This window comes from Perca fluviatilis, chromosome 14 (genome assembly GCF_010015445.1).
Source record: "Perca fluviatilis chromosome 14, GENO_Pfluv_1.0, whole genome shotgun sequence".
NCBI classification, from domain to species: Eukaryota; Metazoa; Chordata; class Actinopteri; order Perciformes; family Percidae; genus Perca; species Perca fluviatilis.
This window is the reverse complement of record NC_053125.1, coordinates 37,376,638-37,435,333: the sequence shown is the minus strand read 5'-3', so window position 1 is coordinate 37,435,333 and position 58,696 is coordinate 37,376,638. Positions and strand designations below refer to the sequence as shown.

Here is a 58,696-nt window from a genome sequence, read left to right as displayed (position 1 = left end):
CTCTGACTCAGATGTTGCGCCTCCTGCGGCTGACTCAGACTCGACAGGTGCGCAACAGAGTGCAGAAACTGCACAGGTGACAGAGCCAGACATGCAGGAAAAAGAGAGAGATGTTGAACATAATGAGAGTGTAAATGAAGGCCATGACCAGTCTAATGACAAAGCAGACAATAACAAAGAGACAGGGAAAAAGAAAGGCAGTGCTAAAGGTAAAGGCTGCAGTCAGACTGTTATTAATGTGGTTGAGGATGATTTGGCTGAAAATATGTCCGAAGAGATGGAGATCATTAAAGGTTCCAACAAAAGAAAAAGCAGTTCTAACAAGGAGCAGATTGAGGCCAAAGCTAAATAGCTGCTGGAGGATTTGTGTGTTGAGGATGAGGATGATGATGATGAGGAGGAATGTGAGTGGACTGCATCCCAAGTAGAGGAGTTATCTCTTTATTCACTAAAGGGATCAAGGCGGTTAAGACTGAGCAGTTCTTCCCTGATCTGAGAGGGTTCATCAGGTCTGATCTGAGAGGGTTCATCAGGTCTGATCTGAGAGGGTTCATCAGGTCTGATCTGAGAGGGTTCATCAGGTCTGATCTGAGAGGGTTCATCAGGTCTGTGGCCTGGCTCAGGAAAGATACAGAAGGGTTCACTAAACAAGAGGGTTACCGCCTCAGGAAACTGGTCACTAAAGTCAGAGCTCATAATGATGATAAAAAGTGCTTGACATAATTTGTTTTGCTTCATATTGAATGACATTTCCTAATTTAATGGGGACAACTGGGTAAACATAAAATTAACATGATGATATATTTTCGATGTCCTGTATGCATTTTGTACGCATCGGTGTTCCTTGGGGTCAATTTGACCCCAGGCTGTTTTAGCTGTAAAAAACAGAAAATATTAACATTTTACACGAATTGGCTGAGATTGTTTTGAGGTCACTTTCACATGCAGGTTGTTGCAATTTATTAAATTCCCCCATCCCCACCTCAGACATGCACACACGCACCCATCCTCTGTGAGGGAGGGAAAATATTGTTCCCGCACTCTGAGAGAGGTAAAATATGGTTCTCGCAGGGATGGTTTGCATCACATGATACACAGAGTGGGAGACACACACACACACAGATAACACACACACACACACACACACACACACACACACACACACACACACAGACACACACACACACAGAGAGAGACACACACACACACACAAACACACAGACACACACACACACACACACACACAGATACACACACACACACACACACACACACACACACACACACAGAGAGAGAGAGACACACACACACACACACACACAGAGAGACACACACACACACAGAGAGACAGACACACACACAGAGAGAGAGACAAACACACACACACACACACATACAGAGAAACACACACACAGACACACACAGAGAGAGAGAGACAAATACACAGAGAGAGAGAGAGACACTCACACACAGAGACACACACAGAGACACACAGCAAGAGAGATAAACACACACACGGAGAGAGAGAGACACACACACACACAGACACACACACAAACAGAGATACACACAGAGAGAGACACACACATGCAGAGAGAGAGACACACACAGAGAGACACACACACACAGAGATACACACACACAGAGACACACACACACAGAGATACACACACACAGAGAGACACACACACAGAGATACACACACACAGAGAGACACACACAGAGATACACACACACACAGAGACACACACACAGACAGAGATAGACACAGACACACACAAAGAAACACACACACACACACACACACAGAGAGAGAGATAGACACACACACACAGAGAGAGAGAGAGAGAGACACACACACACACAGAGAGAGAGAGAGAGACAGACACACACACACAGAGAGAGAGAGACGCAGACACACACAAAGAAACAAACACACACACACAGAGAGAGACACACACACACACACACACACACACAGAGAGAGAGAGACACACACACACACACACAGAGAGAGAGAGAGAGAGAGAGACACACACACACACACACACACACACAGAGCTAACATCTGTTATCCTTGGGGTCAATTTGACCCCAAGATTTGAAACCTCCAGAAAATGTTGAAAATTAAAAATCTTTTACCAAATGTTTATGTTGATAGCCTAAACTGGTAACAAGAAAATGTTGACAGCCCTCCCACCCACACACACACATCCAGAATACCTATTACGTGACTATTGAAACATATGAAAATCACTACAAAATCTCCCTGATTCAACTTAAATTGAAAAGAAACTGCTACAAAATGCAACCATACATTCATCCAGAGTCACGTGGGGGCCTGGATTGTAGAGTAAGGGTAATCGGTGTACCCACTTGTCCCATACATCCCATATTGCTTCCAATTTTTCACGCTCCCGTCGGCCCTGCCTCGTTTCTCTGTCATCAAAGCGGAGAAAACACTGAATGTTTTCAGAGACATGTTGGCTGGAAACATTGCCCTTCCAAAGGCTTGCTGTTGCTTCACTTTTTTGACTTGTATACTCCTGCCTAAATGAGCAACCCAATGGAGGTCTGTCACATCGACATCTTTCCAACTGTCCACATACACACGACTTCCCTCTAAATTTATCATCTCAAGTATATCTTTTTCAATTGATGATGTCATGAAAATAACTTGGACGTCGCTTTATTTCATGTTTTTTTTTTGCTTTTGTTTTCTTTCCTACGTGATTTTACTGTATATTTATGTACTGTTGATGCTGTCCTGATTTTTGTTTTATTTTTATTTTTTTAATATATATTTATATATTTTAGTTTACTAAATTAATTGTATGTATGTATTTCTTCATTATGATTTGATGCTTTGGCAATATTGTTATTTCTGACATTCATGCAATTTGAATTGAATTGTGTGTGTCTGTCTCTCTCTCTCTCTCTGTGTTTGTGTGTTTGTGTGTGTGTGTCTCTCTCTCTGTGTGTGTGTGTCTCTCTCTCTCTCTCTCTGTGTTTGTGTGTCTCTCTCTCTCTGTGTTTGTGTGTTTGTGTGTGTGTGTCTCTCTCTCTGTGTGTGTGTCTCTCTCTCTCTCTCTGTGTTTGTGTGTTTGTGTGTCTGTGTCTCTCTCTCTGTGTGTGTGTCTCTCTCTCTCTCTCTGTGTTTGTGTGTTTGTGTGTCTGTGTCTCTCTCTGTGTTTGTGTGTTTGTGTGTCTGTGTCTCTCTCTCTGTGTTTGTGTGTCTCTCTCTCTCTCTCTCTGTGTGTGTGTGTGTGTGTGTGTCTCTCTCTCTCTCTGTGTTTGTGTGTGTGTGTGTCTCTCTCTCTCTCTCTCTCTGTGTGTGTGTTTGTGTGTGTGTCACTCTCTCTCTCTGTTTTTGTGTTTGTCTCTCTCTCTCTCTCTCTCTGTGTGTGTGTGTGTGTGTATGTCTGTGTGTGTCTCTGTGTGTGTGTGTGTGTGTGTTTTTGTGTGTGCGTCTCTCTGTGTGTGTGTCTCTCTCTCTGTGTTTGTGCATGTCTCTCTATCTATGTGTGTGTGTGTGTGTGTGTGTCTCTGTGTGTGTGTGTGTGTTTGTGTGTGTGTGTCTCTCTCTCTGTTTGTGTGTGTCTCTCTCTCTCTCTCACTGTGTGTGTGTTTCCATCTCTCTCTCACTATGTGTATGTCTCTCTGTGTGTGTGTGTGTTTGTGTGTGCGTCTCTCTCTGTGTGTGTGTCTCTCTCTCTCTCTGTGTGTGTGTGTGTGTCTCTCTCTGTGTGTGTGTGTGTGTGTGTGTCTGTGTGTGTGTGTTTCCATCTCTCTCTCACTATGTGTATGTCTCTGTGTGTGTGTGTGTGTGTGTGTGTGTGTGTGTGTCTCTCTCTGTGTGTGTGTCTCTCTCTCTCTCTCCCTGTGTGTGTGTTGTCTCTCTCTCTCTCTCTCTTCTCTGAGTTGAGAGTGTGTGTGAGCTGCAGGGATTTGTAGGTTTTTCTTACTTTTCTTTTTTCCTTTGTTGATAATTTCTTTTACTATTGTTTAGCTTAACGGTGTAGGTCACTTCATTTTTCATTTGTAGTACTTTTTGGTGGTTAGTTTAGGTTTATTTTGGTGGTTTTGTCTCCTTCCGGCGTCTCGCCGGTCGGCGTGTGCAGCCGCCATGGCAAATGGAGAGGGGTTTTCCACGCTAACCAGAAAATATGGCATTAAGATCTGTCTTTAATGACATCCACTCAAACACAGATAGTGGCAAAATTTCAGTCTTAGTATTACTTGATCTCAGTGCTGCATTTGATACGGTAGACCATGACATATTGCTTGACCGATTGGAAAACTGGGTTGGTCTTTCTGGCTCAGTACTAAAGTGGTTTGAATCCTATTTAAAGAATAGGGACTACTTTGTGTCTATAGGTAATTATACATCTGAGCATACAAATATGGCATGCTGAGTTCCCCAAGGCTCAGTTCTGGGGCCTCTTCTGTTCAACATCTACATGCTTCCACTGGCTCAGATTATGGAAAACAACAAAATAAGTTACCATAGTTATGCGGATGACACACAAATTTACATAACCTTATCGCCAGGGAACTATGGCCCAATACAACAATTAAATATGTGCATTCAACAGATCAATGATTGGATGTGCCAGAACTTTCTTAAACAAATGAAGAAAAAACAGAGGTGGTTGTTTTTGGAGCAAAAGAGGAACGATTGAAAGTCAGCGCTCAGCTTCAAACGACAATGTTAAAAACAACAGACAAAGCCAGAAATCTTGGTGTAGTCATGGACTCAGACCTAAATTTTAAAAGGCACATTAACATAATAAAAAAATCTGCATATTATCACCTTAAAAATATATCAAGGGTTAAAGGACTTATGTCTCAGCAGGATCTGGAAAAACTTGTCCATGCTTTTATCTTCAGTAGACTTGACTACTGTAACGGAGTCTTTACAGGTCTCCCTAAAAAATCAATCAGACAGCTGCAGCTGATTCAGAACGCTGCTGCTCGAGTCCTCACTAAGACCAAGAAAGTGGATCACATCACTCCAGTACTGAAGTCTCTACACTGGCTTCCAGTGCCTCAAAGAATTGATTTCAAAATACTTTTGCTGGTTTATAAATCACTAAACGGTTTAGGGCCAAAATACATTTCTGATCTGCTACTACATTATGACCCACCCAGACCTCTCAGGTCGTCTGGGACAGGTCTACTTGTTGTCCCCAGAGTCAGAACTAAACAGGGGGAAGCAGTGCTCAGTTTTTATGCTCCACATATCTGGAACAAACTCCCAGAAACCTGTAGGTCCGCTGCAACTCTCAGTTCTTTTAAATCTAAGCTAAATACCTATCTTTTTGATGTTGCTTTTCTTTAAATAATCAAATTTATTAACTTTAATTTCTTATACTGCACTGTAACTTTTATTCTCATACTGCACTATCAATTTTATTCTTGTCTTTTAATGTTTTTAATTTGTTTATTAATGTTTTTAAATTGTTTTTAATTGTCTTCTAACTGCTCTTTAATGTTTTATGTAAAGCACTTTGAATTGCCCTGTTGCTGAAATGTGCTATACAAATAAAGCTGCCTTGCCTTGCCTAGTTTCCATATGGTAAATGGAGAGGGGTTCTCCACGCTCACCAGGAAACATGGCATTAAGATCTGTCCTAGTTTCCCGTGCAGCGTGGAGGACATTAGTCTAGCTGTGGGGGAGAAGGTCGGGCACGGTAGTATTATGTCGGCCGCTCGGATGAACGGCGCCATGGTCATCTTCCTGGACCGGGAGGAGAAAGTGAACCAAGTTATCGAGGCGGGCATCACCGTGAACGAAATGTTTGTTCAGGTACTACCGCTGACACAACCTGCCACCAAGGTGGTCCTGTCCAACGTCCCACCGTTCATCTCTGATGGCTTCCTCAGCAGAGAGTTGTCCAGACACGGGAAGATAGTCTCCCCCGTTAAAAAGATCCTGTCTGGATGTAAATCTCCGTTGCTGAAGCACGTGGTGTCTCACCGTAGACAGCTGTATATGATACTGAACCATCGGGACGAGGAGTTAAACCTCCGGTTCCATGTTAAAGTAGATGATTATGAATACGTGATTTTTGCAAATTCATTAGGGACGAAATGTTTTGGTTGTTCTGATCTGAATCCTCCTGGTCTGGGAGGGGGGGCTGGTGATGAGGCAGGGCCGCCCCCCGCTCCGACGGGTATAGTGGGGGGGGGGCTGCTGCCTTGGGGCCAGCTGCTGCGTCCGATGCCCACTCCGCGTGCTGCACGGTGGCGTGGTGATGCCATGTCTGACCAGACGCACTGGGTGAGTACTGCTACACCGGGTGTTAGTTTGAATGATGCGAGAGAGAATGAGAATGAAGTTGAGAGAAGTGTAGTGAATGAGGAGAAAGAAAAAGAAAAAAAAACAGGTGAAGGTGTGTCTGGGGAACAGACAGGTGAGCTCGGGGACACACAGGAGGGACAGTCAGGGGAGACAGGGGAGGTACTGATGAGGGTAATGAAATCATAAATGAAACGGATGAACAAAGTGAACAGGTGGAGGAGGTAGTGATGGAGAAGGAAGAGGCAGCAGTTAAATCTAAAATGCCTGCTAAACGCAGAAGGAAGACTAACAGTACCTCCAGTGACGCTAAAGCGAGCAGAGTGGGCGTGGAGAGTGTGAGGAAGGTTTGTACGGATGTAAGTTAGAGTGATGAATGTGTGTCGGATGAGAGTGAAGTCCCCACTTTAAGCAGCAGTCAACAAAGAAAGTGATATACTGCTGATAAAGTTATATACTGCTGATAAAATTCAGAGATGGCAAAAGTACTCACTTCCTGTACTTAAATAGAAGTACAGATACTTGTTAAAAAATACTCTGGTAAAAGTAGAAATACTGATTTAACTTCTTTACTTAAGTAAAAGTAACAAAGTACAGGCTTTGAAATGTACTTAAAGTATAAAAGTAAAAGTAGCCTTGCGAATGACAACCACTTTTTATGCAAAGCTACCTGGACCACACACCTTACTGGAGTACAAGCTGAGAAACTTCAGTGGACATAAAAACCAGGCTCTTTATATGCCATCGTCTACATTTTAAATGGATGTCTGCCAATAGCCCAAAACATCACATATATGATTATTGTGACAGAGACTGCGACTCCAGCTTAATAAGATTCTGACTGAGTAGCAAGATATGAATTCAATATTGATTCTGTGAGAATTCACAGATCCAGTTTCTCTTTTTTAATCTTCCCCTTAACATTTGAAGGAATCTACATGTATGTGTGTGTGCACAAATATAGAAAGAAAATAAAGGATACAATATGAATTACTAAACATTGATTAATTAAGAAGTTCTCCATACAGAGTTATGCAGCACATTGGCCAGGAGTCATACTTGATGCCTACTAGCCTATCTCAAACATCTCTCTCAGATAAGGCCAAGGATGATTAATGTCTTGCTGCTTGTCTGCCTAATCTCTGGGATCTCTGTTCTCTTCATTTTCAAATCGCAAATGAATGCAGAATGCCATCGAGTCATCTTGTAGTGGTGTGTTACATGTAACGTACAGTTTCCAATCCAATTAGATTGAATTCGGTATTGATGACGCGAAAAATAATAACTGTAACTCCAGTGAAATTATTTGAAACTTGTTAGTGAGGACTAGCTTAGGACTGTATTTAAAGCTGATGCTGGTTTCCAACTTCGCCCCCCCAGGTGTGTCTGTTAATACACGGACGGAGACAACTTCTCTCTTTTGATGCTTCATTACAATCAAGCAACGTGAAACCTAGCTAACAGGTGAAGAACACAAACAACAAAATCACTAGCTAACTTATTTTAAATGTGCAAGAACTATAGACCAATAATACAACAACAGGCTTAAATGAACTGACAACATAAGTAATGCGACTTACAGTTCTCAAGGACACACACACGATCTCAACTGATTATCCTCCGGACAGCTAGTCTCTTTTTCTTTTCTCTCACTGTTTTCTTCTTTGTTTTCGTGTGGCGCGCGCGCGCTGTGCGCGTATGCGTGTCGTTTATTCTCCGACATTACGACCTCTTGTACAAAACTAAAGTAACGAGCCAATTTTTAAAATGTAAGGAGTAGAAAGTACCGATATTCGTGTTAAAATGTAAGGAGTAAAAGTAAAAAGTCGCCACAAAGAAAATAGTAAAGTAAAGTAGAAATATCTGAAAAATCTACTTAAGTACAGTAACACAGTATTTGTACTTCGTTACTTCCCATCTCTGATAAAATTAAAAGTTTCTTAAAACAAACATATAACCAGCATTCTTTCCTGATTTGGCTCTGTGTTGCTCCTCAGTCAGATTTCACAACAGCCGAAAGGAGGTGTCTGAAATTACACTCCAGGAGGGTTTTAGATTGAAGAAACTTGTGCGTAAAGTAAAGAAACAACTATATATGGATGATGGAATATGCTCCAATGTGCATTTTAATTAACTTATTCTTTACTATTTTTGCTTTTAACATCTCATTTAATATGGATGTTTTTAAGGTAGGGAGCCTAAATGTAAATGGAGCCATAGATGAACAAAAAAGAGCAAGTATTTATGAATCTATGAGGATGAAACAAGACCCACACTGACAGCAGAAATGAGGCTGACTGGAGGAGGGAGTGGGAGGGGGAAGTTGTGCTGAGTCACAAGAGCTCAACCAGTGGGGGGGTGGGCATCCTCTTTTGAAAGAGTTTTTCCCCAGTCTTTTTTTTTAATTTTTTTTAGTTCAGTTTTATTAATGTGTATGCTCCTACTACACGTCCTGATAGAGTGTGTTTTTTACAGGTTTTAAATACTACTTTAAGTGCAGTTAAGATTGACGATTTTTTATTTTTAGGAGGGGATTTTAATCACTCAGAACCTCACTGCGCATCGCAGAGAGGACTGAGGCAAACACTGGAAACCCATGACTTAATAGATGTGTGGAGAAGGATGAATGATGATGAAAGGTGGTATACTTGGGCTCACACTAGAGGGAATGTCAAATCCCTGGCTAGGTTAGACCGTTTCTCTTGTTTTAAACGTCATTTTAATATTTTTCAAAAATGCAGGATGTTTCCTGTGGGTCTTAAGCCTGGTTCACACAGCAGGATAATTAGGCCAATTTTAGCCCCGCTTCACCCCTCCCGACAATCTTAAGGATGCTCCGATTATCGTAAAATAATCTGATCAGATATTCCTGCCGTGTGTGGTGTGTTAAGACTGCTCTCGTCTGCTCGGAAGGACGTCGGAACCGCTCCAATCTCAAATCGGGGATATCCAACATGTTGGATTTATTTGGCCTGATTTCTCCTCGTTTGTGGTGCCCCCCGGCGACAAACAAGCATGCAGCCTGTGGACTGTGGCGTGTAGCATAACTACACCCACAACTGCAGTCCACCAGAGTACATGGAAGCGAATATATGAACGTTTATTTCAACGGTAATTAATCTGTGTAGTACGTCATGACATTTCTATGAGAAAAAACAACTGACCTCCATATCATGATTTAGCAAGTAGGCTATAGTTCATGCTCAAGTTGTCTCCATTTCATTGACCATCGGCTTTTCTTTTGATAACGTTTTTTTCGGTTAAAAACTATCGCCACAATGATTGTTTACTCTGAAGTCACGTTTGATCTCGAGAGATTTTGCGAGATTTCCCGTCTGACCTGGGAATGTTCGGGAGTCAAATCGGTTTGTGTGTGATGTGTTGATTTTGCCGTGTGCTGCGCACCACACACTGTATGACCAAACTGTTAGGCCCGTGATTTTTTATCGCCGTGTGTGGGGTCTCTCAGGATTGGAAAATCGGGCGACAATTTTAAAAGCGTACCGTGTGAACCAGGCTTTACTGATCATTCCCTGGTCATGTGCAATGTATTGATTACAAATATAAAATCTAAAAGCGCATTTGGCATTTTAACACTACGCTTGTTGAGTTATGATAATTTTAAGGGTGTTTTTAGTTTTTTTTGGGGTGTTTTTAGAACCAGAAAACAAGATTTTAACTATCTCAGGCAGTGGTGGGATTGTGGGAAGGCAGAGATAAAACAGCTCTGTCAACAATACGCTCTCAATGTCACACGGGACATCACCAGGTCAATGAGGGATCTGGAGATTGAAATTGTGGAATTGCAGAATTTCGTAGATCCCACTGGAAATCTGGGTCATATTGAAGATCTCACATCGAAAAAGTCTGCCATTAGAGACCTACTGGGCACTAAGGTCCAGGGGGCGTTGGTGCGGTCACATTTCCAGAGTGTGGCACTGATGGATGCACCGTCTAGGTTTTTCTTTGGCCTTGAGAAAAAAAATGGGCAGAGCAGATTTCTTCATGCTCTGCGCTCTGCTACTGCACGAGAACTCAGAGACATGAACGTTGTGCTTGAGGAACCACTGGCACTGCAGGAACTGTTCACAGCCCTGCAGAGTATGGAGGGGGGGACGGCCCCGGGCATCAATGGCTTTCCAGTGGAGTTTTACAAGGAGTTCTGGAGGGTTTTTTAATGAGAGTTTTAAAGACATGTTGCTGCCGATAAGTTGCAGGAGAGCAGTAATAACTCTCTTACCGAAGAAAGGGGATCTACAAGAGATCAGAAAGTGGCGTCCTGTGTCTCTGTACAGACTATAAAATCCTGTCCAAAGCATTGGCCAACTGACTGAGAGATGTGATGGAGATGGTGATCCATGAAGACCAGACATACTGTGTGCCTGGTAGGTCCAGCCTGGACAATGTGTCCTTAATTAGAGATATTTTGGATGTCTCTAGTTCTTTGGGTATTGAGACTGATCTCATTTCTTTGGACCAGGAAAAGGCTTTTGACCGGGTCAGCCCGTGTCTTATAGCCATGATCAAGGTTTTGTACCATGACATTGAGAGTGTGTTGAAAATCAATGGTGGTCTGAGTGCCCCTTTTAAGGTGCATAGGGGGGTAAGGCAGGGCTGTCCTCTCTCAGGCATGTTGTACTCACTTTCTATAGAGCCCACGGTATGTAAGATCAGGGCTAGTATTGAGGGGTTGTCTGTAAAGGGTTTTAACAAAAAACATGTCATATCTGTGTATGCGGACGATGTCATTGTGTTTGTAAAAAATCAGCCCCCAAAAGGGCTCATTCAAAAGGTACAAGCTGTTTTAGTGGATTTCTTTTGGGACAAGTTACATTGGGTATCTCAGAGTGTTTTATATTTACCAAAGGAGGAGGGTAGCCAAGGTCTATTACACATAGAAAGTAGAGTGGCAACTTTCAGAGTATAGTTTGTACAGAAATATCTCACAGGTCCAACAGATGTGGTTTGGAGGGATGTGGCAAGTAGTTTGTTAAGGGAGACATCTGGTCTGGGTTTGGACACTGCACTATTTCTGATGGATTTTAAGTTTTAAAATCTGTGTGGTTTACCTCCTTTTTATCAAGCACTTTTTAAAGTATGGAGCTTTTTTAAGTGGAAGAGACTTGAGCCTACATGCTCTCTGCACTGGCTTTTAGAAGAGCCCCTCAAAAATGGGGCTAGGATGGACCTTCAGGACAGCACAATGCCAGGCCTCACCAATATGCTCTGCACCACAGGAGCTGACACCCTGAGGAGAATCGTGGATGTAGCAGTGCCTGGGCTGATGGATACATCGGCGGGGGCTTCCCTTCTGGGGCAGAGGTCTATTCAACAGACCAGGAATGTTTTACAGTAGTGGACTGAGAGACTGACGAAGGAGGAATGTAACATGCTCCAGGAATACTGTGTTGGCGTAGAAACGCCTGATGGGAGTGATCCTTTTCCAGAGTTGGGATTTACTCCTAAACTGGATGGATTTACTGGGGTTTGTTTAATGTGATGGACTCTAAATATATGGACTTTTATACTGTCAAGGGAAAGGTTGTGTACAAAAGTTGTGTAAAATTCTTGAACAGAGATAAACTGGATTTAAGATTGGACACAGTGTGGAGACAGAGACTGGGGGTGGACAGTGGTGTGGAGACAGAGACTGGGGCTGGACACAGTGTGGAGACAGAGACTGGGGGTTGACACAGTGTGGGGACAGAGACTGGGGCTGGACACAGTGTGGGAACAGAGACTTGGGGTGGACACAGTGTGGAAACAGAGACTGGGTGTGGACACAGTGTGGAGACAGACTGGGTGTGGACAGTGGTGTGAAACCAGCATGGAGGGTTCTTTATAAATCACCTCTAAAGAAAAGGACTGGGGATTTACAGTGGAGGATTTTACATGGAGCCATTGCTGTAAATGCTTTTATTTCTGTGATCAACCAACAGTTCTAAGTGGTTGTCCATTCTGTGGTGAAGTAACAACAGTTTTTCACTGCTTTTATGAATGCCAGAGATTCAATGCCAGAGACAAGAAAGAGACCATCTGAAGAATGAACTGGCTGGCCTGACAGAAGAAGTAAGAGAACTTCAGAGAGAGAGAGAGAGAGAGAGGGAGAGAGAAGGCCGACCTGAACATGCTGACAAAGAGACTGCAGAGGAGAGAGAGAGAAGTTGACAACCTTCAGGAGCAGCTAGACCTCCACCTCACCCACACAAAAAAAATCTTCTCTTCACTAATTTTTTTTTTATTTATTATATTCTACTGCACCAGCCACCAAAAAACCCCAAAACAAAACTGCAACTCCACTCCTCCTCCATTACCCTGCCTACCTACCTTATCTCGCTGACACTGCCCCGACCACACAATCTATTCTCCAGACCACAGATTGTGCTCCTCATAGATTCTAATGGAGTGGAGACCCAACGTGCACCTGGCCCATCACCCCACCCTCGACGTAGACTGCCTATATGATCACGTCCACCTCTACAAGCAAGCCGTCCCCATCTTCGCAAAGACGCTGAAGGACACCACTCTGAACTGCAACCCAGCCCCTCCACCCTTTCCCCTGCCAAGGCTACCAAGAAATACCACTACATCAGCAGCAAGGACCCCTCAACCCCGACCGCCCCAGCCGCTATATCACCATCCCCACCAGGCCACCGGCAGGCCACTCCCTCTTCTCCCCCCTGAACTGACAATAGCCCCGACAGAGAGACTGACTGACAGGCAGAGCTACGCCCAGACAGCGCGAGGAACAGCCAACCCACCAGCCACCAGCCAACTGAAGGACATCCAGCACATGCTGAGCCTAATCTGTTCACACCTGATGGAACCTTAACACAAAAAGTACACACACACACACAAACAATTTAGTTTGCTTTTTATTATTATTTTTATCTAAGAAAAGAAAACATTTATATATATTGTTAACAGGAGTTTTCCTCATTTAGAAACATTAAGTATTTTAACAGTATAATGTCTTTTTCTTTCTCTTGTTGGATTGTTAAGGGCCTCCGGTCCTCAACTTTTGGATTGAAAAGTAAAAATGCAGAGTTCCTGAAGGTGATCAATACTACTGACATTGTTGTCCTCCAGGAAACATGGTGTAAAGGTTCTTCCAATGGTTGTCCAATAGGTTACAGAGAAATGATTGTCCCTTCCCCCAAATTAAAAGGAGTCACTCAGGGAAGAGAATCAGGAGGAATGATAATTTGGTATAAATCTGAATATAATGATGCAATAGAATTAGTCAAGAGAGGGGAATTTTTTATCTGGATAAAAATTTAAAAACAAATAATCTCAGCTGACGAAGATATATTCCTCTGCCCCACATACATTCCCCCCTACGAGTCACCCTATTTCAATGAGGAGAGTTTCTCCATACTCGAAGGAGAGATAAACCAATTTCATAGCCAAGGTAATATTTTAATCTGTGGTGATCTGAATGCAAGAAAAGCAGAGAAATTAGACACTATAGACAGCCATGGAAACCTGCACATACTAGGGAACAACAGCCTAACTAACCCCACATATCCCCCCAGAAACAACTACGACAAGGGCACTAACACGAATGGGACACAGGTCCTACAGCTCTGTCGTACGTTAGGTCTATATATTGTCCATGGCAGAGTAAAAGGAGACTCTTTCGGTAGATACACAGCAGTACTGTCGATTATTTTATCTCTGACCTTGCCATTTCTAATATTAAGGCTGTAGGAGCCCAATTGAGCTTTGGATTTATTTTATGATTCTTTCTTCTGAAATGAAGTGAGTATGTGTGTGTTTGTGGATGAGTGAGTATGTGTGGCCATAGGTCGGTCTACACCCACCTAGAGGACGGTTGGGAGGCTTAAGGTGGAGCCCAAGGGGAAAGGCTTAAAAGACAGGAAGCCACAGCAGTGGGTGTGGCCTGAGAGGTGGCCAGGGTCTTTTGACCGTGTGGTGGTGTGCCGTGTGGTGCCATGAAGTGACAAGCGATTTGCTACCATACAAGAGACTGCTTTAATTTAATTGTTACCTCAAGTTTTTGTTTATGTAACATTTCATCTACATCAAGAACAATAAATGATCATTGAATCGGTTACATCAAGTTCTACTCCTCATCTTTACAACTGCACGTGTCAAGATATATCCAGCTCAGCCACAAGTAGTAGCAAACCAGGGAGCAAAGGGCCAACCGGAAAAAGCTTCTACAGTTAGTCAAAAGACTCCTCTGGATGGATATGCTTGGATCAAAGCCATGTTGGATACTTTGAACAAAGGACTACCAGAGCCAGCCATCTTGGATTGTTTGAAGGCCAAAGTGAATCCAAGTGAATCTGAAGGAATCGGTATGTGAACCAACTAAAGTTTAAAGCAATCTTGCTCTGTGTATCTAGAAGATTTCATTGGGATGAACATTGAGTTATATTTTTGGAAGAAAAAGGACTTTTGAGTCTGCCACATGGAACAAAGAGCCTCAAGCAATATGGACGTCAGTGTCACTGATGTGGGACCTGTTGAGGAAGGAAAGAAGGAAGAATTGCTGGAGTTAGAAAGTACGATGAAAGAAGCAAGACTTGCCAGAAAGACTAAGTGTGCTGCATTGACTCGTAAAATGAACCACACAATTGGACTTAAGTCTGATCCAGTCAATCTGGAGAAAGTAAAGGAGAATGTTCAGAAATATACTGACATGTTAGAAGAATTTAAAAACTTACATAAACGATACCAACAGTTATTGCCAAAGGATGAGTGTGCTGCAGACACAGAACAATGGTATGAGCCAAAGTTGATAAACATCAATGAGTTTAAGATTAAGGCTGACGAGTGGGTTCAATCTTGTCCTGTTCAACCACCGGAAATAAGAGATGACATTGGTCCCAAAGACAGTATCTCTTTAGTAAGTCAGAGTTCACGTAGTAGTTCGTATGCAAGCTCAGTATCTGCTCGTCTGGTGGCACAAGCTGAGGCAGCAGCGCTATTAGCTAAGGCCGCTGCTTTGAAGGAAAGGCATGCATTGGAAGAAAAGGAAGAACGCTTAGCTAAAGAAAGAGAGGAAATAAGGAGGCAAAAGGAGACTCTTAACTTCGCAGCTGAGTTGTCCGCTGCAAATGCAAAGTTAGCAGTGTTGGATGGCGTGGAAGAACAAGTTTATTCCACTCCAGTCGATGGCATGAATGCCTACTTTCAGGAGAGGAACTTGGAACTCGCCAACATGGAAACTCTAAAAACAAGGGCTCCAACAAGGGCTCCAACAACCAATGTTCATGGAGAAAGGAGTGTGCGCCCAAAGGACGGGGTACAGCATCTATAGCACTTGCCATTGTATCGACTACCATACCAACAGGAAAGTTCCCACGGTGACCAGAGAGAACACTGGTTATTACACGAGACCCAGGAAGGTATGGGGGCAGCACAAGGGCAGGCACAATCTCTGCAGGTAGAGGGTGTGGCTCGAGAGGGTGCTAGTGATAGTGAGAAATCCCATGATCAATCCGACAGACGAGAGCTCAGTACAGAATATAGACAGCTGAGGGATAATGTTCCTGTTCAAACACAGGCAGACATACCAGATCCAGAACAGGAGCTTGTGCAGCCCAGACCATTAGAAGGCATTGAAGCTTCCAATAGTCTCATTGCTGTCTTAAACAGACAAAATGACATTACATCTATGCTTCTCAAACAGCAGCAATTGACATTATTGCCACCTAAAACTGTTACCTTATTTGATGGGGACATTTTACAGTTTAAGTCATTTATGGCATCTTTTGAACAGAACATTGAGATGAAAACCAACAGTGGACTAGATAGGTTGTTTTACCTTGAGCAATTTACAAGCGGGCAAGCCAGAGATCTAGTAAGGAGTTGCCAGCATATGGATGGAGATCAGGGTTATCTCAGGGCAAAGCGCTTGTTGGTTGAACATTTTGGCAATGAGTATAAAATCTCCACTGCCTATATTGAAAAGGTTCTCATTTGGCCAAATATAAAACCTGAAGATCCTAAAGCACTGAATGAGTATTCCCTGTACCTCAAAGGATGCTGTAATGCTATGGCGAAGATGAACTACATGGAGGAATTGAACGTAGCCTCTACCTTGAAAGCCATTGTTATGAAATTACCCTACAAGCTGAGGGATAGATGGCGGACTAAAGCTCAAAATAAACTGGAAGACAACAGCAGGATTACATTTACAGACCTTGTACAGTTTATTGAGAAAGAGGCCAAGATATGTTCCAACCCAATATTTGGAGATCCAGAACCAGTTGCAAGCAGGAGTAAAAGGCCCAATGCAAGTAAGACCCTTTGTAGACCCAAGTCTACCTATGCCACAAATGTAACAACCCTGAGCAATCCAGCTGCTCCAAGCAGGAATAGTGATGTGAAAACTCCATGCCTCTGCTGTGAGGGTGCTCATTGTCTGGAGGACTGCTCTCACTTTAAGAAGAAAGCACACAGGGAAAAGTTAAACTTTTTAAAGGAAAAAGGACTCTGCTTTGGTTGTTTGTGTAAAGGGCACATGAGCAAAGACTGCAAAGACCGTCTTACATGCAACATCTGCAACCAAAAACATCCCAATGTGCTTCACATCAACTTTGGGGCTAAAGGTCATGCCTAAAGGTCATCAGAGCAGTCACAGAAACACATCAGCAAGGTGTCATCAAATGCTTGTGGACATACAGGGGCCGGGAACAGTAAATGTGCACTGTCAATCCTTCCTGTGCGAGTTAAGGCTGCCAAAAGTAACAAAATCGTTCAAACTTATGCTCTTCTGGATCCTGGCAGTTCAGCAACATTCTGCACAAAGGGACTGGTGCAGAAGCTGTGTCGAGAGGGGCAACAAACGACCATACTACTGAGAACAATGGCACAAGAGATGCCCATAAAAAGTGTGTTAGTATCTGGTTTAGAAGTCAGTGAACTTAAGGGCAAGAACTTCATTCCTTTACTTCATTCCTTTACCTATTCACAGTCAATCCCCTTACTCCCCTGTCTGACCATAGCAAAATAACAATCTATCTGAGTAGAGGAAATCTCAAACACAAAGAACCAGATTGTAATAATCTACAAACCTCTACCCAGTCCTACAAATGAACTGCGAGCAGCACTGATCTCTACAGAAAGGCAATGGACAGTCCACAAATCTGGTTACTCTTGGATGATTTTCTTTGTATATCATTTCCTTACAATGAAGAAGGTGTGAATGTAGCTATTAATAACATGAATGCCATTTTTGACAAGGCAGCATAACTAACCAATTTAAAGAGAAAAAGAAAAAATATTAGTGGTAAAAAATGGTTTGATAATGATTGTAAAAATCTAAGAAAAGAACTAAGAAATGTATCCAATCAGAAACACAGGGATCCAAATAACTACACTGTTCGCCTTCTCTATGGAGAAACACTAAAAGAATACAAACATTTATTAGAACAAAAAGGGAAAAGCATAACAAAAATCAGCTAAACCTAATCGAAGAATCAATACAGTCAAATCAATTCTGGGAAAATTGGCATGAACTAAACACAACATCTAAAGAGGAATTCGCAATCCAAAATGGGGATATTTGGACCACTCATTTTACTACTACTTTATGGCAAAATAGCAAATAATCCAGGCCAACAGGAAATACAGAGGAAATTAAAACTACTTGAATCAGCAATTAAAGACTACCAGAACCCCATTGACACCCTAATTACAGAACAAGAACTAACAGACAAAATAAAAAAGCTTAAACTCTGAAAGGCCTGTGGTGCTGACTCCATTTTAAATGAAATGATCAAATACACAGATAATAAATTCAAATTGGTCATCCTAAAAGCTTTCAATATCACCCTAAATTCAGATATTTTCCCAGTTGTTTGGAACCAAGGACTAATAACCCCAATCCACAAAAATGGAAAGAAGTTTGACCCAAATAACTACAGAGGAATCTGTGTGACCAGTAACCTGGCAAACCTATTCTGCAGCATTATTAATGGCAAAATCTTACAATTCATTAGTGAACACAATATCCTGAGCAAAAGTCAAATTGGACTTCTCCCAAAATATCGAACTTCAGACCACATCTTTACTCTCCACACCCTCATTGACAAACAATTAAACCAGAACAAAGGAACAATCTTTTCATGTTTTTTAGACTTTAAAAAAGCATTTGATTCAATTTGGCATGATGTTCTTTTCTGTAAATTGAGTGAAATGGGTATTGGAGGAAAAACATATGATATCATAAAATCTATGTATACAAACAACAAATGTTCAGTTAAATTTGGCCACCAACAAACACATTTCTTTCCCCAAGAACGTGGAGTGAAACAGGGATGCGGCCTGCCCCCAACTCTGTTCAACATTTATATAAATGAATTGGCAAAAAATCTGGAACTTTCTTCATCCCCTGGTATCACTCTGGGAGATACTGACATCAAATGTTTGTTATATGCTGATGATCTAGTCCTGCTGTCCCCTACAAAAGAAGGCCTACAACAACACCTGGACCTCCTGCACAGTTTCTGTCAGACATGGGCTCTGAATGTTATCCTAAACAAAACCAAAATACAGATTTTCCAGAAAAGATCTGGGAATTACAGTAAACATCAATTCTATTTAAATACAGTTCAATTAGAACATGTAAAAAACTACACATATTTAGGTCTCAATATTAGTTAATCAGGTAGTTTTCAAATTGCTGTGAATGAGCTGAGAGACAAATCAAGAAGAGCATTTTATGCAATTAAAAGAAAAATCAAAACAGACATTCCAATTAAAATTTGGTTAAAAATATTTAAATCAGTAATAGAACCCATTGCTTTATATTGCAGCGAAATATGGGGCCCGCTCAGTAGACATTTAAAATTTACTGACTGGGACAATCACCCCTTTGAGAAATTCCATGTAGAATTTTGTAGAAACCTTCTACACCTACCAAGACACATCCCAAATAACGCCTGCCGAGCAGAACTAGGCCAATGTCCACTCCAAATTACAATTGAAAAAAGATCCATCAAATTCTACAACCACCTGAAAACTAGCGATCCCCGTTGTTTCCACTACAAAGCACTACAATACCAAGAGAGAAAAGTCCCCTCAGTCAGCTAACCCTGTCCCTCAGCTCCCTCACCTCACAGCCCCCAGAGCCTCAGGACACCCCCCTGAGCTCCCTCACCTCACAGCCCCCAGAACCTCAGGACACCCCCGAAACCATCCGGACAAACCAAATCATCTGCAGACAAAAACAGAAATACATGACCTATTGGAAAGACACTACTAAACGTCAAAGCAAAATGGATTGTTACCTGGCCCTAAACCAAGAGTACACAGTAGCTGAATACTTGAGCAACATACGTGACCACAGACTCAGAAAGACTCTGAGCAGGTCCAGGCTGAATGGACACAGTCTGGGACCACAGACTCAGAAAGACTCTGAGCAGATACAAGCTGAGTGGACACAGTCTGGGACCACAGACTCAGAAAGACTCTGAGCAGATACAGGCTGAGTGGACACAGTCTGGGACCAGGACCACAGACTCAGAAAGACTCTGAGCAGGTCCAGGCTGAGTGGACACAGTCTGGGACCACAGACTCAGAAAGACTCTGAGCAGATACAGGCTGAGTGGACACAGTCTGGCTGTGGAAACCGGTCGCCACAGACAGACCTGGCTGCCTCGAGAAGACCGGCTGTGTCAGCTCTGTCCACAGAGACGGGTGGAGACAGAGCAACACTTCCTGCTTCAATGTAGCACATATATTGACATCAGAACTTAGTTCTTTACCAAAATTAAATGTAAACTCACAGATTTTGATACACTTACCAACCAGACAAAATTGCTACATCTACATGGAGAAAATAGTGTGAGCACTGTAAAAGCAGCGAGATATGTGAGTGCATGTCACAGCCTGAGAGACAACCAGCAAAACAACACCTAATATCTGGAGTTCACCTCCCCACAGTTTACTCTGCATTCTCATTTACTCTTCTACTTCATGGGTTTATTTCAAGTTTTCTTTTTTTTTTCCTTTTTTTTCTTTTGTCTTTGTTTTCTTTCTTACATTGACACTATTGATTTTACTGTATATTGATATAATGTTGTTGCTTTCCTGATTTTTTTATTTTTTTAAATGTATATATTTTAGTTTACTCAATTAATTGTATGTATGTATGTATGTATTTCTTCATTATTATCCTTGATGCTTTGGCAATATTGTTATTTTTGACATTCATGCCAATAAAGCAATTTGAATTGAATTGATTCTGGGAGCTGTTTGATGTGCTGGAGAGGGTTTTTACACGGTTTGGTGAGAAGTGGTCTAAGGTTGCTTTCATTTTTGGAGCCGGCTATAGAAAAGATGATGCCTCTAAATGGCAATTACTTAACCTGATTATAGGAGAGGCAAAAACGTCCATCAACAGTAGTAGGAAGAATAAAGTAGAAGACAGGACAGGAAGCACTACCTGTTTTCATCTCTTTAGTGAAAGCCAGAGTCTGGGTTGATTTTAGGTTTTATAAAGAAATGAATAACATTGATGAATTTCGGAAACAGTGGTGCTATAAAGATGCATTATGTTCTGTAGTAGGAGAGGATTTAATATTTGACGGAATAGTTAGGTAGGGATGTGATTGTTTGTAGAGTAGATTACCTGTTTGTTTATGTGCAATATTTGCTGTGACAGTATTTATTGTGATGGAAAAAAATATAGTTTTTTAAAATAAAGGTTTTAAAAAAATCAAAAAATTTCTGTCTCTCTCTCTCTCTCTCTCTGTCTCTCTCTCTCTGTCTCTCTCTATCTCTGTCTCTCTCTCTCTGTCTCTCTCTCTCTGTCTCTATCTCTCTGTCTCTCTCTGTCTGTCTCTCTCTGTCTCTATCTTTCTCTCTCTCTGTGTCTCTTTCTCTCTCTCTCTGTCTCTCTGTCTTTATCTCTCTCTCTCCTACTCTCTCTGTCTCTCTCTGTCTCTCTCTCTCTGTCTCTCTCTGTCTGTCTCTCTCTGGTTAATTTAACAGAGTGATTGTTAATTAGATCAGAACTTCACTCAGAACTCAGAACTTCTCTGTGTGTCTCTCTGTCTCTGTCTGTCTGTCTGTCTCTCTTTCTCTCTGTCTCTCTGTCTCTCTGTCTCTCTATTCTCTATTACTAATACATACAGTATTCCAGATTGAATATGGACATTAAACACAGTTAACACATGACATAACCATACATTCAATAACAAATCAACTTATGCTGTAAATGAAAAGTAAATAAAAAATAACATTTACAAGTCTTAGCATTTGAACAATCTGCTGCAGAAATAAAGTGTTCTGCTTGTGGTGGAGTCTGCATGAGAAAAGAGATCAAGTATTTTGGAAAATATGGTCATTGACTGCATTTTCAGACCTGCCAACCTTGAAAAACGTTTTTGAATAGCAACTTATTGTCTAAGTTCTGTATCATGAACACGGCGGCATGCACACGTAAAAAATGTGCCATTGTGCCATGTCTCTGATGTATTTTGGCTTGTTGGGCATCAGTATAATGTGTCGTTTAGTTCCCTTGGTTACCAATAACTTTGCCTGGTCCTAGGATGTAGTCATTAGTCATAGCCCAGGTTACGTATGATCTCTATAATAACCTTACCCTCCATAATGTTCCTACAGTAACCTACAGTCTGATAATACTTCTATACTCTGTCCCAAAATACTGTAAAACTTGGATTTCAAAAAATACTAGGCCTATAGTAGCCTATTTCTATAATATTAATATAATATTGTTCCAAAATTGGCCTACTATACAATTCCTATAATTCTTTTTCGTGATGGTTTTTACAGCCTAGGCTACAATGAAAAAGTCACATTTAGCAAACAAACACGTACAATATACAGGGTAACCCCAGGATCCTCCAACTTAAATTCAAGACTTTGTAAGACCTTTTTAATACCTCTTCGAATGAAATTCAATGCCAACTTCGTACCCATTCCGACAGAAGTATGAGGGGAACATGTCAAATCTGTTTACATTTTAAACCCTAGAAAATAATTATGTACAAGCAGGCTACTTGAATTAAATAAAACATTTAATTTAAATGATCAGTCATATTTAATATTTAAATGTATTATATCATAATATAATCCAATACAATAAGATATATTACACTGCATAATAGGCACTTTTACTTTTGGTAGGTATTTTGATAATACTTTTGTACTATTACTTAAGATGACATGATGTACTAAGTCTTCCACCTCAGTAAATCACCAACAGTCGTGCATGAATACGTGCTGCAATGTTTCAGCGTTTTGCAGCTCTGCTGCAGTAGAAGCTAACCGTTAACGTTACGTGCCAGTCACATGGTCTCTAAACAGTCCGCTCACAGTGAAGTCCTGCATGGATCAACAGACGTTAGAGTCCAGCGGCTGCTCGTTCTGTTTGTTATAACACCAGCCAGGTTCCAACACACACCGACACATTCATCACATCCTCCGCTCAGTTCAACCGATAACACCCCCCCGGTACCGGTCACAGAGGCGTGTTTACTTTGTGTCGTCCTCTGGTGCGTCCAGAGACGGGCTCCGGTCAGTTTGTAATTAGCCTACATTAGTAAATGTTCATTTTGTTTCAGTATGAACTTAATCCTAGGAAAGGCAAAAAAAAAATACAAGACCTTTGTAACTAAATCCAAAACTGAGACCGCTACTGCACGTCAACGAGTGAAAGCAAAGCAGTCACCTGATTTTTGCATAGTTTAAAGTGACAAATCGTGTCACCATATTTTGATGTCAAAATGCGTATCTAATACGCAAAATGCCTACAGGTTTGCAGGTCTGCATTTTGTGTTACAGCAATGAAAAATTATCCAGAGTTTGTGACTTCTGTTTCTCTGGATGTATAGTTTTGACAATGTGACTTCCGTTTTAACTAATGCTTGTTAGCAATCAAAAAGAAATACTAAGACAATACTAATCCTACTGGAAGATTTTGAGCATTGTTTTAATGAATCAAAGTGAAAGCACACTCACACTTCCTCAGAAAAGGTTTCAGCCTCTGCGCTCCACCAAGTTCCAGCCTGGAGGAAGAAACACAGTCAGAATGAGCCTTCAGAAACATCCCCATCTTTCATCTTCAAATTATATGAAACATCTCATGTTTCTAAGGTCAAAGATTAACTCTGAACATCAACATAATTGAGACATCCTCAACGTGCTTCAATAACAACGTAACTTATTAATAGGAGTTGAGTCTCAGCGGGGAAGAGATTCTCAGAACATAACTGTCTTCACTGTTATCACCAGGGCTGCTGGTACACACTGTGAACCAACAGTGAGCTCTGCTGTCTGTTCATACCTTAGTGTCCAGACTGCAGTGTGGATCCGCCTTCTAGCTGAAAGCAGCTTCTCTCCTGAGTCTCCTGGATGATTGTAGCTCAGAGAACACAGAGACACTGAGGAATCAGACCCTAACCCAAACCCAGGATAGAGAGGCTGAGTGAAGGTGGTGTTGAAGGTGTAGAGGTGGATCAGTGAGTCAGAGGAGACTGTGTAGAAGGACAGAGAGCCAGCAGGACCGTCCACATACACTGCTACTCTACCAGAGACAGAGGAGGAGATGTCTGTTCTGATATTATTGTGCCGGACAGAGTAACGATCATCAGAGCACTCCAGACTCCAGGACTGATCATTACCTCCAAACCAACAGTCTCTACTGCCTCCTCTCCTCCTGATTCCTCTGTAACTCACTGATATCTCAACATCTCCTCTCGTCTCAACCTCCCAGTAACAGCGACCAGTCAGACCATCTCTACAAAGCAGCTGAGGCCTGGAGTCAAACCTCTCTGGATGATCAGGATATGGCTGATACTCCATCACACGTGTCACCTTCCTGTTGTTGTCAGACAGTTTGAGGTTTCTGTTCACTGTGTTTGTGTCCAGTATGAGTTGACAGGAATCTGACGGAGAGAAGGAGACACAACACAGCAGCAGATTATCATCTAACACAGCTGATGGTTGATTTATGTGTGTCTGTGTGTGTGTGTGTGTCTCTGTGTGTGTGTCTTTCTGTGTGTGTCTCTCTCTCTCTGTGTGTGTGTGTATCTATCTGTGTGTGTGTGTGTGTGTCTCTCTCTCTGTGTGTGTGTGTGTGTCTCTCTCTCTCTCTCTGTGTCTGTGTGTGTGTGTGTCTCTGTGTGTGTGTGTCTCTCTCTCTCTCTCTGTTTCTGTGTCTCTGTGTGTGTGTGTGTGTGTGTGTCTCTGTGTGTGTGTGTCTCTCTCTCTCTCTATGTGTGTGTCTCTCTGTGTGTGTGTGTGTGTGTGTGTGTCTCTATGTGTGTGTCTCTCTCTGTGTGTGTGTATCTCTCTCTGTGTGTGTCTGTGTGTGTTTGTGTCTGTGTGTGTGTATCTTTCTCTGTGTGTCTGTGTGTGTCTGTGTGTATCTCCCTGTGTGTCTGTGTGTGTCTCTCTCTCTGTGTGTGTTTGTGTCAGTGTGTGTGTGTCTCTCTCTCTGTGTGTGTGTGTGTGTGTGTGTGTGTGTGTGTGTGTGTGTGTGTGTATCTCCCTGTGTGTCTGTGTGTGTCTCTCTCTCTGTGTGTGTTTGTGTCAGTGTGTGTGTGTCTCTCTCTCTCTCTCTGTGTGTGTGTGTGTGTGTGTGTGTGTGTGTCCAGCCTGGTCTCACTGAATTCCCTAAAATGGGCACGGACTGGTAACAGCTCATTCCGTGGTGGTGGCATGGAATGTGTGAAAATTCCGTGTGGCCACCACGGAAAACAATGCCAATGTAAAGTCAATGAGAAGATGACGTGGCACGGTAGTGAGTAGTATGTAAGGCCGGAATTCCACGTAAGGAGGTCGGTTGCGGTGGTGGATGGGTAAAACACAGGACTTTCACTCAGGAGAGCGGAGTTCGCGTCCCGCGTGTGGCGTTTGTCGGTTGTGTTTTTATTTTTTTATTTTTTTTAAGCGTGTCCCGCGTGTGGCACGGAACCGTAAGCCCACCCACGACCTTTTCCTGAACCCAACCGTCCCGTTCTTGTCGCGTGTCACGGAACCGTAAGCCCACCCACGACCTTTTCCTGAACCCAACCGTCCCGTTCTTGTCGCGTGTCACGGAACCGTAAGCCCACCCACCGTTTTTTTTCGGCGATCCGCGTGTCACGTAAGCCCGTATTTCATTTTCGGTGATCCGTGTTCATTACACAGAATTCTGCGGTGGGCCCATCACGGAATTTGGCGATCCGTTGGCGATCCGTGTTCATTTAACGGAATTATTCCGTGACAGTTCAACGGATTTTGTTGCAATTCCGTGAAACTGCCACGGATTTTGAGTTAAGGGTCCGTGCCCATTTTACGGAATTCTGTGAGATCAGGTTGGTGTGTCTCTGTGTGTGTGTGTGTGTGTGTGTTTCACTCTCTCTCTCTCTGTGTGTCTCTGTGTGTGTGTGTCTCTCTCTATGTGTGTTTCTCTCTCTCTCTGTGTGTCTCTGTGTGTGTGTGTCTCTCTCTATGTGTGTTTCTCTCTCTCTCTGTGTGAGTGTGTGCGTCTGTGTGTGTGTCTCTGTGTGTGTGAATATTGAATTGATTTGAGACATTTTAAGGTGTTTCCATTCAGTTTTGCATTGAATCACACAAGATTCAAGCAAACTTTTGCGAACAAAGTTTTGCTAGACAGAAGTAGTTGTTGTTTTTAATATTAGAAGCCAAGCTATAAGCTCTGATTGGCCTTTGGCCGAGGATCTGATCCAGATCATCTAAAAGGTGAACTTGCCTTATATTTTCCCTCCGGCACGCTGTGAGACAACTCTCTTTTTTAAGCCGTGTATCTCTGTTTGAGCTCCTTCCATTTACTCCGCAGGACGTCCCACGGCTTGTCGTAAGGGACACTCTTAAACGCTTAACGTGAAAAAGCTTAACGTGGTTTAATATCTAAACAACGATCAGTCATCACCAGATTTATCATGGTCATATCTTGTCATGAACACTTAAGCCTATCAAAAAAACTAAATCGAAATCCAACGATTATAGAAGTTATCTCATGTTAATGTGTCAGATAACGTCCATAATATTTGGACATTGGGTTAGATTTGACCGTTTTAAGTCGTTATGATGAGCAATATAGAAGAGGATTTTTTTGGTGATGAGTGGTCGTTGTTTAGGTACATTAAACCATGTTAAAGCTTTTTCACATTAGGACTTATAAAGCCAATGAGAACAGTGGAGAGTCAACCCCCAGCCGCTCCGCTGCCCTGAAGCAGAAACGCTTTATGTCAGATAACGTCCATAATAATTGGACATTGAGTTAGATTATTTGACAGTTTTCCGTAGTTATGATGGGTAATATGAAAGAGAAATTTGGTGATGATTGATCATTGTTTTGCTTTTTCCTCGCCATATACGGCTACTGATGAAGAAAACATTCACAATCGTTGGATTTCAATTTAGTTTTTTTGACAGGCTTAAGTGTTCATGACAAGATATGACCATGATACATCTGGTAATGATTGATCGTTGTTTAGATACATTAAACCACATTAAGCTTTTTCATGTTAAGCGTTTTAAAATGTCCCTGTCGTAACGTTTGTTGGTCATTTCCTTTGCGGGCTCCTGATAAATGATGGCGTTTCTTAGATTTTTGCTATCTAAAATAGCTGTTATATTTTTCTGGTAAATTAAATTAAAAAAGAATCTCGTCTCCTCATTTGTCCACTTGCATCTGTTTTTGTTTTGCAAACAGAGCGGAAATACTGGGCGGAAATAAACTGAAACTTCTTCTTCTTTGTTTTATTGCGGGTTGCAACCATGTAATGACCTAAAACTTGATCGCAATTCATTATTTATTCGGCAAATAACGTTTCCATCAGCGTTTATCGCATAAGCCGTATATCGATCAAGAGAAAATCCGATGAGACCGAGCGTATTTTCTTTGAGTCGATATTCATGAAATTCAATCGGATTTTAATGTTTCCATAAGGCATTTTTCATTCGATATCAATTAATTCGGATAAAAACGGATTGATGGAAACATAGCTTCTGTCTCTGTCTCTCTCTCTCTCAATTTCATTCAAATTGCTTTATTGGCATGAACTGCCCATATTCAAACTCTACACAGTTAATTTATATGATAAAAAAGTCTCAGAAGTTAATTTAGTGGTGGAGATGGAAATTGTAAAAAGTGTCCAGTTGTTTGCTGTTGCTACTACAGCAAACTCCCAATCTAGATTATAGAATCAATTGCTTTTTTATAATTTCCATCTGCTGTTTCATCACTAAATTCACTATTGAGACTTTTTTATGTTATAAATGAACTGTGTAGAGTTTGAATATGATCAGTTTAACAACCGTTGATGGCCAACTGCACATTTTCTCTGATGTTGTCAGAAGCTTCAGTCTGACAGGACAGCCAGCTGGTGGTGGCCGAGATCTCCTCCCTGCTGTCTGTCTGTCTGTCTGTCTGTCTGTCTGTCTGTCTGTCTGTCTGTCTCCTTGCTGGCCTCCAGTGATGCTCACAGACACTGCTGTCAGCTGGAAGTCTCTCAATAGAATCATGGACAAGTTGATTTCCTCAAATATGGCTCGTTTTCCGTCTGAACACGTTGTCATCAATATTACAGTTTTTTTCGATTGCTAAACGACAGTGGGCACAACTGGAGTCACATGTGCAAAACTCTAACTACAGTCTGCACAGCAGCAGTTCATGTGGACCAAACTCTAGTCCGTTTTTCATTTCTTGAACACAGTTTTCAAAACTCTACACACTTATCCCATGACTTTAACCACAACATGCACAACACTGTAGATTTACAGCACTTTGTTCAAATGCTAAGACACTGCTGTCAAAACTGTTAACCACACATTCAAAACAGAATAGATTTCAGTCTGGTGTCTATCAAACACTGCTGATTGCAATTTTAGCTGAAGCAAGTGTCTTGTTTTTGACTAGTTAGTGAACATATATGGTATTTATATAGAGAAAGCTCAGAAAGCCTTTTTTGTATACAAACACCAAATAAGAATGAAACAATTATGCACTATACTGTTTGAGAGAAACAGGTAAAAGAGCAAAGACACCAATATGTCCAGGTAAGATGTCTGAGGTTATGTACACAGCTATGAAAAAAAGTGAAAAACACTATATCTTTACAATAGTAAAACTGTGTTCTTACTGTTTTTCAGAAAGTTATGGCGGTGAAAGCAATAGAAACACCACATTCATTTTTATTTAGCGATGATGAAGACATCCAATGTGATGAAGACAACTTGCCACATGATGCTGGAGAGAGGCAGGATTAGTCACACTATTCTTTGGTACTGTTACGTATGTACCTATAGTTTTTTTCCCCAGTAATTCCATAAATTACTAGAGACAAAATACTATGTTGAAGAAAACTGCTGATTTCCATTCCTTCTTTTTTACCTTATGTAAAAATTGGTATGTTATACAATCTATATTTTTTAAACTATTGAGTAGTGTCAAGTCACTCAAATTGTTCAAACTGTAAAGATGAAAAAGTTTGTAATTTCTGTATTGGTGTTTGACGCTAGTGTTTTTACCCTCAGTGTGTTCTGAGTGGTGGTGTGTGTTATCTCAGTGAGGCGTGTGCATAGTGTTTGGCTGCACTGAGCCTGTTTTGCAGGTGATGTGAACTGTTTAGCTCAGGTGACTGTTGGTAGTGCAGACTGTAGTTTGAGTTTTGCACATCTGACTCCAGTTGTGCCCACTGTTGTTTAGCAATCGGAAAAAACTGTAACAAGGTTTAAAATGACCCATTTTTCAAATTTCAAAATCAGAAATCAAATAACGAAAAACTACGTGGGCTGTACAAAAGGCCGTCAATCAGGAGTGATAGTTGTGAGAACATGTTGGAGAATAGCGCGGACACACACCTCACACCGCACGCACCACCGGAGAAAAAAGTGAGAGAAAGAAAAAGGAGAGGTGGCAGTTAGGACGATGACTGACTACCCGGTTGAGATTGTGTGTGTGTGTGTGTGTGTGAGATTGTGTGTGTGTGTGTGTGTGTGTGTGTGTGTGCGTCCTCGAGATCTGACCACACACAAACACACATAGCAGAGCTACCCACACCCATGTTTCTACTGTTGCTTAATTAAATAAAACATCAAAAGAGAGAAGTTGTCTGAGTCCATGTTTTAAACAGACACACCTGGGGTGAAGTTGGGAACCAAAATCAGCTTTAAATACAGTCCTAATCTAGTCCTCACTAACACGTATTTTAAGTGTTTCACGAATAGCCGCGCAAAAATGGCTCGCTAGCGCCCCCTAGAAAATTCAAAAAATTGAGCCCCTGCAGTGCGTTTAACATAGACCAACGAAACTTGGTAGACATAACATTTCAAGATGTACAAACAACTTCATTAGAGCCATACCCTAAACCCAACAGGAAGTCTGCCATTTTGATTTCAAAGCTCGAAATTAGTGTGATTTTGGCCATTTCCACATGTCGTACTTTAACTCCTCCTAGAGATTTCATCCAATCAACTTCAAACTCGGTCTGTTCCATCTTAAGAAGTTAAAGATGAAAATTTGTCAAAAGAAAAACTTTTTGTCATAGGGCGTGGCCGTGGCAGGGCGGCCATTTTGTGCGTTTCGCTGCGAAACAGAAAGTGGGTGTAACTCGAGTGTACGTTGTCCAACTGGCTCGAAACTTTTCAGGATTCATAAGAGTCCAACCCTGAGGACAAATAAAGGCCGATATTTACTTAAAGTCATAGCGCCCCCTAGTGGCAACAGGAAGTAGGCCTAAAAGTCAAGGTGTTATACTTTAACGAACTCCTCCTACAGATTTCATCCGATGGACTTCAAACTTGGTCTGTACCATCCCAACACCTTAACTATGAAAAGTTATTAAAAGAAAAACTTTGTCAGACGGTGTGGGCGTGGCAGCCATTTTGAGTGTTTAGCGATGAACAAAGAAGTTGTTGTAACCTGAGTGTACATTGTCGTATCTGCCCGACATTTCTCACGATGGAGATGAAGGGTCCAGGCCTGATGACATCTACAGGCCAAAATTGACTTTTGGTCATAGCGCCCCCCGCTGGCAACAGGAAATGCGCCTTATATGACAAACATCATCCGATTTACATGAAACTTATAATGTGTGGTCAACATGTGATACTGAGCCGTCCCTATACTTTAACCACGCCCACATACTCAGGCCACGCCCCCTTTCATAAAATTTCAACTGTTTAAGGTATACCCTTGTGTGAGGTATCATTGAACTCAGCAGAGACTTCATTCTTCATTGGTGATGGTTTGACCCGCCCCCTATGCTTAAGCTACGCCCGCTTTCATAACATTTCAACCGTTTAAGGTATACCCTTATGTGAGGTATCATTGAACTCAGCAGAGACTTCCTTCTTAATTGGTGATGGTTTGACCGCCACCTATGCTTTAGCCGTCCCCCTTTTCACAGCTAATGAACCGTATGACGTAGAGTCTTGTGTGAGGTATCGTCGAACTCAGCGGGGAGTTCCCTTTTCATTGTTGACGATTTGCGGGGTCTCAGGGCCGCACAAATGCACGGTCGCAACGAGCGGCGTCTTTAATGTTAAATTGAAATTGAAAAGCCAAATATTACATCCAAATGGAAAAGCCAAAAGGAAAATTAAAAAAATAATAATATTTTGAATTTGATCTTGCTTTGTTTTCTCTTTGGACTTTCAATTTCTCTTTGGACTTTCAATTTGAATTATGAATAAATATTTCCTCCATAGTGGTGGAGTCTGCATGAGAAAAGTGTTAACGGATTTTGGAAAATGTGGTCATTGACTGCATTTTGTGTTAAAACAATGAAAAATGATCCACAGTTTGTGACTTCTGTTTCTCTGTGTGAATAGTTTTGACAATGTGACTTCTGTTTAACTGATGCTTTTTAGCAATCGAAAATAAATACTAAAACAACACTAATCCTACTGTAAGATGTGGAGCCTTGTTTTTATGAATCACAGAGAAAGCACACTCACATTTCCTCAGACCAGGTTTCAGCCTCTGCTCTCCACAATGTCCCAGCCTGGAGGAAGAAACAAAGTCAGAATGAACCTTCAGAAGCTTCCTCATCTCTCATCTTCAAAATACATCAAACATGTTTCTAAGGTCAAAGATTAACTCTGAACATCAACATAATCGTGACGTCCTCAAAGTGCTCCAATAAGAATGTAACGTATTAATTAGTAGTACAACCCCAAACCAAAAAAAGTTGGGACAGTATGGAAAACAAATAGAAAACGGAAGTAGTGATTTCTAAATGTACTTTGACTTGTATTTCATTGCAGACAATGTGAACACAAAATATTTCATGTTTTGTCTGGTCAACTTAATTTCATTTGTAAATATACATCCTTTCCTGTCATTCAGACCTGCAACACATTCCAAAAAAGGTTGGGACAGGAGCAATTTAGGGCTAGTAATAAGGTAAACTGGTTAAATAATGATGTGATTTGAAACAGGTGATGTCAACAGGTGATTGTAATAATAAGTTGGTAAAAAAGCAGCATCCAAGAAAGGTCTAGTCCTTTAGGAGCAAAGATGGGCTGAGGATTGCCAGTTTGCCAACAAATACGTGAGAAAATTATTGAAATGTTTAAAAACAATGTTCCTCAAAGAAAGATAGGAAGACATTTGCTTATTTCACCATCAACAGTTCATAACATAATTAAAAGTTTCAAGGAATGTGGAGGAATTTCAGTGGTTAAAGGACAAGGGCGCAAGCCTAAGCTGAACAACCGTGATCTCCGATCCCTCAGGCGGCACTGCATCAAGAATCGTCATTTATCTCTAATCAATATCACCACATTGGCTTAGGACTACTTTGGCAAACCTTTGTCAAGTACCACATTTCGTAGTTACATCCACAAAAGCCAGTTAAAACTGTACTGTGCCAAAAGGAAGCCCTATGTTAACAGTGTCCAGAAGCGCCGTCGACTTCTCTGGGCTCAGAGGTATCTGGGATGGACCATCACACAGTGGAAACGTGTACTGTGGTCAGATATATCAGTATTTCAGGTATTTTTTGGGACAAATGGACGCTGTGTGCTCCGGACCAAAGAAGAAAAGGATCATCCAGACTGTTACCAACAAGTCCAAAAGCCAGGGTCTGTCATGGTATGGGGTTGTGTCAGTGCCCTTGGCAAAGGTAACTTGCACTTCTGTGATGGCACCACTAATGCTGAGAAGTACGTAGAGATTTTGGAGCACAATATGCTGCCTTCAAAAAGATATCTTTTCCAGGGACGTCCATGCATATTTCAAAAAGATAATGCAAAACCACATTCTGCACACATTACAAAGTCCTGGCTGCGGAGGAAGAGGGCACTTGACTGGCCTGCCTGCAGTCCCGACCTGTCGCCAATAGAGAATGTGTGGTGCATATTGAAGCGCAAAATGCGACAACGAAGACCCCGTACTGTTGCCCACTTTAAGACTTGTTTGCAGAAAGAATGGGACAAAATTACACCTGAAACACTTCATCACTTGGTGTCTTCAGTCCCTAAACGTCTTTTAAGTGTTGTGAAAAGGAATGGCAACATTACAAAGTGGTAAATGCTTTACTGTTCCAACTTATTTTGAAATGTGTTGCAAGAACCAAAATAGGAATTTAGTTTTTTTGAAAAAAATAAAAATAAAAATCATGAGGAACACATTCAATTATGTGCTGTTGTATTGACTGCAGTGAAATACAAGTCAAAGTACATTTAGAAATCACTACTTTCTTTCTTTATTTGTGTTTTCCATACTGTCCCAACTTTTTCTGATTTGGGGATGTAATTATTAGGAGTTGAGACTCAGCGGGGACGAGATTCTCAGAACATCAGTTACTGTCTCCACTGTTATCACCAGGGCTGCTGGCACACACTAGGAACCAATAGTGAGCTCTGCTGTCTGTTCATACCTTAGAGTTTCCAGTCTGCAGTGTGGATCCTCCCGTCTAGCTGAAAGCATCTTCTCTCCCGAGTCTCCTGGATGATTGTAGCTCAGGTCCAGCACTCTCAGATGGGAGGGGTTGGATCTCAGAGCTGAAGCCAGAGAAGTACAGCCTTCCTCTGTGATCAGACAGCCTGACAAACTGGACAGACACACACACACACACACAGCGAAAATGACTTGAATTTACAATAATAATAATGAATTCATTTTCATCATGTCTTTCTTCATCAGTGTACATTTCCTAATTTTTGCTAAATGTTAAATTGTCTCAGCAGTCCACTTTTTTGAAATACATTGTTGCTAAAATGCAGTCAAATGCCACACGAATTAGACACAAAGTAATTTGTCTTAAATCTGCATTAATTCATTTTTGACCTCTCACTCAACCGACAAACTTCTGCAGTCCAACATAAGAGAAAAATAAAGTGGAAGAGTCTGTAGAAATACTGGATTTAGAAGTTGGTATAAAACCTGACAAGTTGGTAAAGCCCTAGGGCTTTCTTATCACAGCTGGTAGATAGAGGACATCTGTAAGATCACAGAAAACCTTTATGATGCAGCCAGCTGCACTGGGACTGACATGTGAGTGAGTCACAGAGTACCCTGAGGTTAAAAATGTCTCCACAAACCCTCAAGAAAAAATGTTGGCTCTTAAGCTGCTAGATGTTGAACTTTCTTTACCAGCTAGTGTCTAACTGTGTCTGTCTGCTGTTGGCTGCTGGGCAGGTAGTGTATAGTGGGTTCATCAGAGCTTATCGGATGCAAACAGCTGCATGCTGCAGCTGAAGAAGGTGCTGATGAGAGTAGTGAGACTGAATCATAAAATGGAAATTGTGGGCCAGGAATATACAACTACTAGCTGAAAGATTTTGGGTATCTTTTTTAACATACATTACCTTCTATGTCAAGCAACATTTAAATTGTTATTTGTTTAACAGAAGCTAAATCCTGACCTGAGAGTCTCCAGTTTACAGTGTGGACTCTTCACTCCAGTAGAAAGCAGCTTCCCTCCTGAATCCTTGAGTTCGTTGTTGCTCAGGTCCAGCTCTCTCAGACTAGAGGACTCTGAGCTGAGAACTGAGGACAGATCTTCACAGCTTCTCTCTGACAGGTTACAGCCACTCAGCCTAAACATATGTACAGAACATATGTAAAAAGAAATCTTTGATATTTATTACACTTATATTTAGGTAGGCATTACTATTATCATGAAAAAGTGGGTAACTGAAGAAAAATGAAAACAGTGTGTGACAGATCTGGTTCCCCCTTTACAAGTTTATTATTCCTGACCTGAGAGTCTCCAGTTTACAGTGTGGACTCTTCACTCCAGTAGAAAGCAGCTTCCCTCCTGAGTCCTTCAATTCATTGTTACTCAGGTCCAGCTCTCTCAGACTAGAGGACTCTGAGCTGAGAACTGAGGACAGATCTTCACAGCTTCTCTCTGACAGGTTACAGCGACTCAGCCTAAACATGTGTACAGAACATATGTAAAACAAAAAAGAAAATCTGTATTTGATATTTATTACACTTATATTTAGGTAGGCATTACTATTATCATGAAATAAAGTGGTTAACTGAAGAAAAATGAAAACCCTGTGTGACAGATCTGGTTCTCCCTTTACAGGTTTATTATTCCTGACCTGAGAGTCTGCAGTTTACAGTGTGGACTCTTCACTCCAGTAGAAAGCAGCTTCCATCCTGAATCCTTCAGTTCATTGTTACTCAGGTCCAGCTCTCTCAGACTAGAGGAATCTGAGCTGAGAACTGAGAACAGATCTTCACAGCTTCTCTCTGACAGGTAACAGCCACTCAGCCTAAACATATGTACAGAACATATGTAAAAAGAAATATTTATTTGATATTTATTACACTTATATTTAGGTAGGCATTACTATTATCATAAACTAAAGTAGATAACTGAAGAAAAATGAAAACACTGTGTGACAGATCTGGTTCTCCCTTTACAGGTTTATTATTCCTGACCTTAGAGTCTCCAGTTTACAGTGTGGATTCTTCACTCCAGTAGAAAGCAGCTTCCCTCCTGAATCCTTCAGTTTGTTGTTACTCAGATCCAGCTCTCTCAGACTAGAGGACTCTGAGCTGAGAACTGACAGCGCTGCACAGCTTCTCTCTGACAGGTTACAGCCACTCAGCCTAAACATATGTACAGAACATAAGTGCAAACATGTTTATCTGTATTTGATATGACTTACACTTATATTTGAGTAACTACCAGGAAAAGAAAAATGACAACACCTTGTGAAAGATTTGGGCTCCCTTTTGTCACTCATGTTATTATCACCACCTAGTCAACTGCCTGTTTCGTGGACTCTCTCAAAGAAGCGAGAGTGATCCCTCTCCAAAAGAAAGCCACACTCAACCTGTCTGAAGTTAACAACAACAGACCCGTCTCTCTTCTTCCGTTTCCTCCAAAACACTCAAACCTGCTATCTTCATCAAACTTTCTTCTCATCTTCACTAGAACAACCTTCTTGATCCCAACAATTTTTGTTGTCTCTGTCGCTGTCACTGAGAAGCTTGAAACTGCATGAGCGGCCTCTCTCCATCTGTGGTCATCCTTCTGGACCTTTCTGCTGCATTTGAAGTAGTGAACCACCAGAACCCCATCTTCACCCATCAGGATCTGTGTCTCAGTTTCTGCACAATCTCTGCTCAGACCTCAAAAACCGCACCTACCGGGTAATTTTGAGAGAATATGTGTCAGAACCTTGTCTACTCACAATGGGATCCTTCAAGGCTCTGTCCTGGGCCCCCTCCTCTTTTCTCTGTACACCATCTTCCTCTCGGTTCTGTTTTTCACTCACACAGCTTTTTCTTCCACAACTATGCAGATGATAGCTGACATATTCTCTCTTTTTCACAGTCAGAAAAACAAGTACCAGAAAGTATCTCTGCCTGTCTAACTGACTTCTCTCACTGAATGTCCACACACCAGTTGAAAGTCAGCATGACAAGACTGAGCTGCTTTTCCTTCCAGGGAAGGCCTCTTCCACCCTGATTGACATCTCTGTGGTAGTCCCCATCAGGACTGCTAGGAACATGGGTGTGGCACTCAACGGCCAACTCTCCCTCTCGCCAACATTGCTGCAACAACTTGATCGTGTAGATACATGCTGCATAACCTCAGAAGGATACGGCCTTTTCTGACCCTCAGGTTCTGGTTCAGGCTCTTGTCAATGGCCAATGTGCTTGCTGCTCCCTCATTGCGAGGGACACCTATAGTCACTCAAAAGAATCCAGACTTTTTGCAGTCTTGCCTCCTAAATGGTGGAACAAGCTCCTCCTTGACATCAGGACAGCAGAAAGTCTACACATCCTCCACTGTAGGCTTAAAACACATCTCTTCCAACTGCGCCTAAGAAGATGATGGTTTTATAAAAGAAATTGCACTTACATGTATTTTAGCTTATTTGAAGCTAATGTATCTTCTATGTGATTCCTGCTCTTTTTAGTTTGACCTACATGGTTGACTGCACTTGACAGTCACTGTAATTCACTTTGGATAAAAAGCATCAGCTAAATATAATATAATGGATCACTCTTTAAAGCTATAATATTCCTGACCTGATAGTCTCCAGTTTACAATGTGGACTCTTCAGTGCAGTAGCAAGCAGCTTCCCTTCTGATCTATATTTGAAATGACTTAGGCTATGTTCAGACTGCAAACAAAAGTGGCCCAAATCTGATATATTTGGGGTCAAGTGACCAGGTCAGACTTCTTCAGAAGTAGTGTGATCATTCAAATCAGATTTAGACCACATTTTGAACAAACAAGGAGGATTTGATGCAATTTTTATGTCAATCTACATCGACATTTGTCACAATTATGTGCCGGCAGGAGTTAGCCCTAGACACAGACAGTAAAATTAAAAACATCACTAGGCATCCAAATGTTTTGATATATTGTGTCTTTGTGAAGTTATTCAGAATGCAGTCCCAATACTCTTGGCTCCGTCTCTGCATCCACACAGACCTCTTTAGTGAATTTGCAGCCATTACCTGGCAAAAGTCCAAAATAGCCAATTTGTCTCTCTCTCTCTTAATTCTTTTCCTCCTCAGCACCTGCTAATTAATGTTATGGCTGCCGTTAAACAACCATTTTGAAAGAAAAGGTAAAATGCTTCCTTCCTCCATAACCTCCCTAACTTTAGTGCAACAGCGTGCTGCGTCTGATGTCATTGTTATTGGTCTTTTGCGCACGCGGGTCAGTTCGAAACCGCAAACGGTTCAGACTGGAATCTGATATAGGCCACATTTTAAAAGGTCATGTGAACAGCCAAACAAAAAATCTGATCTGAGCAAAAAATCCAAATTAAGCATTTAGATATATAGTCACATCTGTTGGATCCCAATCATTCACACTATTTAATTTCAGCCTCAAATGAACTACAAAATGGCAGATCTTGTTTTAATGATTTGGCTGCATTAATCTGTGGAGGTACAATAAAACTGAAGAAACAAATGGCAGGTTTTTCAATTAATCAACTAATCAATTTGTTTTTAAACTAATAAATCTTACTATTTCTAAATCTTGACTCTCAGTTGACTAAAACATTCATTAGTTGAGATCATCCCTACACATCTGATACAGTTAGAATCTTCAGTAATCTGTGCACTTACAAAGCTTTTTTGGAGGCTTTGACCACTGGCAGCAGCCTCAGAAGAGCCTCCTCTGAAGCACAATATTTCTTCAGGTCAAACACGTCCAGATCTTCTTCTGATGACAGTAAGATGAAGACCAGAGCTGACCACTGAGCAGGAGACAGATTATCTGTGGAGAGACATCCTGAACTCAGGGACTGTTGGATCTCCTTCACTAGAGAACGATCATTCAGTTCATTCAGACAGTGGAACAGATTTATGCTTCTCTCTGCAGACTGATTCTTACTGATCTTCTTCTTGATGTACTCCACTGTTTCCTGATTGGTCATTGAGCTACTTCCTGTCTGAGCCAGCAGGTCTTGGAGGAGATCCTGATTTGTCTGCAGTGAAAGACCCAGGAGGAAGCGAAGGAACAAGTCCAGGTGTCCGTTTGGACTCTGTAAGGCCTTGTCAATAGCAAACCTGTGGACCTTAGACATCATAGATTTTTTGCTGAAAAACATTTGCCCTTTTTCAACCCATCTTTTCCCAAACATCACATTCTTGTTTCTGTTAATTACTTCCATCTCTACATGAAGAGCAGCCAGAAACTCTTGAACACTCAAATGGACGAAGCTAAACATCTTTCTTTGGTCATTCTTTCCCCGACTTTCCTTTTTGAAGATTTCTGTGAAAAATCCTGAGCACTTCGAAGCTCCACTGATGTCAATGCCACTCTCTTCAAGATCTTTCTCGTAGAAGATCAGGTTGCCCTTTTCCAACTGATGGTAAGCCAGTTTTGCTAATGACTCAATGTACTGATTGCACTTTTCTGAGTCATACTCTTCTGGGTCATACTTCTCCTTTGTCTGATGAATCTGAAACAGCAGGAATTCTGCATACATTTCAGTCAGGGTCTTGGGCAGCTCTCCTACCTCTCTGGTTTTCATCATTTTTTCCAGAACTGTAGCAGTGATCCAGCAGAAGACTGGGATGTAGCACATGATGTGGAGACTTCGAGATGTCTTGATGTGGGAGATGATTCTGTCGGCCTGCTCCACATTTCTGCCAGCCTGCTTCTGATCTGTGAATCTCTTTCTAAAGTACTCCTCCTTCTGTGGGTTGGAGAACCCTCTGACCTCTGTCGTGATGTCTACAAAACCAGAGTGGATCTGATTGGCTGCTGCAGGTCGTGTGGTTATCCAGAGACGAGCAGAAGGAAGCAGTTTCTTCTTGATGAGGTTCGTCAGCAGCTTGTCCACTGAGGTCGGCGCTGTCACATCAATTTTAACTGCCTTGTTTTTATTGGTGGAACAGTCCAGATCAAGGCGGCTCTCATCCAGTCCATCCAAAACAAACAGAAGTTTGAATTCACTCCTGTCAAAGTTGGTGTTTCCTGTTGACTGCAGCTTTGTAAATATGTGATTAAGAGCTTCTTTCCTGATGTCTTTGGTCTCCCAGATACATTCATGAATGAGCTCTGCCAAACATACCTTCTCTCCCTTCCATGAATTCAGCTCGCGGAAGGTGAAGGGGAAAACGAGATGCACATCTTGATTGGCTCTTCCTTCAGCCCAGTCCAACACAAACTTGTGCACAAGAAATGTTTTTCCAATTCCTGCGATACCCTTGGTCAGCACTGTTCTTATGGAGCTATCTTCTCCAGAGGGGTGTTTGAACATGTCACAAGTTTCAATTGTTGTATCTGTATCTGCTGGCCTCACTGTCTCAATCTGCCTGACCTCATGCTGTGTGTTGATGTGTACGTTACCCCCAGCTGTGACAGTCAGATGTGTGTAAATCTTATCCAGAGGTTGTTTCACCTCCGTCAACCCTTCTTTTAGTTGCTTGTAACGGTCTTTGAAGTTTGGCTGAATCATTTCTTGGTATTTTGAGATGTGCCGTGCTGGCTTTGGTTCTGGAACCATCCCTGTGTTGAACACAAATATAAAAATATAAAGTATGAGGCTGTTTGTCTACAGATGCAGAAGCATTATAGCCTGGCTGATATGTTCACTCTTTTATAAAAGCATTGAATGTGGGACACTTATACTGAATGGGGCCCTAAACATATTTAGAAATGGAGCCATCGCAAAGACTCCTTGAGGTGGCAATGGCTTCCATTTTCTTTCCGTCATAACCCAATAATGCATATTGCATCATATCTCCTTAACCACACATGAAAACACAGAATACGTGAGTTTTGATTGAACTGTTCAGGTGCATGGTTAGTTGGGGTGAATTTAGTGACATTGTTGAAGGAAATATCAGTATCTGAGGATATAGGTTAGATTTTATCACTAAGCAGGCAATGTGGCATCATGACTTTGGGTGAACATACACGCCACTTTCCTAAAGCCAACTGGCGTGTTATCTGTACACATTTTAATTACGTGCCATCGTCACGTGCCGTGTTATTCCAAGATCGTTCAGTTTTATCGTGAGAACAACGTCGCACGCATGTAAAAGTTTGGGTTTAGGAAAAGAACATTGGGGAAGGCTTTATTAAAACAAAAACACAACAACAAAAAAACGATTCACAAATGCCACACAAGGGAAACGGTCTCCTGGGTGAAAGTGCTGTGTTTTAACCATCCACCACCCCAACCAACCTCCCTACGTGGGCTTCCGCCCTTTCATACTATTCGCCAGGGCCTTATTTCACACGCTAAAGCAAGGTAATATAACTCAATGGAGGCCAAACGGCGTGGAAACACACGCTAAAAAGCGAGTATGCGTCTTTATAACACAAATAATGACAACCCAATTGGCATGTCCTACATATGCCATTTCACGAGATCAGTTTGAAGCCGGACAATACAGTGACTGTAAAGAGTAGAACTATATAGAAACCGAGCGCATTTAATTCCCGATCCCATCGGAGGGGAAATAATTCTCTCTTCTCCATTGACTTTGTGTTGCCTGAATGTTCCTTCTTGTCAATGCCGTCTGATAGTAAAAAACGTAAAAATGCTGTTTGTTTTGGTGGGATTACCTACAAAGTTTCTGTGCGCTGCCGAACCGAAAAAAATTATTCTTTGTTAATTTACTAATCAAATATATAGTCCTGTAAGGTAAGGACTACTAGACCACCCTGGTCTCACTGAATTCCGTAAAAAAATGGGCACGGACTGGTAACAGCTCATTCCGTGGTGGTGGTACGGAATGTGTGAAAATTCCGTGTGGCCACGACGGAGAACAATGCCAATGTAAAGTCAATGAGAAGATGACGTGGCACGGTAGTGAGTAGTATGTAAGGCCGGAATTCCGCGTAAGGAGTTTGGTTGGGGTGGTGGATGGGTAAAACAGAGGACTTTCACTCAGGAGAGCGGAGTTTGCATCCCGCGTGTGGCGTTTGTCGGTTGTGTTTTTACTTTATTTTTAAATTTTTTTTTTTAAGCGTGTCCCGCGTGTGGCACGGAACCGTAAGCCCACCCACGACCTTTTCCTGAACCCAACCGTCCCGTTCTTGTTGCGTGTCATGCAAGCCCGCACACGACCTTTTCCTGAACCCAACCGTCCCGTTCTTGTTGCGTGTCACGGAACCGTAAGCCCACCCACGACCTTTTCCTGAACCCAACCGTCCCGTTCTTGTTGCGTGTCATGGAAGCCGCGCGCACGACCTTTTCCTGAACCCAACCGTCCCGTTCTTGTTGCGTGTCACGGAACCGTAAGCCCACCCACGACCTTTTCCTGAACCCAACCGTCCCGTTCTTGTCGCGTGTCACGGAACCGTAAGCCCACCCACCGTTTTTTTTCGGCGATCCGCGTGTCACGTAAGCCCGTATTTCGTTTTCGGCGATCCGTGTTCATTACACGGAATTCTTCCGTGGGCCCATCACGGAATTTGGCGATCCGTTGGCGATCCGTGTTCATTTAACGGAATTATTCCGTGACAGTTTAACGGATTTTGTTGCAATTCCGTGAAACTGCCACGGATTTTGAGTTAAGGGTCCGTGCCCATTTTACGGAATTCTGTGAGATCAGGTTGACTAGACAGTCAGAAGAACAGTATGAGGGCATGCCCTGACAGTAACTAGGTAAGGACTACTAGCCAGTCAGAAGCAGAGTATGAGGGCGTGCCCTGACAGTACCTACGTAAGGACTACTAACCAGACAGAACCAGAGTATGAGGGCATGCCATGCTAGCAGCTATAGGCAAGCATTATAACGTGTGTTACATTGTAGTACACCATAATTAACTTGTTGGAGAATGGAATCACTAACTTACTTGGACTATATTTTTTCAAACTTTAAAAGTACACTTTGTCACTCAGGGCTTCCATACTGACCAGAGAATACAGAAGCTTACCTTTGCTCTGAGAGGAGGGAGTTCCACTGTTCTCTGAAGTCTCTCCAACATCACTGACATCCACTGACTCTGTGTGGAAATGCGTAGTAACATTTAAATTATCATTGATACTTTACTGTCCTAAACGGCAACGGCAATCACCGAAAAGGTACTGTTACAATTAAATTAAATTAAATTAAAAGACACTTAAATACTCCTCACAGTCAGTCAACTCATTACATACACTATGTCACTGTGATGCAAAAGCACACTTCATTCTTTCTGCCTGAAAATACATATTAAAAAGGTTGACTGACCTTCTGGTCCTGAGCTGGTATCTGGCAGACTCTGCACTAGATCATTCCTGTTGATCTTCTCTAAAACCTTCTTGGTCACCTTCAGAGCTCCATGAAGTTGATAGGTATTCACTATCAGAGTTACTGTGTCCTGCCTTTCTGCATCCTCCAGCTTGGCCACTTTGATGCTTTGGTAGCCTTCCAGGATATCTTGCTGCAGATACCATTTGAATGTCTTAAATTCATCTTCTTTTAAATTCTCCAGAGTGTTGAAAAGGTCCACTGCCGTCATCGTGGTTTCCTGCTAAAAATCAGACAGTTCTGTCAAATTGAAGTAAAACTGTAACACAAATGTCTCAGAGAAGCAACAGGAGTTCTAATTTGTCAACACATGAGCTGGTGGGATTTATGTGCAGAGTCTGGCCAATTAGAGCTCCAGCTGTTGCTCTGTGGGTCCAGTGTTTAGGATCTAGTGGTGAGTTTGCACCTCCCATGTTATTAAATGCAGAATTTAACTGCACAACAGCTGCTAGCAACAGCAACAAGATCAGGAAAACCATCGGTAGTCAAAGTTCATGTTCTTCTGGAAAAGGGTCATGTGATTGGGGCGTGACGAATCAGGGAAGGACACTGGGGGACCGATAACACCCAATCAGGAAGCCAACATGGGTCTCTACTTCCGGTTTTCCAAATCCACGATTGGATTTTTGATTTAAACTTTTTAGTGATAGAATGCCAAAATAAGAGCCATGAAATGACAGAAGGTTACTTTACAACAACAGTTTGAGTTTCTCAGAGTTTACAAATGAGGAAATGTGCTGCGAAATAAATTATATTTCAGTTTTTGTATTTATTTAAAATCCACAAGAGGTTTAGGAAAACCACAATGACTTGTCTTGATCCAGCAGGACCTCTGAATGGTACATATGAAAAGCAACAACAACATTGTTAGACCGTGTACAGATAATGATGTGACCATGGTCTGGGAGCCTTAAACTAGGCCTAGACATACGTCGCCATTTTCAAAGATCTCCATTTGTGTCCGTCCAGACTACGAAAAAGAACCAGAGTTTTCAAACCCAAATGTGGGCAGCGCTGTTTTCCAAATGTCTCCATTTTAGGGGCTCAGAAACATTGTAGTAGTGTCGATACGAGGCGTAAACATAGCAAAAGATATTTGTCTTAAACCCAAACAGAGCCGTGTAGATGTAGCCTGAGTGCTTAGCTTGACATGGAGAACTGTCAACTCTGACTTGGAGGAAACTAACAAAGCTTTCTCACACCCAATGCACAAAAGAAAAATGGTGTTGAAGTACTTTCAGGCTCTTTAAAGGGGTGATAGAATGCAAAACCGATTTTCCCCTGTCATAGTTGAATAACGACAGTTCGGTGGGTAAATAGGACATACATGGAAGCTCAAAGTCCCACTGACACCCCTTTACTATGGAAATCTCATATTTTGAAACTGCCGCTGAAAACGGGCGAATCCCAACAAAGCTGGAAGTTGACGTCAACCTCCCAAAAACCGGAACCTTTGTCAGCCCATGGGTGTATTAAGAGAACGGTCACGCCCCAACATTTACATAGGCTACACAACTGACCTGAGATCAGGTAGTCTTCCGAATCTAGGTCGCACAGATCTCTGCTATTCCATTACAAAATTCACTTCTGAAACTTTTTTATGCGAGAAATTAACTATGTAAAGCTCAAATATGGGCCGTTTTACGAAAATGGATGGCTAATTGCAAATGTTGTCCGACTGTGTGTCGGAGTTCAGCGCTGGTGCTGCCTGTGTTGCTGCCTCGCCGCCCAGCCTGCCTTCCTTCACACACCCCGGCCTGCTCTGAGGTACTTGGAGCTCGGTCATGACTGGCAGCCCACAGCACTCCATACCCGCGCAAAGTCACCGGTTTTTGGATAATGGACTACTACACGCCGGTGCTCTGACAGAGCTCCAGGGCCTGCAGTTCCCCTCTTCCTAATGCCAGGTGTGTGTGAGTGAGAGCGCGGTCAGAGAGCTTGTTACGCCAGCAATCTCTTACCACAGGTTCCAGTTAATCGTATAATGTGTGTAATTATAATGTGTTGAGTTATTTAAACAAACGATCGGTGAAATACACGCCTCTTGTCTGCGAGTCTCATTGATAGAGCCTGCGGCTGGATGGAGCTATAGCTATAATTCCAATTACTCTGGAATTCACAAAAATTCATTAACTTGAAATCGGACACCGTTGTTAGCTTTATAAAACATTTAGTTAGATGTTATATAACTGGCTTGACGAAATTCAAACTGCAAATATACTCTGAATGACGAAAATGAAGCTATCAGTGATTTGTAGCTACACACAGCTAGGATTGAAGGGACAGTCGCAGCTAACGAAACCCTTACAGCTCACAAATATTCATTAACTTGAAATCGGACACCGTTGTTAGCTTTATAAAACATTTAGGTAGATGTGTAAGTGGCGGGGCGAAATTCAAACTGTAGCTAAATATACTCTAATTACGACCAAAAATGAAGCTAACTAGCCGCAATCTTGTACACCTAGGATTGTAGGGACAGTTGCAGCTAACGAAACCCTTACAGCTCACAAATATTCATTAACTTGAAATCGGACACCGTTGTTAGCTTTATAAGACATTTAGTTAGATGTGTAAGATGCGTGACGAAATTCTAACTGTAAATATACTCGAATTACGACCAAAAATGAAGCTAGCTTACTAGCCGCAATCTTGTACACATAGGATTGTAGGGACTGTCGCAGCTAACGAAACCCTTACAGCTTACAAATATTCATCAACTTGAAATCGGACATCGTTGTTAGCTTTATAAAACATTTAGTTAGATGTGTAAGTGGCGTGATGAAATTCAAACTGTAAATATACTCGAATTACGACCAAAAATGAAGCTAACTAGCCGCAATCTTGTACTCCTAGGATTGCAGGGACAGTCGCAGCTAACGAAACCATTACAGTTCACAAATATTCATTAACTTGAAATCGGACACCGTTGTTAGCTTTATTTAGTTAGATGTGTAAGTGGCGTGACGAAATTCAAACTGTAAATATACTCGAATTACGACCAAAAATGAAGCTAACTATCTGTGATTTGTAGCTACACATCGATAGGATTGAAGGGACAGTCGCAGCTAATGAAACACCTAGCTAAACTTCACAAATATTAATTAACTTGAAATCGGACACCGTTGTAAGCTTTATAAGACATTTAGGTATATGTTGTATAGCTAAGTGGCGTGACATTGTGTGTAACATGTGGTAAGAGATTGCTGGTGTAACAAGTTCGCTGACCGCGCTCTCACTCTCACTCAACGGGCCATTTAGATAGCAGGAAGAGGGGAGTTGCAGGCCCTGGAGCTCTGTCAGGTCTGCCAGCCTAACGGAGCTCACAGAAGGCCGGGGTCTGCGAAGGAAGGCAGGCCGAGGCGGCGATGCAGCAGCACCGCCGCTGAAGTCCGACACACAGTCTTACCATATTTGCAATTAGCCATCAATTTTCGTAAAACGGCCCATATTTGAGCTTTATATAGTTTATTTCTCACATAAAAAAGTCTCAGAAGTGAATTTGGTAATGAAACCTTGCAGTGTCTGGAATATGAGATTCTGTCGCTTCTCTAATGGTTGTGTATTGGGGATTCGCTCAACCAATCAGCGCGCATCTCTAATGTCTGCCTATGGCAATTCGCTCAACCAATCCGCGCGCAGCTCATCTAAATATTTACGAGCATACCATATTTGGAAGAAAAGCTCTTGTTACAAATAGGGCCAAAACACAGGGATGCATAAGGGCCAATATAATATCAACCAGGCCATTTTCAGCCCAACCAATGTTAAATACCCCGTTAGGAGACCATAAGGAACAGTGTGAAATAGTTTATATAATCATTCTATCACCCTTTTAAGGATTTGATGCCAGTGAAAAAAGTCAACCTGACACCAGTTTATAGCTGAAACAGTGTCAACGGTCACTCAGATGTCTCAAGTTTTTGTTCCCATTTGTATGAAAATAAAAGACTATTTTTGTCTGTTATAAAAGGAGTGGACCGTGTGGATTGTAAGCTAGTTTCCAGTGAAGACGCAACCACAAGAACCCAACCACAACCAACATCATTCACTTTAAAAACTAAAACACAATTACATCTTTGGCTGCACAATATATCGTTGATGTTTTTTATCATCAAGATAACTTCTATGATAAACACATCTGGAAAGACTGCAATATTACACTCAGGGATTTTTTGAGTTAGTTGATAGAGTATCAGTAGAAAACTGCACTTGTAATTATATCTTTTTTATTGATGTCTTTTGTATTCAGTTCAACGTTCAATTTTGTTAAATAAAAGAATATTGGAAATAACTTAAATACTTTCTTTCTTATTCAACAAATAATGTGTTGTATTTTAGCAGAATACTAACAAAGTAGTCGCATATTCCCTCATATCGTGCAGCCCTAAGAAAAAGGTTGTGGGGACATTTTTTGTAGCACTTAGGAAGAAAATACAAAACCATAACAATGTGATATTTAAGGAGCCACAGATGAGCTATAGTTGTGCTATCAGTCCACTAGATGGAGTACTTTACCCCCACCATCTCCACAGAGATGGAGAGCAGACTGACTGAGTCAAACTAGAACAGGATGCACAAACAGTCAGATAACTCCAGTCATTACACAAGATAACACAACATCCAACATTAAAGACACACTTTAACCTTTTGGTCTAGAGCACATGTGCCAAACTCAAGGCCCTCTGGCCAAATCTGGCCCCTTGGAGAGTTAGATCCACCTGTATATCAATTTGGGTTCACAATAAATTTTGGCCCACCTAGTTGTGCGCCAAACCAAAAACACAGGAAAGTTTTTTTTTAAACTGCATTTACTTGAAATTCAAAGCAGAATTTGGTAGATTTGTCGACTCTGAGACTCAGAATTCCCCCAGAAGAGAGTTCACATTCAGGCTGTGAAAAAGGTTGTGCTTGATTTGCTAAATTCTATGATGGCTAAGAAACTCTTTTGATGACTTTCAAAGGGCTTCATGTCAACAAAAATGAGACAAAAAGCGTACAAAAATGTCGGAAAAAGAAACAAATTCAAAAATTCACAAAAAGCTAAGCCACAAAACAATGTCTGAACAAAAACAAAAATGAGGAAAAAAGCTACCAAAATGTTTAAAAAAGTGACATGCAGTAACAAAAAGCATGTCAATAAACTCTACACGTCTGGCCCTTGGTGTGATTCTCTTTTCCAGTGTGGCCCTCTGGGAAAATGAGTTTGACACCTGTGGTCTAGAGATTTTTGTAGATTAGTTGGCATCTGTCGCTTAAAAAAAGTGGTGTACAAAATTACTCATGACGAAATCTGAAAGGTACGCATACCCACCGAAATCAAAGTCTATGCACAGGAGAACAACACAGGCCCCGCCTCCCCAACATGGAGTCTCCTAACTTTGTCTCCAGGTAAAGACTACAAACAGCTGTGGGCGTGTAGTTTAGTGCTGTCAGAGAGTAAACAGCTGATCAAGTTTGAGTCAGAGAATAAAACGTCTTCAGGCTGTCGGAGCAGAAAGACACTTCCTCATTTCTCAGAAGTGAAGTGAAATCTAACTGGTTTCCTGTTGATTACATCTGACTTCACTGAACATATAAAGGCTAATTTTGGCCAAAAAGTCACAAATCACAGAAAAATTAATACATTATTTAATGAATATTCAGATCTACAAACATTAAACACCAGTGTTGACGTATATGATGAATCCCCCAAATATGAGGAGCGACAGCAGAGTTTCTTCATCAAAGGTGTGTAATGTTACCTGTCAGGCTGCTCACCTGTTAAAGTCCCGTCCAGATGAGGTCAGAGAGATGTCCTCCTCCTCCTCGTCCGTCTGCAGACACTGACAGACGCTGCTGCTGTCTGTGTTCATCACTTCCTCACACCTTTAAATCAAAACCTAGAAATGTCAGTATGATGTCAGAGCAGAGGGCTGGTCTGAGCTCTAGTTCAGCTAGTCAGAAGCAGCTGCAGCGTTACAAAAGCTGTTAGTCAGCACTCTTATGGCAGCTGGAGACACTGACACAACTCTAAAGAGTCCAAACTGCAGGAACACTGGAGCCCCAAAAGAAGAAGAAACAGAACAGGAAACAGGATCATTATTAAATGATGGAGGAACAACAGTCTATAAACTCATGACAGCAAACTAAAACTTACAGTGGCCCAGCCGGGTCAACACAAATGTAAACGCTACAAGTCTCTTTCTCAAATTCAAAGAGGCTTTATTAGCATGACCATATTTACACACAGTATTGCTAAAGCACATAAACAGGGAAACATGTTACACATTTACATCCAGTTGTACAGTACGATGCAGAAAATAGAGCATCAGGTTAACATTCATGATGTCAAAATGTAACAATAAAAACAACACTGATGGATATCATTAACAACATGAAAACAAGAATATTACAGTGTGTGTGTGTGTGTGTGTGTGTGTGTTGTGTGTGTTGTGTGTGTGTGTGTGTGTGTGTGGCAGGTAAAGACATATTCTGCTGCTAGACTGCAGCTCTCTGCGAGTTCTCCCAGCAGGAATGGTATTATATTGATGTTGGTTATTTTTTCAAATGTAGGGTGTTTGTGTTTGAATTTGGGGAAATATTTAGTACTGATTGGCTGCAGTTCTGTGCATTCTGTCAAGAAGTGAAGCTCTGTCTCAACTTCATCTCTCTTGCACAGCTGGCAGAAGCGCTCCTCTTTGGGGAGCCATGATTGTTTGTAGAGGCCTGTCTCGATGGCCAGGTTGTGCTCACTGAGTCTGTACTTGGTCAGTGTAGTTCTTAGTTTGGTATCACTAACTGTGGTCAGGTAGTCTGTCACACTATACTCTCTTTTTAGGGACAGATAGCTCTGTACTCTCTCTTTAGGGACAAATAGCACTGTAATCTCTCTTTAGGGTGACGCATAGCACTGTACTCTCTCTTTAGGGACAGATAGCACTACATTTTGCTTTGTGCTTTTGTTTGTGTGTTCCAGTTGGTGATGTAGTTTAGTTTCTGTTGTGTTATAATTTGGTTAACTCTGATTGGTTGGTTCCCAGAATGGTCCTGAGTCAGAAAACGGTCAGGAAGTGAATTGAGCGTCAGGACCAGCTGAGTGAGGGGACTCTTCTCTTTGCTCAGCTCTTGGTATCGCAGGGCTTTCTGCTGGTAGGAGTGGGGGGGGGTTACTGTTTTTTAGATATTTGATTGCACGTTTTTGAATTTTGATGAATAATGGGAATTGTCCTAATTCAGCTCTGCATGCATTGTTGGTGGATTTTCTGTCCACCTGTAACTGTCACGCACACAGAAAATAGACCCACAGACACACGATTCAGGTACTTAAAATCAAATGGTTTATTTGAGCAACAAATAATCTTAAAGCAACCGTGTCCAGAACAGAAGGCAAACGGGTAATCCAGGAAACAGGCAATGGTCAAAAATCCAAGAGAAAACAAACAGGATAGGAGAACAGGACACGGGGAAAACTGCTTGAAAGCTGAACACAAAGAAGCAGACAATCTTGCACCGTGGTAAGGGGAAGACTGAACTTAAATACACAAGACTCTTATGGTTTTGTTGTCTTGTCTTATTTTGGTAGTCTGTTTTCTGTGTTGTCTTTTGCTCAGTTTCCTGTTTTATTTTGAAGTCTCTGGTTTTCTGTCTTGTCCAATTTACTTCCTGTCTTGTGTTTCCCTCCTTTTTTGATTACTCTGCCCAGCCTAATGTGTTTCACCTGTTTCCCAGCCCTTGCGTCACCTGTCTTGTGTTATCTCATTACCCTCTGTATTTAGTCTTGGTGTTCCCCTTGTCCAGTGTCAGATCATTTTGTGTGTTTTGTGTCCCCCAGTGTCAGTCCTCGTCTATGCTCCCGGTTATTCCTGTTTTCTTGGACTTCCTTGTTTTTTTTTTATACCTTTTTGCCTGCTGCAGCGAACAGGACTCCCTTAGTTTTTTTGTGTTACCTTAAGAAATCCTCCACTTCAAACGTTCTCCTGCCTGCCTGCCTGCTCTCTGCATTTTGGGTCCACCATTCCCTACTCCTCCCTGTTCCAACCAAACATAATGATCTGACCTCAGTGACCTGACCTGCAGGCTTATTTGTGCTGTTGGGGAGTGGAGGTTCACCAGAGGTGAGCCTAAACCCCGCTCTGTGACCTTCCCAGTGCTGTCTAGTGTCCCCAGGCCGACCAGTGCCCACGAACTGACTTCTGTTCCCGAGCTGAGGTGCAGCTCTCCTGACCCTGGGTTGATGTTCAGCGGCCTTCCCGAGCCCAGGCTAGCTAGCAGTCTGCCTGAATCCCTGCTAGCTAGCAGCTTTCCTGAGCCCCAGTTAGCTAGCAGTCCCCCAGACTCCCGGCCTGCTAGCGGCCTTCCCGAGCCCAGGCTAGCTAGCAACCACCCAGATCCCAGGCTAGCTAGCAGCCTCCCTAATCTCCGGCTGGCAAGCAGCCTCTCTGATTCCCTGCTAGCTGGCAGCCTCTCTGGTGTCCCAGCACTGCCCAGAGTCCCTGAGTTTGCTAGTGTTCTCAGGTGGTCCTGTGTCTCGGAATCCCGGCTGGCTAGCAGCCGTCCAGAGCCTCGGCTGGCTAGCAGCCTCTCTGAACCCCGGCGGCTGGCTAGCAGCATCCCTGGTTCCTGGCTGGCTAGCAGCCTCACAGATCCCTGGCTAGCTAGTGGCCCTCCAGAACCTTGGCCAGCTAGCGGCCTCCCTGATTCGCCGTTGACGTGCAGCCGCCCAGAGTCTGCGTCGCCCGACCTCCCAGACCTCTCAGAGTCCACATTAACCGCTCTCCCTGAGACTTTGCCGGTCTCCGGCACTCCGGAGACTTTGTCGGTGGATCAGCCTACTCCTGCCCCCCGGGTTGTTTCGGCGGTCCAGCCGACTCCTGCCCCCCGGGCTTTGTCGGCGGTCCGGCCGACCTCTGCTCCAGCTACCTTGTCGCCTATCTCCAACCCCGTTGACCCGTCGCCTGGCTCCAGCTCAGCTGACCCGTTGCTTGCCCGGCCCCCTGAAGGGATCCGCCTTCGCCGATGGCCTCCAGAGGGGACTCGCCTTCGCCGCCGGCCTCCGGAAGGGTGTCGCCTTCGTTGCCGGCCGGCTGAAGGATTCTGCCTTCCCTGTGGCTCACTGTTGCAGAGGCCTCTCTGTCCCCTCTGCCCCTGGACTCTCTGTCCCCTGTGCCCCAGGGCTCTCTGTTTCCCCGTGCCCCTGGACTCTCTGTTTCCTCTGGCCTTTCTCGGTTTCCCTTGCCCCGAGTGGCTCTAGAGCCTTCCTCGCCCCTCCATTCAAATAATTTGAGCCAGATTCTAATTGGGATTTTAATGTAGATTTGACTTTTTATTGCGTAGAATGCCCTGCATGCTTTCTCACTTGGCTACATTATTGCAGGTTAAAACCTCCAGTGGAACTTATTTTCAGTCCTAAATAATTGTAATCTGTACATTTGTCTAATTTATGTTTTCCTAATGTGAAGCTGTATATGTTTCCTTGAGATCTGGATCTTTTCTGAAAAGTCATTGTCTTTGTCTTCTGAGTGTTTACTGCTAGGGCCCAGGTCTGGCAGTACTGCTCCAGCAGGTCCAGGTTCTGCTGTAAGCCCTGTTCTTTAGGGGACAACAGAACCAGGTCATCTGCATAGAGCAGGAACTTGATCTCAGAGTCGTGTGGAGTGAGACCAGGTGCTGCTAATTTCTCTAGGATGGTGGCCAGTTGGTTAAAGGTGCTCCAAGCAATGTCACACGTTTTTTAGGCTACAACATGCTTTCACATACAGCAAACATCTCCTCACTATCTGCTAGCTGCCTGTCCCCTGAACACACTGTAAAAAACATATCCTCACTATCTGCTAGCTGCTTGTCCCCTGAACACACTGTAAAAAACATCTCCTCACTATCTGCTAGCTGCCTGTCCCCTGAACACACTGTAAAAAAAACATCTCCTCACTATCTGCTAGCTGCCTGTCCCCTGAACACACTGTAAAAAACATCTCCTCACTATCTGCTAGCTGCCTGTCCCCTGAACACACTGTAAAAAAAACATCTCCTCACTATCTGCTAGCTGTCTGTCCCCTGAACACACTGTAAAAAAAACATCTCCTCACTATCTGCTAGCTGCCTGTCCCCTGAACACACTCTGTAGACAACCCAGGCTCCACAAACGCCAACAAAAACAAATTGTGCCAACCTTCACCACCAAACAAACAGTGTTCCAGCCAATAACCCTAATCCAAAAGCCGAATGTTCTCTGATGTCACCTCTAGTAAACAACCCCTTCCATATCATTTGGCCAGGGCAGGGCGATGGAGAAAACAGAGTAAATCAATTTTCATATGGGTATGGGAAGTCTCATTAATATTCAAAAGGTCATATACGTGTCTGGTATTGGCTAGCCATGGGTAGAGGGCTCCTATTGGCTAGCCATGGGTAGAGGGCTCCTTTTGGCTAGCCATGGGTAGAGGGCTCCTATTGGATAGCCATGGGTAGAGGGCTCCTCTTGGCTAGCCATGGGTAAAGTGGCCACAGCCAACGGCTACTGTCAGTCGAAATCAAAGGCAAAATGAAAATATCTCTAATTCGCTCGGTGCAAGACTCTACTTCCGTTCTACTTCCGCTCCGTCGAGTGTGTGGGTGTATACTTCCGGTAAGATGGCGATGTTTTACACCCGATGTCTCTAAGACCTGCCGAAGCTAACTATATCAGACGTCCACAGACTCGTCCGAAAGGGATGCTCTGCACCCCGGAGTAAACGGGAAAAGGGGTACAAGATGTACCTTTCAAGTTTTATTGACAACTATGAAGGTATGTTTGAAATTTACCGCAAAACACATTCATATTGTGGTATGGCTAACTAGCTAGCAGTAGCTATGTAGCTAACAGTTAGGTCCGTTGTCCTGTAGATATTTTAGATTTGTTTAGATCGGGCGCAGAGAAAACATAACCTATCGCTATCGGATACTACGTTTTGACAGCTGTCAAGTTAGGATTAGTTTGAGATTGTCAGAGGTGGGCCTACCGAATAGTGGTTTGAGTATTTATTTTTGGTTAGTGTTGTAATGTATTGGTTCAGAAAACTAGAGACAACCGCTCACCAATGGCCGCGATCAAGGTTGTTATATCGACTGTACTGTGTTGAAAAGAAGTCCAGTGTGTTTTGTCTAACATTACATGAATGATGTTTAATTCCCACAGTGTCAAACAAAGACCCTGCAGGGAGGGTGACCGTCAGGGCTGTATGTCATAGGTCCATGAGGAAGCATGAGAAGCCTCACGACCTCAGAGTAGGGAGGAAAACGTGTTAAACCAGTTCAAGTCAGATTCTGGGGTATTTTTGTGACTATAGATGGTGATGTGGATGTAGAATAACAATAATAAAACTTAAGTCTGTTTATTTGACTTAAACCTGAACTAGACTTGCATGGACACCCCAGAAACTGGTTGTTACTGCTCCCGTTCTTTGGAGCATAAGTTTAAGTAAGTAATAAGTTTAAGTAGGCCTTTTCATGATGGGTACATTAGTCAGTGTGAGGTAAGAGCTGATTTTGTACCCTCAATCTAGGCTATACTAACCTGTTCAATGCTTTAATAACACTGTTGTTTTAACTGTATTATAACTTCAAGAAAATATTTTGAGAGATTAGTGAGGCAGGCTTATTTGTTTTGGTTGTTCTGGTAGCCTAATGAATGATACTAGGGTGCAATTATTGAACTTAAAAACAGTTTAAAATAAAAAAAAAAGTTAAATAAATCAACAGTAAAAAATTAGAACTGTGAACTTTGCCTTAATACTTAAGTATTAAGGCAACTTTTAAACTTTATTTTTTCTTTCAGAACACAAGAGAAAATAAGAGTTTACTCACAAAATGTAATGAGCTTAATAATTTTTTTCTCTCGATTATTCTGTTTTTGTGATCATTGGGAGCCAAAATCATTAAATTAAATTTTGATTAATTGCACAGCCCTAAATCATACAGCTACTATTTGCTTGAACGGTTAGCCTGCTCTCACCTTTAGTGTTTTTACAGTTGTTATCTAATGACTAAAATCTAATTGTAATACTAAAATCATGTTTTATTCATAGATAACTTTTGAAGACAGCTCACCTGTTCAAATAGCTGTGGCTGAGTGCTCCTGTGTGGCTGGAACCGCTCTCTGCAACCACAGTGTTGCACTACTGTATCAGACCACAAAGTACTCTACGTTGCACCTGAAAGCCGTACCGCCTGTCCTTAGCTGCACAGAAACTGAGCAGCGATGGCATAAACCACGACGACTGGTAAGTACTTAAGAGCTTAGGCTAGTTTAAAATTGTAAATGTTTCATTTCTTTTTGAAATTGGATATAAACTCTACCTATCTTGTTTAAAAAGCACAATGAACGGGGCGGCCTCTAGCTCACCCAGTAAGAGTGTTCGCCCCATGTTGGCTGAGTCATGCAGCGGCGCAGGTTCAAATCTGACCTGCTGCGTGTCATCCCCCATCTCTCTCCCCCCTTTCTGGTCTATCCACGGTCATTAAAGGGAAAAGCCCCAAAAAATAATCTTAATTAAAAAAAAAAAAGCACAATGAAGACAAAACAAGCACATCATTACCACATCTATTACAGTTAGCTATGGTAGCGCTGCCAATCGCATTAAGAGGGGAATGGAGAAACTTGTGAAGCCTGTCTGGTGTATTAATGTGGTCAGTTTGTGATGGTATGTTATGGTGGCTAACCAACTTCTGTCCTTAAGTCTCTTTTGTTTGTTTACTTGATAGGGTGTGAAACCAGGCAGAGTGAGTAACATGGTCTTTATCTCAACAAAGCCCAAGTCAAGACAGTACACAGCTGCTGATGGTGTAAGGTAATATTCACTGTCAAGTAATAATGTATTCTGCAGTCATTGTCAGATTATTTTTGTTTTGAGTTATTTTGTTTTTTTTCTAATTATGACATAACTGTTTTCAAAGGAGCAAGCGCTACAAAGCAGTGCGGGGGGATTTGCCAGACCCAGATGTCCTGAAGGTCGACGAGGCATACCAGGACTTCACGGCAGACCTTGCTCCGCTGATTACCACACTCTCCATAAGTAGTGATGTCCCCCTCGTCGATTCAGCCTTTGGGACCGTTCAAGAAGGCAGCCCCATTTCATACCAGCACCCAGTGCCAGTGAGTAAGGTAATCATCCACCACCCAGATGCACCCCCTCCACCACCCCTGCCGTTAGATGGTTACAGGCTGGACCCAACCACATGTTCCTTTGTGTGCACTCACCAACAACACCTAAATGTAATGTCGCTGAACATCACTTTCGACAAGGCAAGATCCATCGAGATGGCCACGAGGGAACAGAGTGGCAGCGCAGAGTGGCACAGTCTGAGGAAGATGAGGCTTACCTCTTCCAGGTTCCGGGAGGTGTGCCATGTCCGAGGTCACAGTTCTGCAGAGAACCTTGCAGAACGCATCCGCAAAGGTGGGGTTCAGACAGCCTTGATGAAGAGGGGGCTGGCACTGGAGCCAGTAGCTATTCAGGAATATGCCCACATTAAAAACATCAACTACTGGCCATCAGGATTTGTCATCCATCCAGATGCTGCCTGGCTCGGATCCTCTCCAGATGGTGTCGTTTTTGATCCGACGGAGGCACCACCATTCGGGCTGGTGGAGGTGAAGTGCCCTAACGTGAAGAGTTATGTGGACTGTGGGTACCTGCACATGAAGAGTGGCACCTTGTGCCTGAAGCCGGGCCACAGCTACTATTGGCAGGTGCAAGGCCAGCTGCTTATCACCGGAATGCAGTGGTGCGATTTTGTGGTTTTTGCAGAGGAGGACCTTCTTGTACAAAGAATCTATAAGGATGCGGATGTCGCTAGGGTTATAAGGGAGAAAGGGGATTATTTCTTTTTCTATCATTACTTGATCTGATCTTTTAAAAATCAATGGTTCATTCAATTAGTTCTGTTTCAATCAGTTGATAAATGTTCTTGTTCTGGTTTTATTGTTCATCTTTACAAATCTATACAAAACCTGAAGTGATAATTGTTCTATAAGTGTTGAGATTTCGTTGTTCAGTTTAACAAATCTCTACAAAACCAAAGCCAATGTCACTAATGCAGACCTACAATTGATCTGAGACCATACCTTTTGTACTGATTGAATTGAGAGTCTGAGTGTAAAAAGTTACGTGGATTGTTAAGTGGATCATTGAATATGTGTTGTTCAATATTTCCTTATTAAATTCTACACCTTCTAATGTCATCACTGGTGCGTTTTCATTTTCATTTCAAGTCAGTAAAAAACCCATGCTAATGTAATGATAACAATGACACAAAGAATGTTTTTTAAGAAGCAAGACAGATCTTTGCAGTTTTTATGTTCAAATGTTAACACGCTGCTGTCAAAACTGTTAACAACACATTCAGAACAGAATATATTTCAGCCTGGTGCCTATCAAACACTGCTGATTGAAAGCCTAAGCAGGTGTCTTGTTTTAGACTAGTCAGTGAACATATACAGTAATTCTACAGATAAAGCTCAGAAAGCCTTTTTTTGTATACAAACACCAAATAAGAATGAAACAATTCTACACTATACCGTTTGAGAGAAACCGGTAAAAGAGCAAAGATACCAACATGTCCAGGTAAGATGTCTGAGGTTATGTACACACCTATAATAACAAAAACTATCTTTACGATAGTAAAACTGTGTTCTGTTTTTCAGAAAGTAATGGAGGTGAAAGCAATGGAAACACAACATTCGTTAGTATTTAGAGATGATACAGACATCTAAGAAAACTTGCCACATGATGCTGGAGAGAGGCAGGATAAGTTACACTATTCGTTGTTATTGTTGGGGACCTTTCCAGTAATTCTATAAATTACTAGAGACAAAATACTACATTGAAGCAAGCTGCTGATTGTCACTTCTTCTGGTTTACCTTACGTTGAAATTGGTATATTATAAAATGTATATCTTTTCTTTAAATAAACTATTGAGTAGTGTTAAGTCACTCAAAATGTAAAGATGAAAAGTTTGGGATTTCTGTATTGGGGTTTGATGCCAGTGTTTTTATTCTCAGTGTGTTCTGAGTGACAGTGTGTGTTATTCAGTGAGGATTGTTCTGTGCGTTTGGCTGCACTGAGCCTGTTTTGAGACGTGTATTAAGAGTTGTGTGAATGAGTTTTGCAGGAGTTGTGAACTGTTAGGTCAGGTGACTGTTGGTAATGCAGATTGTAGTTAGAGTTTTGCAGATGTGGCTTCAGTTGTGCCCACTGTCATTTAGCAATCAAGAAAACTAATTCATTGCGGAGTTGCCCATGCCTTCACTAACGGCCCATTCTGATAATTGACCAGGAAGCAGGCCACACTGAACAATTCATCAATGTTCCCGCATATAGACAGTGGTATGTCCTTGTCGAACAGTTTGTTCTCTTTCACTCTCCTTATGCACCTCTCCACATGCACTCTCAGACGTGCAATTGACTGTGTCTGTCTGACATCCTCTTGACTCATTTGTTGTTTGTTGCTGAGAAAGGCAGGCCGGTACACCTTACAAGGAGCAATGTTGTCCACAACAAACCCTTTGTCTACCATGATCGCCATACCTGGCTTCAGCAGCTTTACAATCCCGGACAGCTTGAATATCTCGCGATCACTCATAGAGCCTGCATACAGTCCAGACACAAAGGTGACAGCACCGTGGGGTGCCATGCCAATCATGGCCTTGAATGTAGTGTGCGATTTGTAGGTAGAGAAAACCTCACTCTGAAGGAGCAGAGAGGATGGCGTCTGACAGAATATCTCTGTACAATCAAGGACCACCTGTGTATCAGAAAAAGCTGCAAACTCAGGTGGCAGGTGAGCTCTCACTCTCTCTGGAGGAATCCAAAGGCGCTTGCTTCCCAGCAGGCAGTACAGGAAATGAGTCCATGTGGAGATGATCCGACTTGCAGTAGTGCGGTGAATGTTGAACCTCTCTGCAAGGTCCCTGAGAGGAAAACCCACTGACAGGTACATCAGGAACAGCAGAAACTCATCAATGGGTCTCAGTTTCTGTTGAGATAGAAAAACAAAGCCACTGTTTAGTTACCTTGACATTGTCATTACAAAGTATAAATCCGAAAATTATACTAACATCAGCTGGTTGGCTTTTACTTTTTTAGTTAGATGTAGATAACTCTACAAACCTACAGGGGCAATTACGAAATTATTATTATACAGTACAGTACAGTTAATATCCAATTTCATAGTTACATTAGGCCTAGCTACAACTCTATGCACGTCATGTTACCACATTTGTTACCTACCGTTG

The 58,696-nt window shown here is 42.2% G+C and overlaps 1 protein-coding gene across 1 annotated transcript; it reads right to left on the bottom strand.

Annotated features, from left to right (window-relative positions):
- Window positions 1–22,636: 22,636 nt before the first annotated feature.
- Window positions 22,637–48,286, bottom strand: LOC120573339 (NACHT, LRR and PYD domains-containing protein 12-like). Its single transcript, XM_039823027.1, has 11 exons — window positions 48,204–48,286; window positions 42,384–42,666; window positions 42,088–42,156; window positions 37,815–39,705; window positions 35,157–35,327; window positions 34,814–34,987; window positions 34,464–34,637; window positions 33,139–33,312; window positions 31,214–31,260; window positions 23,589–24,189; window positions 22,637–23,310 (listed from the first exon to the last, which is right to left on the bottom strand). The coding sequence occupies exons 2-11, from the start codon at window positions 42,652–42,654 to the stop codon at window positions 23,235–23,237; spliced, it is 3,648 nt and encodes a 1,215-aa protein (XP_039678961.1). The 5' UTR covers window positions 42,655–42,666; window positions 48,204–48,286; the 3' UTR covers window positions 22,637–23,234.
- Between the last annotated feature and the right edge of the window lie 10,410 nt (window positions 48,287–58,696).

Excerpts from the sequence above, each read along its gene's own strand:
- LOC120573339 (XM_039823027.1), bottom strand. The coding sequence starts at position 42,654 with ATGACGGCAGTGGACCTTTTCAACACTCTGGAGAATTTAAAAGAAGAT. Across the intron at positions 34,988-35,156 it reads TGTAAACTGGAGACTCTAAG|GCTGAGTGGCTGTTACCTGT; the intron begins GTCAGGAATAAT and ends ACATATGTTTAG. Across the intron at positions 31,261-33,138 it reads TGCAGACTGGAAACTCTAAG|GCTGGGACATTGTGGAGAGC; the intron begins GTATGAACAGAC and ends TTCTTCCTCCAG.